Below are 72,089 nucleotides of genomic sequence, written 5' to 3' on the forward strand. Positions count from 1 at the left end.
ATGATGCCCCCGTGTTTATCAATTATCTTGTTACTAGGTTGCATTAAGCTATGGGCAACCCTACTTTGCAATCCAAAGTTACCCAACAACTTCGTGCTTATGGGATTTCCTTTCCTCTCCAAGAGGAGAGAGAGTTTAGGAGGCCTCTTGATGAGACTCCCAAAAGAAGACTCTCTACCATAAGGGAGAAGGAATCCAAAGAACGAGAAAGAAGTGAATCTCTAAGTTTCTCTAAAGATGTGGCTCCATGAAAACGGCATTCTAGACTATCGCCAACTCCTCCCAAGAGAAAATGATCCACCCATAGTCCTTCTCCTCGTCACTCCAAAAGGGAAGAGAGGAAACAAAGGAAGAGAGGAGAGGACATCACAAAACTTACCGAGAATGGAGAAGGTCCCAAAAGCTCAAGAAGTTCAAAGAGGGAGGAAAGAGTATCTCTTTTCTCACCTATGATAGCACCTTTGGTGCCACAGACAAAGTATTGGCCATCATCCAACAATTTGATGCGGCCTTTGGAGACGAGGGATTTCATGGAGTCCTCCAAGCTACACTATGTAGCTATGCACTTCCAGAAATCTTCTCGTCAATGGTGGGCTAGCCTTCGTGGCAATGGCCAGGTCCCAAAGACATGGAAAACTCTACGAGTTTCCATCATGAACCAATTCCTTGCAAGAGATGCAAAGGACAAAGTGCTTACCCAACGGTGGAGATTGAAGCTGCTCTTTAATGAGTCTATCCACAATATGTAGACAAGTTTTGGGATTTACATTTCAAAGCTACAGTATTTCAAAGGATCGACTTCGCCGAACAAAAGCAACAATTTTGTGCATGATTACCTAAAGAAATGGCCGAGTATGTCAACTCACAACGGCCTAGCACTATCATCGAAGTCATCCAAAGCATTATGATTGCTTCAAGGATCAATTTCCAACAAGGGGCGAGAAGAAATTTCAAGCTCATGGAAAACAAGGACTGAAATGAAGCTAAAGGGAAGAGCAGTGCTTAAAACTCTATCACTCCATATGTGTTGAGCAATGAAGGGAAGGTGGAGCCTATGAAGGGCGATGACCTCTTATGGATGTGCCGACTTGTCAATACTGGCATGGTAAGGGTATAAGTGATTACTCTACACTCTGTGCATCATGGATAACGGACCAATCTATTTTTTGTTTAGATTTTTGTAACTCATGCACGTACATATATATATAGATAGGAAGATCTTCTATCAGTAGAAGATTGTGTTTTTGTTTGGTGTTGCGGTGCTACGAGAGATCCTTAGCTCCATAAATCCCATTATCCTCCCCATGTTGGATTACCATCACTTCTTAAATGTTTCAATTTTCATCCTGTTTTGATCTATCCACCCAACCTTGTAAGAAGCCGCTATAAGCCGCTAAGCTACTTGTGTTTAAGAAGAAAAAAAGAGTTTGAAAATCGTGTTTTGCAATGGCAAACGTTTCCTTCCCAATGGCAAATGTTCAGTTTTGAAATTTGTGGCTCTATAATCAACATCATTGCATCTATCGATGGAGCTATGTGATGTAACCATCACAACGGATGCAACAAGCATAGATGCGGTTGCTTGTGACGATGAAACACTCCCTTGAGTCACATTAATTTGAATTTCATCATGATGGTAAACTCCTTTGGATTGATTTCGTATGAGAATTGGCAATTGTTTTGAAAATAGTAAAATGAAAAATAGAGCGAGAGAGCAAGAGGCAAAGCACAAGATAGAGAGAAGAGAATGTGAGTATAGAAGAGAAACAAAGGGAGAGAGTAGAGAGAGAGAGAGAGAGAGAGAGAGAGAGAGAGAGGTAGAGGTGAGCGAATGAGAGAGTGTGCACAAGAGAGGGAGGGCAGGAACAAGAGGTGCGAGAGTAGGAGGGTGCAAGTGAGAGAGGGTAGAGGGAGAGGGGGGTGAGCAATAGGGGAAGAGGGAGGTGAGTGAGTGAGAGAGTGTGCATGAGTGATGGAGGGAGAGGGAGGGTGAGAGTGAGAGAGGGTAGAGGGAGTGGGAGGGAGATGAGAGAGTAGGGGAAGAGGGAGGTGAGTGAGTAAGAGGGAGAGAGATAAGAGTGTGAGGGAGGGGGGAGAGTGTAAAAGAGAGGGGGGAGGGGGTTTGGCCCCCTTTTATAGGGGCACTCACAAGTGGTCCAAATGGATCGTTTGACTGAGGGGCCTATGGAAGTCCATGTAGGTTGCCATATATGGATTGGGATTGTTTGGCAACCCATGTGGACTGTAGGTGACATCTGAATGGTACAACATGAGCACCAAGCTTGGTTACATGTTCAAACTTGAGATGGCTTGACACTAAACTTCAGATAACCATGTGACAAATGATTGGACTTCACATGAATTGACACCAAACTTCAAATAACCAAATGACTGATGATCAAACTTCATATGACTTCACATCAGACTTCAGATAAACGATTGGGTTAGAATGAATGGACAAGTTTAAACTAGAAGACACTCAATAAGATGCAGCTCACAATGTAGTCATATTCAAAAACAAGGTTCATAATTACAAAGAATTGAAAACTAACCGATAGTGAGTGGTTCTCACTCAAAATGATATAAAGTACAAATAAGAGCTTCCAAGTTCATAGGGCCAAAACTCCAAAACTAAGAAATCCAAAATGAAGGTAGTTAGCCATATTTTTAAGTGTTGGAACTGGGGTTCTAACTGACTGTTGTTCCACCAGTGTACAGTTTTTGCATGGAGCCGCACCTTCATGTGTGTCCTTCACATGGGATTTTTCCCACCAGATGCAAAGTTTTGTATATGGTTTTGCAAGAACTACTAAATAATCCACCAAGGATTGTTTAATAGGAGAAAACAAAACTCTTCACACAATTGAAAAAGAGAAGAAATATATGAGGTATACGTATATAACCATGGTTAATAAATACTATAAATATTTTTCTTGTTGAGAGGATTGAAGATTTTTCAAACAACAAAGTTGCTTTGAGCTTATCTTCTATATGCAAATATGCATATGCATAACAAGATGAATTTCACTTATATATTTTATATGTATGTTATATGTTTTTCCATAGAAAAGTTATCATCTCAAATTTATTTAGTTGATATCTTTGATAAGCAAACTTCTTTATGAAGTCTACAAGCAAGTCACAAGCCAAGGATGTACATCTTGAAGCATAGATATGGCTAAAAGCTCACAAGACCAATGAGGAGTCTGCCCAACACTCATTACACCATGCACTTCCTTGCTATTACGTACCTCATTCTTTTCTAAGTAGTGGTCTTACTCAACATCGTGTGCACCATCTTAATTTAGCGAGGTCAGGCTCTCTTATTCTTGGTTTATTGTGGTGATTCCTCTTTATGCTTGTATACAATGATCAAGTTAAAGGTTTGATCATGAGTTTCTTCTTTGAATGCAAAGTTCAATGTTGTGTGGGGCTATATTGATAGCATAAATTTAATATTGATTATATTGGATCGAGGGTGAACCAAACACTCGGATACCCTATAGTCGATTTTCACTTGAGCTCTGTGTGTGTGTGTGTGTGTGTGTGTGTGTGTGTGTGTGTGTGTGTGTGTGTGTGTGTGTGTGTGTGTGTGTGTGTGTGTGTGTGTGTGTGTGTGTGTGTGTGTGTGTGTGTGTGTGTGTGTGTGTGTGTGTGTGTGTGTGTGAGAGAGAGAGAGAGAGAGAGAGAGAGAGAGAGTATTGTGCCCAAGCTAGACACAAGACTCCTTTGGAAGGGTAACACATCATCTGCAGACCTTCAGATTCCATTGTAGAAAAGTATTGTTCCCAAGATAGACACAAGACTCCTCTGGAAGGTTGACACATCATCTGCGGACCTTTAGATTCCATTGTAGAAAATATATATCTCTCTCTCTCTCTCTTTGTGCTCGTTGACACATGGCATCTATATTTTGTCATCTCTTCCCCTTCGATGTGCCACCTCTCTCCTCAAACCCATGAGAGCACCTGGGTAGACTCCGTTAATTAATCATTTGTGACACCTATGGCTCTACGTTAATAATAATACTTGATTTTCTCAAAAGATTCTCTCGAATCTTCTCGAAGCTATAGGTAGGAGAGATGGCAAAGCAAACATGTAGACCTTGTGCAGACGTGAACATGGGAAAGCCCTCTTCCTTTCTCTGTGGGGCCTTCATGTCGACTAACTCTCCTCTCTCCACCCATATCAAAGCCTTTGGCAAGGCTACATGCCACCATCCCTTTGCATCTCATGGAGGTAGCAAAGAGTTTTGTCTTGTGCAACCCTTTGCAATTACTGAAATGATCTTTCTTCCAGAGTAGTACTAGCAATGCTCTGGAGTAGGACGAGAATGCGGCCAAATGTTTGAGGTGTATTTGTCTTTACTGGATGCTTTCCACTAATTTTTGCATTCCATCTTTCAATCTTTGAGGCCAATGAGATGGAAGTCTTATGTATTAACCTTTCATTTCCCAAGTTTCTTATATCATCTATATTTGTAGATATGGCAGACAGACAAGATAACAAGCACCATGAGTTGGCTAGAAAGGTATACAAGCAAGTTAAAACCCTCGCACAAGGTTTGACTACCCACCAAGCAACTAGAATGGCCTATCGATTGTCCAAATGGGCAAACCCCAGTCATGCCCAATGGAGTGACATAAATAAACAAGCAACAAAGGATATGATCAAAGAGATATGGTCATGCCCAAAAAGGTGACATCAAGAAGGGAAGATGGAAGGTGTCAAGGTGCTAAAATAATGACATCAAACTCAACATTGAGCGAATCTTCCTAGAGGTGTACGGCCATCTGCTCTATAATACAGATGCACACCACTCTACTTTGTTGAAATTATTTCTATGCATTTTATTCTTGATAGGCCAATGGACTTCACATCCAGAGATATCACTATTAGCACCCATGATATTCATGAGGAGACAGTGACATTTACAAGACAAGAGCATGCTCTTATGATGGGAGGGGTTGGAACGGAGTTGAGCAAGTTTAAAGAAAGCATGGGGGCAAAGCTTACAGAGAAAGAGCAAGAAGCAATGAGACTATCCCAAGCGTAGACCCCTCCACTGACCACTGCAAGGGTTGAAGTGCAACTTAACAAGCTTAGTCAAGATGTTCAAGGTCTTTCTCAATGTTTAAATCTTATACGCCAAGGCAATCACATCTCCCACTTTTTAACCCATTCTGAGGTTGTGGGCATCTCAAATGTGGTTGGAAGTTCCTCCACCAACCAATGCCCCTATGCTACAAAGTCTTCAACGGTTGGAGAGGCCATTATATGTTGCCATATGGACACTATTACCATTTTATATGCTTGGTGAGGCAAATGCAAAATATGTCCATATGTGCATTGTGCGATGCAGCAATTAATGAGGGCATATATACCATACTTGGCATGGCCAAGTATGCAAACCATCGGGGCGCAAGAGGCAACTCCTACTGTACTTCAAAATCTATTCCAAGATGAAAGCTAATTGTAATCTTTTACTAATGACACTCTTTTTTTGCAAACTCAATGAGACTGTTGCTTAATCTTCATTGTTAAGATTTTCTAGGATTTTGTCATCTATGTCTACTTTGTCGCATGCTTGATTGAGCTCGTTTGAGTCTATATTGAGATTTTCCTCTAGCTCAAGGCTTGTGCACAGCACAAGTCCAACGCCAAAGTATTTTCCTTCTACATCATCGCAATCATAAATCCATCTGGGCATGTCTTCTTCATATTCTGCGCTTTCAATGTGCTGCAAACAATTTTCATTGCGATACATGTAAGCAAGTTTATTAGCACAATCCACAAGAAGTCGATTGCGAGTAATTATTTGAATATATTTGTACATGCTCCAATTTCTTTATGAGCTTGAATTCAAAGAACACTGGCTTAAAACCTTCATTGCAAGATTACGCAATAAAGCATAGTGTTCTCCACCATTCATCATCCACCATTTCCATGGAGGTTGAAGAAGAGAGTTTGAAAATAGTTCTTTCAATCGAAAGGAAGACATTGACATAGAAAGTGTTTACCATTGTGTAAAAATCACGAACCACTTCAACATTGGACATCAAGTCCATATTCCAATATTCAGGATCTAGCATGTAAGTGTTAAGTATGGAGCCTAATTTACCCCTTGTAATTTTCTGTGTAAAAACGCACATTTGTAAGGCCCCCATTATGACGAGAAGCCATCGTACGTGAAGAAAAATCACTCACCAGAAAGCAAAATTTTCATGGCCAGTCTCAAGCAAAGCTCGAGACTGGCTTCGCCGGGATATTATGGCCTGATGGTGGTCGGAAAGTGGTCGGAAAACGACCGGTCGATTGGCTGGTTGGACGATGGCCGGTAGTCAATGGCCGGTGGGGCTCGTGGTCGAAAGTCAACGACCGATGGTTGGTGGCCAAATTCAATGGCCGGTGGTAAAAAACGAAAAGCAAACTTGTCTTCTCAAGGGCGGCCACACATGGGCGGATTGGGTCCGATTTGGACTTGTCAACACAAGGGCGGCTACACACAACTGCCTCTCATGAGAGAGGGCACCCCTTTTGGCCTATAAAAGGAGGCCTCTTCTACACACAAAAACAGATTGTGAAGCATTGTGGTGCATTGTGAAGTTGATGTAAGGTGGTGAGAATGAAGCAAGGTGGGAGCTCCAAAAGGGTATAATCCCTTTGTAACTTACTTCTTGTTTGAAGTACTAAAGCCATTGAGTGGTTGCTTTCCCATGGACGTAGCCCACATTGGGTGAACCACGTATATCGTGTGTGATCTCTTTCTCTCTCTCTCTACTGTATAATCTCTCATGTGTGAAAATTATCTCTCTCCATTAAGTAATTTACTCAATTATCTACTTAGCTACGTCATATTTCCTAACCTGGTATCAGAGCAAGGTTTGCTCATAGCTAAAGTATCTCAAGGAAAGGATTCCTTGAATTGAGTGTGAGTAGCGGCGGAGGAAGGGAAGCTCAAGATCGAGAAGCTCAATGGCAAAAACTACCAACATTGGAAAATGCAAATTGAAGACTATCTCTACTAGAAGGACCTTTATTTGCCACTAGTCTGTCTTGCAAAGAAGCCCGTAACAATGGCGGATGAAGCATGGATTGTCCTTGACCAAAAGGCACTGGGAATAATTTGGTTAAGCTTGGTGTCAACAATGGCCTTCAATGTTTCGGAGATGAAGACCACGGAGGACTTGATGAAGTCACTTGACGGCCTCTACGAGAAACCATCGGCATCCAATAAGGTATTTCTAATGAAGCGCTTGTTAAATCTAAAGATGGCCTATAATGGTTCAGTTACAAAATACCTAAATGATTTTAACACCAACATAAGTCAACTTTGATCGATGAAAATAAATTTCAATGATGAAGTGCGAGCTCTCCTTATACTATCGTCTCTACCGGATAGTTGGGACAGCCTTGTAATGGTTGTAAGTAATTCTATCTCTTGCACAAATACTCCTAAGTTTGATGATGTTGTGGGTGTTCTCCTAATTGATGAAATGCAAAGGAGAAGCACAGGAGAATTATCAAGTGTTGCATCGTCTATGGAAACAAGAGGAAGGCCTAAGGAGAGGTTCAAAAACCAAAAGGGTCGTGATCACTCAAGGTGGAGCAAGTCGTGCACAAAGTCAGTTCTTGAATGTTGGAAATGCGGCAAGAAGGATTGCCAGAGTCTCAAGACAACAAGCCAACATTGGAGGCCAATGTGGAAGGCAAAGTAGAGCAAGATGCTCTAATTCTCTCATTAGACAATGTGTCTAATTCTTGGATAGTAGATTCTGGGGCTTCATTCCATGCGACACCACACAAGCAACATTTCCAAGATTACACCAAAGGTAATTTTGGGTATGTATACTTGGGAGATGATGAAGCTTGTGAGAGTGTCCGCAAAGGTACAATTTGTGTCAAAACTGCTAACGAAAATGAATGGAATCTTAAAGATGTTAGGCATGTTCCTTCTCTTCGCAAGAATTTGATATCTATAGGACAATTGGACGATGAAGGTCACAACATTGCATTCGGAAACAAACAATGGAAGATCTCAAAGGGATCTTTGGTGGTTGCCAAAGGAGAAAAGGTTGGTACACTTTACTTGTGTACTGTCAGCTCACAATCTTCAGCTTGTGCAGCAACTACTGAAGTCGACAGTGCGGTGTGGCACTACCGGCTTGGGTATATGAGTGCCAAAGGAATGCAAATCCTTCAAACAAAGAAGCTTCTACTAGCTTTGAAAGAAGTGGACTTAGAGTTCTGTGAAGATTGTGGTTATGGTAAGCAAAAGAGGGTTTCAAAATTGATGAAATGAAAGAAAAAATAAAAAACTTAAGTTGGTTCATTTTGATGTTTGGGGTCCTGCAAGTACACCATCACTTGGTGGCTCATTGTACTATATAACATTCATAGAGGATGCAACTAGGAAAACATGGATTTATGTAATGAAGAATAAATTCGATGTGTTTTCCATACTTCAAAGGTGGAAAGCCTTTGTGAAGAATGAAGTAGGTACTAAGGTTAAATGCCTCAAATCCGACAATGGAGGTGAATACTGCAGCCAAGCTTTTGAAAGCTTTGTGCTAGCAATGGCATTCGGAGGCAAAAGACAACCCCAAGGACACCTCAACAAAATTGGATTTTGGAAAGGATGAACGGGACAATCATGGAGCGAGCACGAAGCGTACAGCTACATGCAAGCCTACCGCTTGAGCTTTGGGCAGAAGCAGTAAGTACGTCTATGTACTTAATCAATCTATCACCCTCAACGAAATTGGATGGGGGAGTTCGAGAGGCGTGGACAGGTAAACCGGTGAACTATTCATTTCTCAAAGTGTTTGGGTGTGAGGCTTTCATGCACATAGATAGAAGCTTAAGATCAAAGCTAGATGCAAAGTCCAAAAAGTGTTTCTTCTTCGGCTATGGAGAAGGTGACTTTGGGTAAGATGGTAAAATATTTAGGAGTAGGTATGTAATTTTTAAGGAAAAAAATATGTACAAAGATTACCTGGAAAGAAAACAAACAAAAGAAATAGGTGATGAGTACATGGAGCTTGAGGACGATGAAGACTCAAGGAGTGCAAAAGGTGACAACGTACAACAACGTCAACCAAATGAGGAGCCTCAACCTATTCCCCGAAGATCCACAAGAGCAAGTAGACCTCCAAAAAGGTTTATTCCTTCCTTCAACCATCTCTTGATCTCAAATTCTGGAGAGCCAGAATCATACAAGGAAGCTATGCAACACGAATCCAAAGAAGAATGGATAAAGAGCATGCAAGTGGAGATTGACTCGTTACATCACAACCAAACATGGGAGTTGGTTGAGTTGCCTAAAGGTAAGCGAGCACTTCATAACAAATGGGTGTATAAGCGGAAGGAAGAAGAAAAGGTACAAGTCTAGGCTTGTGGTAAAAGGGTTTTCTCAAAAGAAAGGTATTGACTTCAATGAAATATTTTCTCATGTTGTAAAAATGAACTCAATTAGGCTTGTCTGAGCCTTGTGGCTGCTCATGATTTAAATCTCGAGCAAATGGATATAAATACGGCATTTGCTCATGGTGACTTAGAGGAGCAAATTTACATGCTTCAACCAAAGGGGTATGAAGTAAGGGGTAAGGAGAAAATGGCTTGCAGATTAAAGAAAAGCTTGTATGGTTTAAAGCAAGCATCAAGACAATGGTACTTGAAGTTCTATCGATGGATGTTGGATCATGGATTCACAAGATGCAACTCATATCATTACGTATACACAAAAAAATTGGGAGACGGGAAGTTCATCATCCTAATTTTGTATGTTGATGACATGCTGATTGTAAGTGCTAACATGCAAGACATTAGAGACCTAAAAGAGGAGTTGTCTAAATCTTTTTCAATTAAAGATTTAGGTGCTGCAAAGAGGATACTTTGTATGAATATATCAAGGGACAGGACGAAGAAGACAATAAAGCTATCTCAAGAGGATTACATGAAGAAGGTACTAGAAAGGTTTGCAATGCAAAATGCAAAAACGGTTTCTACACCTTTGGCTGGTCACTTTGAACTAACCAAGGATATGTGTCCAAATACACAAGAGGAGATAGCCTATATGTCTAAAGTTCCATATGGTGCAGCATTAGGTTCTCTTATGTATGCTATGGTCTGGACAAGGCCAAACATTGCACATGCAGTGGGAGTTGTAAGTAGGTTCATGGACAACCCAGGTAAAGAGCACTGGCAGATTGTGAAGTGGATACTTAGGTATCTGAAAGGGACAACAATAAATGCTTTGTATTTTAGAGGAACTGATATTTTTCTTCAACGGTATGCTGATGCAAATATGGCAGGTGACAAAGATACTCGAAGGAGCACTACTGGCTATGTCTTCACGGTTGGAGGCACAGCAGTAAGTTGGGCTTCAAAGCTGCAGAAAGCAGTCTCACTTTCTACCACGAAAGCAGAGTATGTAGCAATGACGGAGGCAAGCAAAGAAATTATGTGGCTTCACAGATTCTTAGAACAGCTTGGATTCAAACAAGATAATTTTGTCTTGTACAATGATAGCCAAAGCGCTATCCATCTTGTGAAGAACTCAGCCTTTCATTCAAGGACAAAGCACATTAAGGTGAGATATCACTTCATACGCACTCTTTTGGAAAAGGGACAGCTAAAGCTAGGAAAGATGCATACAAGTGAAAATCCTGCAGACATGATTACAAAGGTGGTCAACAAGGAGAAGTTGAGCTTTTGCTCATCTTCAATCGGCATTCAAGGATAAGAAGCCAACATGGAAAGCAGTCACAGGTTTGATTTGGAGATCAGTCTCCAAGTGGGAGATTGTTAAGTATGGAGCTTTATTTACCCCTTGTAATTTTCTTTGTTAAAAATGCACATTTGTAAGGCCCCCATTATGGGAGAAGCCATCCTGCGTGAAGAAAAAACACTCGTTAGAAACCAAATTTTCATGGCCAGTCTCGAGCAAAGTTCAAGACTGGCTTCATCGGAATATTATGGTCGGATGGCGGTCGAAAAGTGGTCAGAAAATGATCTGTCTATTAACCGATGACCGGTGGCCGAATTCAAAAGAGGACTTGTCTTCTCAAGGGCGGCCACACATGGGTGGATTGGAGGGTTCAATTTAGACTTCTCAACACAAGGGCGGCTACACACGGCTGCCTCTCATGAGAGAGGGCACCCCTTTTAACCTATAAAAGAAGGCCTCTTCTACACACAAAAACAGATTGTGAAGCATTGTGGTGCATTGTGAAGTTGATGTGAGGTGGTGAGAGTGAAGCAAGGCGGGAGCTCCAAAAGAGTATAATCCCTTTGTAACTTACTTCTTATTTGAAGTACTAAAGCCATTGAGTGGTTGCTTTCCCGTGGATGTAGCCCACATTGGGTGAACCACGTATATCGTGTGTGATCTCTTTCTCTCTCTCTCTACTCTATAATCTCTCATGTGTGAAAATTATCTCTCTCCATTAAGTAATCTGCTCAATTATCTACTTAGCTACGTCATATTTCCTAACAATAAGCAGCATTGTGTAATGGTGTATGCGCTCCAATCCATCTAGCATGAAATTACTTCAAGAGGACCTTGTCGACAAGAGAATGGAACACACCAATGCTTTTCCACCACCGATTGCTCTAATCTTTTCGGACACTCCACATTCCACCATTGCATCCATACTTTTCCAAGATCGGGTGCCCTCTGGTCAAGATTGTGTATGGCATACATAACAGGCATCATTACATGATATGCATCCATCACACTACTCCACCAAGTTTTTTTCTTAAGCGCTGCCCTTAAAACTTTGATTTTCTCTTTCACTTTTCCCTTTAGCTTTCTCTCCCATTCATGAAATGCTATACATCTAAATGTAGTTATGGTCGCATCTTTTTTTTGAAGAAAAGACTCAAAAGTGTAGAAGTGAGTGCAAAATCTAGTCTCTGGTAGTTTTAACATAACTAACATGTGAGGTCAAAAAATATCTAATACCCTCTGTCTTTTGAGCATAAATATCACAAGCTGGTGTGCAGTATCGACAATAGAGTAAAACCACTTGGTATCGTCACTTTTATACCAATCTTTTAATACAAGATTCAAACCATGTGTATTGCACCCGAAAGGGAAAACATGCAGGTATCGTCGCTTCAAGATTTTTCCGGAATTCTTGCAATTCTTTGCATTGTCCATCAAAATTTGAACTATATGTAGCACCCACTTTCTCTATCACAAAGGAAATTACATCAGCAATATAAACCCCAGACTTAATTCAACCATGTGAATTCAAACAATTTCTTTTCCTCAATGTAAAACAATCATTAAATTAAGTAGTGGTTTTCTTTGTACATTGGACCAGTTGTCATTGACTATGGTACATCCAAAAATCTCTATATTTCAAGGATTATCCTTTGCAAGTGTTCTTTAACTTGAACATAGCATTTCTCCAATAGATCATTTTGCATAGCATGGTATGTGGGTGGTGAAGACCCTGATTCAAACTCACCAATTTTCTTCCATGCTTTCTTCCAATGCTCATTGTCCACCATCATCATAGCACTTCTTGAAAAGTAAATCGCTTCAGCAAGAGCAAGTTGTGTAGACCATCACGTAATCTTTCTTGCAATGAATTTTGATGCATAGACACCTTTCCCATGTCAAAATGACACTTCGATGAAGATGCAATGGGTAGATTTCTTTCTGGCTACACATTGGGATTCGGAGTGCAAGCCGATGATGCTTCCGGAGTTTGTTAGTTGGAACCAATATGTTCTGGCATTTTGAAGACATTAGCAGTAGATGTGTAATGTTTCTTTGATTCTTTGTTTTGAATTTCTTCCCTCAAGCATTTAGCCACTACATTTGCACTGGGGTGGCTACGTGTGCAACCATGTTTCTTGGATCCACCTAGAAAATGTTCACTTAGTCGAGGTGCCGCAACAGAAATTGGTGTATGGCATAGCTTACACTCCCAATCTATGAATCGATTATCGATGTTAATTGCATATTTCCACTCGATCCATGTGCCTTTTTTCCTTGCTAGTTTGAATTTGAGTTCTATCACTAGGTCCAATGTTTTCTTCCATCTCAAATAACCTATTCAAGAACGCATGGAATAATGAATACATAACTAAACTAACAACAAAAATACTCACGTATTACAAAAACATACAGTGACTTTGATGATAAAATATAGCAACACAACAATTTCAAACTAGTTAAAAATTTCAAGTATTGTGATTATTATTCAACTGTTTTAAAAAATTATTTTGCATGCACAGTCAAATATATAGATCTACTTAAATTTTGATCGATAGTTTTGATGTTCTCTAAAATATCCACAGATTTTAATCTTTGTAGATATACATATATCAATTTTTATGAAACCTCAAGCATTTTAGCATGATCAATGCAAGTAATTTTTAGACAACATAAATGTGTGTTTTCAAATTAAGATACATGAAATTGATAGCATACATACAATGCACATTGCACACCCAATGAAGGATGTCTTTTGTACCCAATTAAGGATACCTTGCATCAATCAAACCAAAGATCGTGTTTTCCCATTACTCTAGTATAAGACAATAAACCCTTGCTTAACGTGGAACATATTAAATATCAAGAACCAATAATAGCCCCTAAGCAGGACTCTGGGATCCATCAAATCGTTTATAAAGCAGCATGAGGTGTGTTGCTCAAATCAAAACAAGCTCAAGTGCCTCCAACTTTGTTCCTAAATCTCCGCAGGTATTAGCTACAAATCACACTCTGCCCACAATTCAAAGAACTGAAGACTAGTGGCTCAGCAGCCTTAGGCAAGCCTATGAGGAAAAAATATCATCCCTAAAATAAGGACCTTCTTCCCAAAAGGACCCTCCTAGCCAACCGGGAGTTCTGAACACTCCAAATCTTTTTCAAAAAGCTAAAAATGTGCCTAATCATATATAGTGATGATGTAGCCCGCCGAGCTTTGGATTTTCTCGCCAAGCCCCATCGAGCATCAAAGTTACCCGGTGGGCCCTCCGAGAAAACCCAAAGCCCGGTGGGTTTCCAGGCAAAGCAAGTTCAAGCCCGTCATTGACAAAGTTGTATGAATATAGATGTGATCATAACATAAATTATGTTATTGACACATGTTATTAACGTTTTCACGCATATGTGAACACGTTAATGGAATCCATGATTCCTCTTCTAAGAGTTTAAGTTCTTCTTTCTTGTTTTCACAAGAGTAACTAGGAGCTTGATCCAGCCATTAAAAGAAAGAAGTTGAAGTAAGGAGCCATGAGGATGACTCTCTACATTGTGGACCCAACAATAAGTTTACAAGCAGTTGCATCCTCAATGCATTGTAAGACATATACACTTGCTTTAGAAGAAGTGGGCTCAACATGGAATTCCATCCCTAGGGCAAAGGAGTCATTCTAAAAATGGAAAAATCAACATAAATTAGAGACAAAGTAGGATATACAACCACACGTTTTACTTTTTTCTAGCCGCTCTCACAAGGAAGGGTTTGTATCTATTTACAAGGAAAATCATAGACCACCTAGGGCTATGCTTGTAAATTTTGGCACCGGCCAATCTAAGTTTTTCATTGGTAGCTTTAAGGCTTCCTTGCAAGCCAATATGTTTCTGCCATATTTGTCAATATTAGCCTGGCGTATGCTAAGAAAAACAATCTTTTGTACTTATTGTACATGAAACTAAGTCGGGCCCGTGTACTCTTCATAGTTTCTTCAAGCATGTACATACATTTGAAAGGGTTGAAGTAGTCTTTACAATTTCTGATTGGCCAAAAGATTTATGGTGACATTTCACAAAAACTATTGAGGGGACTCCTACAAAACCAGTGAGATTTTTACCTGCATGTTTCATCATCAGCCTTATGATCCAAAATAAAATTTGCCACTCCACACAAAGCACCCTCATTTAAGACCTTCTCCATTCTAAGATATAGGTAGACCGTTAGGTTATTTACAGCCATAGGTTTCTCATCCCGCTGGTTTGAAAACCCCAACATAGGAAGACTCAAATTCATCTTGCATAAAATATACACCTCGAGACCCATCACGAGCTAAAATAGGACCGTGTCCCTATTCTAGACCAATTTTAACATGCTCCGTGAGATATACACCACGTATGCTCCTTGCCACTAATTGTTTTGATTGTCACTACCTATTATTCTGAAATTTTCACAATCAAATCCACATGCTTTGCATTTGTGAGACCATAATCCTTCACTAAAGCATCTTGGTAGCAAAGCTCACAGCTTTCATATATTAGTATCTAGTGCTTTACATAAAAGCCTTGAACGCTTCAATCCATAGTTTTTAAGAAGCACACCATCACCACTCCAAGAGTCTAGGAATAGTATGATGTGATTAGTAATAGTTTACTAAGCCATAGTCATTGTGCTCCAAAGACGACTCTCATCAATCCCAAGAGAGAAGCAAAGACACGTGACGATGGTTACGCTTTGCTGCAAATGGCCGTCTCCGTCTCTCTCTCTCTCTCTCTCTCTCTCTCTCTCTCTCTCTCTCTCTCTCTCTCTCTCTCTCTCTCTCTCTCAAAACAAAAATCCTTCTTTTGCAAGTTTTATAACTCTTCAAGCAAACCTAGAGGCATGTCCACACAACATTGAAGTTGCATACAATCAACATGCCCAAAAAGGGACTATGTAACATATCTCATTGGGCAAGAAAACCTCGAGGCATGTCCAAACAACATTGAAGTTGCATACAATCAACATGCCCAAAAAGGGACTATGTAACATATCTCGTTGGGCAAGCACAAAAAATGGATGATTATCCGTTTCCTAAAACCAAAGACAAATATATATAGCTATTGAGGCATACTATGTATGTGAAAAGATCACCACACAACATCACATGTTGTCCTTATCAACCTTCCCAAAGAGTGTCCCTTTGATCATCTCAAATGTCCTAGAGACGGATTCCGTAGCCGAGCCCAAAGCTTTGGGAGTTTACTCCTTGAATTCTTGCAGACATTCCACAAACCTTGTATTTGCAGATCTTGCGGCACCCACCCGGGCAGCCTTATGAGCAGCCTCGAAATCCTTCAGATCGCCTTTTTGAGCAGTGTCCTTGCTTTGCTTGCACAGCTCGATGACGTTCTTGGGAGTTTGCTTCAAGGCAATTTCACGAGCAACAATGCCAAGAATATTATTAGTGTAGCTTTGTTGCATTTTGGTCTGTAAGGCTCATCTTTGTACCTGCGGGCCATGGAGAGAAGTAATTGTAGCAAACATAGTAGGTAATTCATTGTCATATAGATCTTTGAGGTCTTTTGGGATAGTTTCCCACGACATTATAAAATCCTCTTCTTCTTCTTCTTCTTCTTCTTCTTCTTCTTCTTCTTCTTCTTCTTCTTCTTTAACCATTTGAAATTGTAAATTCCTAGTTAGATTTTGAGCTTTCCTTGAAGAAAATCAAATAATTTTCACAAGTTTGTGTAAATACATGTAAAAGCTTCAAATTTTGACCAAAAACTGGGAGAATTTCAAGTTTTCCTGTTTCTCTTCAGTTTGAGAAAATGTATTTTTCTAGCTTTGCTCGTCTCTCTCTTTTTATAACAAAAAAACTTCTTTTGGAAGGATTTGTTTTTTTCTATAGTGCATGGGAAGTTCTCTCTCTCTCTCTCTCTCTCTCTCTCTCTCTCTCTCTCTCTCTCTCTCTCTCTCTCTCTCTCTCTCTCTCTCTCTCTCTTTCTCTCTCTCTCTCTCTCTCTCTCTCTCTCTCTCTCTCTCTCTCTATATATATATATATATATATATATATATATATATATATATATATATATATATATATATATATATACCACGTTGTATCGCATAGGCAGCCATGCAGGCAGTGTTCTGGAAAAGTGTGTGTTAGCTTAGCATTGAGCCGGTTGTAAAATCAAAACAACCGGTTGAAAGGACTCATACACTACACATATGAACATCATATCGTGCACATCACTTCTCGCTCTCTCTCTCTAGTTTCTCTCTCTCACACAGGCACACTACACAAACATGGACAGCAACTACAAGTCTCCTCTCGTGCGAATCATCAAGCTTGTTGGACAGTAGGTCTACTAAATGTGAGCACAGCTCCTTGCAGAGGAAGGAGAAACAAACATGTGGAGAAAAAAAGAAAAAGAGAGAGATCTATATAGGTAAGTGTTAACCCGGGCTGAGTAGCTTTCCAACGTTCTCCCCTAAATGAATCTCAGCAACAAAGGCGGCTCCTCAAGGGAGGAACCAGATCTGGGTGGCAGGGGCAAGCCGATCAGCATTGATTTTTTGTTCACAGCTAAGGGGAGGAAAATGGCGAGTGATGCAAATTCAAATACCTCCAACCGGAGAAGGTTTTGAAGCCCTTGGGCTTTGGTACTCAAACATTGTTGGAAGAGATTTTACACAGAGCGATCAAACTAAGCCATAATAAAGCGCAGGATGGCTATGTGATGTAGGTGGAGTTTAGTCCACATGTTCCAATTCAGAGCCGAGAGATGTGTTGTGCTCACTCAATCGTGTTGTACTTTATGGGCCGATCTATGACAACCCACGGCTTAGTGGAGTGGGCAGTAGCGGCGACTAACAATAGAAATGCAATTTGCCAAGTCACAGCAGTTCAAAAATGCTTCTATGTGGTAGGATGTGCTTCTGAGCAGACTGTTCAAGATCTTATTATAAGAGGAGGCATATAGGGAGGTCCTCACTTTGCTTATGCTATGCCTTGAACTCCTGAGTTGTGCCCGAACAAAGAGTTTATGGGCTACTGCTCGGTGTGGGTTGGGCTATCCTATCTAGCTTCAATAACATGTTGGCTCCACAGCTGCCATGTTGGGTAGGGTGTTGTTCTTGCCAAAATTGCAGCGGGTAAGGTCTGGCCTATACATATAAAGGTTTTCGGTGTGGACATGGTGAACCAAATGAGACAAGACAGGGATGGCAATCTTCTACGTGTGTGGATCCCGTTTGATCACACCAGACGTGTTAACAATTGGGTGACTATGGCATGTCATGTCTATGAGCCAAGGTACATGTTGCACCTTGACAGAATTGTGGGTTGCCTTTGACTCTCTCTCTCTCTAACAATTTGTTTGCATCATGCAAGAACTTTTGACTATTGCAACTTGTGAAATGAAAGAGGAAGACATGGAAACGCAATGTCTATTTTGGGAGTGCCTCAATGATGTAATGCTATAATGTGGGTGTGACAGAGCTAATTTCTTTGGCTTCATGACGGATGAAGCTCAAGCAAATTGGAATGCAGTTCGAATTGTTTTCAATGGTGAAGACAAGACCAATACAATGAGCGGTCGAGAGCGTTCTTCTCTTTTCCATTGGAAGCAAAGCTTGAATCAACACACAATGAAGTATGTGGCGCAAGCTTCTCAACACACACACAAAGAAATGTGTGAGAAGTGGAGGCAAGCACCAACAAAAGAGGCTGCAGTAGCAGAGGCTCATCTGATACGCCAATGGTGGCATAACGGTCATTGCATAGACCGTAACATTCCATACATGGATTCATGGCTTAGTTGGTGGGAAATTTGTATTGCACATTTGGGTGGCATTATGACGTGCGTAGAAAGAAGCTTTGATGGACCAAACACTCCACGCACAAACCTTGCCGAGAGCAAGCATGGCAGTTGGCTAGCAGGGGAGGGTTTTCGTAAGCGCATTTCATTATATGATGCATGTAAAACCGACCTTGCAAATTCTATCTTACAGAGCACAAAGGCCATTTCATACAACCATGGAAAACACATTGGGAAGGGTCCATCGATACAAAAGCTTGCGGAGCGCCATGAAAAACGTCCCATTCAAGTAATAAGAGCAATGAACGAGGCTACCGACGGCACTCCAATGTATAACCAATCGACTCCATTGACATGAGATAAGGAGACATCAAGGGAAAAACGCAAGCCAAATGAGGTTATCAATGTGGAAGATGATGCATCGCATAGGCCTGAGTACAACTTGGTCACTAGAGATCGCAAGAAGTGTGGAAGACCCCGTAAGATCAACTTTGCACAAGAAGGGATATCACAAACCCCAAAATGAGGTATAGGTTTGGGTGGGCAGTATGTAGTGGAATGCAAGGTCAATGAGGCAATGTGGGCCATACGCCGAACTCCACAAGGTAGTAGAGTCACATGTAGCGGCACTCCAAGAGGAGGACGAAGGTGTGGAAGCACTATTGCAGGTTCAAGCCTTGGTATACCGGCCCCATATTTTGAAGGATATCAAAAGCATCCGAATGGTGTGGTGCGCCAGTGGTTTTGGTTTTTTCCGGATCATGTCTTGCATTGCCACATAGTAGACCAGAACATTGAGCCGTAGCCTCAGCATCCACCACACACTTGGCCTGTGCATGTGGGCACCAACCTATTTGAGGATGAGGTGCAAATATTTCATGAAGGGGGTATCAAGTGGAGTTCAGGAAAGAAGGAATCTCTAATGTAACGCTCGTTGTTCCTGCACAAAATATGACCAACTCTCCTTTCAATTCAAAAGATACATCCACTCCTCAAGGCAGTGCACGAGCCACAATGCAAGATGGTGTGCGTGTACGATATCGGACTTCCATTTTTGAGGAGTTCATGAGGTCTTCAAAGTACAGACCAAAAATAAAGATTGTCATGTCAGGTTGTATAATGTTTGTATTTGCAACCAGCCATCGTGCACATGTCTAGACTTCATGGAACAGGTGTCAAAGCAACAACCATATCTTGCATGTAAACAATTGTATTTTATTTATCTGCGTGTGCTAGGGTTAAGCCAAAATGAGAACATGTTTATCCATCAACCAATTCTGGCAAATGCTGATATCTTCAGGGCGCACTAAGCCGAGGCCGGACCTATCCAGGCATGGATGCATAGCATTTTTTTATTTCTCACTTTTTGTATGTCAATTCACAAAATGGACAACTCTATCAGGTTCTAATTTTATCTTATGATGGCCACATTTCGGTACATTGTTTTGCAGTTTTTTTCAAATTTGGAAAGTGGTTGTTTATGTGTCACATCGTGAATAAAGTAATAATATAATATTCCCACAATTGCTATAAATTGGCATTGCTTGAATTATTTTTGTGAAAGCGTTCACTAGCTACCGTAGTGCACTTCTCTTACTTTTCACGATGGCCAACGATTTTGAGAACAGAATCAAGTCTGCATGGGATGCCATGGAAACGATTCCCAACGGAGAGGCGTTGTATGGAGCCGATTGGTTTAGGGAGGCTCTAAAGGCAACAATCAATGTGTATCGCCTCTATCATTGACACACAGACCTCAATATGCGGACCTTGCTTAGCTTGAACGAGAAGGGACAATCCGCTTTCTCTTGTTGGAAGAAGATTGGGCTCATCACAGAGGAGGATGAGGAGCAAATGACGCAGCACCTAGGGAACGTGGTGAATCTTCTTTTGTCACTCAAGGGCAGCACAGCTACTCCTAAAACCGGGCCTTCCAGAAGATGAACGCTTCTTGCCTATGTAATGCAAGTGCAATAAACTGTAACCTTTCTATAATTAATGGATGTTCTTGTTTCAAGTATCCTTGTCTCTGTTGTTTTTAAAACAATTTGAAAGGTGGCATATCTTTGTCTATATCTCAACCTCCCTAATACCTCATTGCCTATCTCTACCATCTATCTCTCTTACCCCCCCCCCCCCCTCTCTCTCTCTCTCTCTCTCTCTGTAGCGAGAAGAAAAAGAAGGAGTGGAGACTAGCAAAATTGCATGAGAGAGATAAAGAAAGAGGAAGAGAGAATCTTTTTAGGAATCTACTCGCTTGATTCTAAAAAGCGCTCACCAAAAGTTGTTCGCTTGAAAATATCCCTTAGTAGATACCATGGCTCAATTGGAGCATGGTTTTCATTGTAACTTTTTTGTTTTTGAACTATATATACACTCACTATGGAAAAAAATATATATATAAGTGAAGCACATACTCATCAAGAGGGGTTTATTAATTCAAAAAAGTTACAGGCTTACATTTATAGCAAGGATTTTTTAACTAATTTTGGAAAAATAAAAACGTAAGCTTATAAAACAATATGGATTGTTTATTCATTGAAGTGTATAGTGGGAGTGTTTTTTGTAGAGACTCCTCGAGGCTCAAAATGAGAACTAGAAATCTTAGAGGTCTATCCCAATTGATTTTTAACAAAACTAAGAGCATATAGACGTTTGTTTTTCAATTAATTTTATTTTAAAAAGCCAAGTCAAACTATCATTATTATTAACAATTATAGCCCCTGCAATGCTAAGGATAGAGTCAAGTTATGGATGCACCTTAGAGATACCCAAATTGAAGACGAGTGGCTCTTGCTTGGGGACTTCAATATGGTGGAGAAGTTGAAGGACAGAACATGCTCCTCAAGTCTGCTAGCTGGCTCGAAAAAATATAAATGGTCAAGTCTTTGTGAGAAATGGGCCTTGATGGACTTGTGGGAGGCCGGGCTCGTGGAATAGCACACCATGTTTCATGTATATCAGCATGCATTATGCCCGCACGGCCTCCCAGCTTGACAGATGCTATTGCTCTCACAATGCTGACTGGATCCCATCGCTTCTCGAAATGAAGGTTGTAACTTCGCAAAACCTCTCAGATCACTTGCCACTTTCCATCAAATTTTGCAAAGCCAAAGGTGAGGAAAACTTTCCCAAAGGAACTAGGAATCTTCTGATTACATGGGAACATCTCTTTAAAGACCCTCTATTCCAAAGCCTAACCAAAAAATCTCTGCATATACTGAATAAAGACGTTAGCCACAAAAACCATAAAGCTTGGGAGCTTTTTACCAAGAGCATGTAAAAAGAAATCTCTTAAGAGCACGAGCCCCAGAATTAAAAAGTCTCGGTATGAGAACATGAAGCAGCTTGAGGATGAAGTGGCTTTTCTGTCCCAAAAAAATGGTGGGTCGGCTTTCGAAGATGAAGGCTAAAGATGACCTTGCCGACCATAAACTCAAGGAGATCAAAAGGGCTAGAGTCCTTCCTTCAGTCTGAGGCCTCTAATCAAGAACATTTCTTTCGGGCCTTGAAAATCAAGCGAAATAGGGGCCGTGTCCAATCACCTATTGATGGGGATGGTAATACTACACAAGACCAAGATAAAATGGCCACGATGATTTGAGCCAAGTTATCAGCCAGTCTGAGAAACACTCTCAGGATGTGGATGAAGCCAAAGCCTCTCTCCTCGCTACTGCCAGTAAGACAATTTCTCAGGTTGAAAACAACCTACTTGAGAAGTCCTTCACAGAAGAGGATTTCTTGCTAGCATTACAAGCTCTTGGCAAGGAGAGGTCTCCGGGTTGGGGCGAACTAACAATGGAGTTCTTTAGATAATTTTGGGATGATCTTAAGGTTCCTATCATGAGTATGGCTAACCAAGCCTTGCTAGAAGGGACTCTGGATGATAGCGTAAAGAGAGGACTAATTAAGCCTATCCCGAAGGTGGTGTGTTGCTCTCAAATCAAGCATTGGAACCTCATCACTATGATGTTTGTGGTGTATAAAATCACTGCCAAAGTTGTTTCCCTTAGGATTTCCCCTCTGCTCGATAAATCCATCTCCCCCCATCAGCATGGATTCATCAAAGGCATCTTGGCATCAATGGTTGGAATTGAGTATGTTTCCCACACTCAGCAAGAGTGCATCTTACTCCATATGGACCTTGACAAGGCCTATGATAGGATTATGTGGTCATTCATAGAAGATGCCATGAGATCATTGGGCTTTGTGTCTCGAATATGTAGACTAATCCGCTCTATGGGAGAGGGTAGCCACTCCGAGATTCTATTCAATGAAAAAATTGTGGGCTCTTTTGAAGTCAAAATATCAATTAAACAAGGATGCCCTCTTGCCCCCTTGTTGTTCGCCAATGGGTCGCACCCGCTTATTACGATGCTCGAAGATTGTGCTTCCAAAGGGGAGATACAAGGTTTGGCCCTACCTGACAATAATCAGCTCCTTGCAAATCTATTTGCGGATGACTCTCTCCTCTTCTTAAAAGCTTGCCCTCAAGTTGTCCAAAAGGCTCTTGAGATTGTGCAGAGTTTTGCTGTTTCCTCAGGGTCGAAGTGCAATGCTGAAAAATCAAGGCTAATTTCTCTGACGAAGAACGACTCATTTGACCCATCTTTTTGGACAGAAGAGATTGTTCCCAAAGGAAAGATCTTTCGGCAACTTGGAGCTCCCTTGGGGGTGGGCTTAACACATAGTCAAAGATTCCAGTGGGTCCTGAAAAGTTCTGAAGCAAGATGAGAAGGTGGGAGTATGTGTTGTTGCCTTTCCCTAGCCGCATCAAAGTGATCAACTCCTTCATGATCCCCTACATTGTCTTTGTTAGTCCGCTCCTCAAAATAGCCAAAAGCAACTGGAAAGAGTTCTTAAAACCAATTAAAAGGTTTTTGTGGAAAAATAACACCAAAGCCTCAACCCCTTGGCAATGGGCAAACAATTTGGTGATTGCAAATAATACAATATTTTGGTTTTGAGTTGCAAAGTGTGCCATTTCTTTTATATATGTAATTTGTTGGGGATCAAATCAAATGTTTAGACGTTCATTATTAATCCATCATTACTAACTCACTTATTCTTTACTTGAATATAGAATAAGAAACAAGAGAAAATAACTCTCATATTGAGCTCCATCTACATCATGTGTCTCCTCCTCTCCTCCCTCGCACTTTGCACGCACCTTGCACTCTTCAAATGGTATCAAAGCCGAAGGTTGTAGTGCTACTCCTCTCCTGGCATTTCCCTCTTTTTGGCCAGCTTCACATCAGTAACGGATCAAAGCTCGGAGCTTCCATGGCTATAGAGACATTGTGAGCTCAGAACATAGGGCTAATATATCTAGGTGGCAAGGGGCTAAACTCCACAAGCCACAAGGGAAGAGAGATTGAGCTTTCTATGAGGTCAAATAGAGAGAGAATTAGGTCACTCAATACAAGGCACATTGACAATATGTCACTATTTTGCTCATAACTTGAGCTAAAAAACTTGGATTCAAAAACTTTTTTATCAAAACAAATCTCTCTTTGAGCTCTACGACTTTGTAGAAGGGCTTGTCAGTTAATTTGGAGCGTAGATATATATAAATTTGAAAACACAGAGGCTATTTTCTCAAGAAAGATTGTGTATTTGTGTTGAGTAAGAGAGGAGAGAGAGTGTAGAGAGAGAAAAAGAGATAGCTTCATCTCAACTTCAACATTGAAGGCCTCGTGGACACACATAGTAAAGCATTGAGAGAGAGAGAGAGAGAGAGAGAGAGAGAGAGAGAGAGAGAGAGAACGAACTTTCTACATGTTGGACTCCTAGAAAGTTGGACTCTCAAACACTTTTGGCATTCGCAACTTTGACATAGTGAGAGTGTAGCTCTCCAATTCTGACTTTTTAGGCTAGAGATGGAGATAGAGACACACATATATATAGGCAGACAGGTTGTGCTTCAGTGGAGCACGGTTGTCTCTTAACTTGAGAGTGATTTGGTTATGCCATATGCATTTTGAGCATGACGTATACACTTGTGGTTTACTTTTGAGATTGCAATCTCCATAGCTTCAGATTTGCAATTCACTTATAATCAAATGGTATACAGCAGATTGACACAAGTTTTTACATCATATCAATTCTAGTGGGAGTTCCATGCGTATGGTTTTTTGCATGTGACAGCATAGGTTTTATGTTGTGATCTCTTTCGAGAGCGGATCCCTGCTGGAATAGTGGTCTCACTGCTTGCATCTCTATTGATGCTTGTTTATGTGCATTTTCTGCATCTTGCATTGATCTATATGACTCATGTACTTTGTGTTGCAAATATTGCCTATGTATGCCGTTGTGGAGCTTATTTTGGCTTGATTTGGTAGTCCCCGCCATTCTTCAGACTTGGTCTAGAAGATAGAATTTTCTAAGACTTGACTATATTCGTGTCATTGCTTAGCCTTTTGCGAGGGTCATGCATGAGATTTTTTAAAGCCAAACACCGGGGGGGTCGAGTTACACAGTGCAAGGTGGATTAGGTTACTAGATATCCCCACTATCATGGCCTCGCCATAGGACATGTATAAAAGAGTGTAAATGCCTCTGACACCTAGTTGGCAACCTTTTGACATTGATTTTTTGAGCAATATATGTGATTCGATGCCCTCTCAACACTCCTTTATGATTTATGCATTGATCTTTTTTTGTTTCTAGGTTGGAATTTAAATATATGTACAAAGGAGACTCTGTCAAAATTTCCACAAAATTTTTTGCCATACACTCTTCATTTTCTCTCATGAGTTATGGATGGATCTTCTTAGAAAGAAGAGTATTATATTAAGAGTTTGATGACATGAACTTTATGATATGAAAGCAGTGTATGCTTGATGTCTTGGTCAATAAGGGCCTTGCAATTCCATTGAAAGAGTGCAAAGAGAGTGTTTACATTGATGATCAGTGGGAGAAGTTTGATGCTAGTGCTATGGCGACCATTCACCTACACCTTAGTAAGTCCATTTTCTACTGCAAAGGATTTATGGGCGTCATTATGCTAAGCTTAGGATGGCAAGAGTGCTTCGAATAAGGTATTTCTTATGAAACAGCTCATGTTTTTGAATATGAAAGAGGGCAGCATGTAAATTCACACTTGAATGAATCAGCTAGTTTACACAACTTACATCCAAGGGACTCAATTTTGATGACAAAATGAAATCTATTTTCTTGCTATGTTCTTTGCCTTCATCATGGGACACATTTAACACTACCATTAGTAACTCCGCATGTAGCGGTAAGCTTGATTTCAATAATTTTACTAGTGCTTTACTCACGAAAGAGATTAGATAGTCTCTTGATGCTAGTGGGCATATGGCAGGTGATGGTCATCACAGGCAAAGAGGTTAGAGTTGTAGTCGTGGTCAGACAAAGAATTGCAAGAATGCTTGTAGCAAGAGTGATATTGTTCAGCGTACGAATATGACAATCCAACAGAGAGACATAGGGAGAGGCTATTATGACAGCATTTTACATCATCAATCGATCACCTAGTATGCCATTGAATTATAATATTCCATAGGAGATGTAGATTGGCAAGAAACCAAACTATGATAGATTATGTGTATTTGGGTGTGGTGTGAGACATTATATTTTTAAAGATCTACAAAAGAAACTAGATCCCAAGTCACACGAATGTATCTTCATTGGATATGGTGCAAATGAAGAGATGGCTATCGTCTCTAGCACCCGGAATCTAGAAAAGTCATTCGTAGCTCATAAGTTATCTTCAATGAGCCCAAGATGCACAGACATCTCATCAAAGAGGTTAAGTATCCCAAGGTTAGATTTGAGGACGTAGCCTCAAGTGAGATCAAATAAACAGCTCAGTCTACTAGTGACGTTACTACCACTAGTAGTGCTCTAGAGAGACCAGAGTCCACCACTCAAGCAGTGAGGAGATCTACATGCGTCTCTAGCCATGGTTAGGCTATTTGTTGGTTATTGATTGTGGAGAGCCTACCTAGTATCAAGAGGCTATTCATACATGGAAGATAGCGTGAAGTGGGAGCAGGCAGTGCAATCGGACTATATCTTGATTTTGAAAAATGAGACTTGGGAATTGACAGAGTTGCCAAAGGGCAAACAAGCCTTGCGTTACAAATGGGTGTATAAAATGAAATACATAACAGAAGATCCCAACCCTACGTATAAGGCTAGATCAGTTGGAAAGGAATTCAAGTAGAAGAAATGCTGGACTTTGATAAGATTTTTACTCCATTAGTCAAGATGACTAGATTGCATCTTGTGCTTGGAGTAGTAGCCACCGAGGACATGGAACTTATCCAGATGGATGTGAAGACGGTTTTCCTTCATGGGGATCTACAAGAAGACGTCTACATGAAACAACCAGAGGGTTTGGAAGTTCAACCTGAAAATCCTACAAGGGTAGAACTAGTGTGTAAGCTACATAAGGCATTGTATAGCCTAAAGCAAGGCTCAAGGCAATGGTACCAAAATTTGACAAGTACATGTGGTCCCAAGGTTATGTACGGAGCCAAAACAATCACTGCTTGTACACATGGACGTTGAACAATGATTTCCTTATCTTGATACTTTATGCCAATGATATGCTCATTGACAAGAAGTCTTAAGATGAGATTGCCATCTTGAAAAAGTCAATTAGCATGTAGTTTGTTATGAAGGATTTGGGAGATGCAAGTTACTTTCTTGGTATGTGTATTAACCCTGCACTTTTACTTGAAGATACCCACCCAATGGAGGAATGGAGGACATATATCGTCGCCTATTCATGTTTAAATTGATTTCCAATCTTATCATGATCAAAATCCAATTGAGATGCAAATTATCTCAAAGAAAGTTCAATGTCACACCAACATCAAATAAATTAGAGTTGTTTAACCATAAACATGTCCACAAGCTCTGCATAGCTCTCAAGACTCATCATGTGTAGAAGTTCCAATCATCCACAACATTTGAACACTAGGCTTGAGTCTCTTTGATGGAGGTTGTTATGAAGCATGAGAGAGACGAGAAAGATGTGATCTTGTTGTAGCATTAATTATTTTTCCAAAGAACCTCGCTTTGCTAAAAGACAAGTAAAAAGACAAGAAAGTTTGTTTGAAAGTCCTTCATGGGGTTGGCTTGGCCTATATAGAGCTCAACAATTTTGCCATTTGTAAATTGGTTCTTACCATCTATCATGTAGTTTCATTAGTAGCATGATCCATGAATTCTTGTATGGTAGACTTCAAGCGCTAGTCTCTAAAGGAAAGCCTTATGACTTCGTTCCAAGCAAACACGAAATCAAGCCCATACATTGGGATCAAAATAGATCTTGTAAAAAGAAGCTTTGAATTGGTTCCACGTCTTAGAGCATTTGGTCGACTCGCAAGCAACTCCACCACCACAAACCATTCTCCTTCCAAAAGTTGGGCATTTAAGCAATCTTTGTCTCTATTGTCACAACAGATGGCTATGTAAACATGTAACTAAATCTTTGATGCGCAAATAGGTGCCAAACTTAGATCCACGTCTTTGACTACAATTGCAGAACACGGTAACAAAATGAAAATGATTCTACAACATGTGCTTCTTTTGTTCAATTTGTCCCCTCTCAGTTCACTACCAATGTCAACTTGAATCCTTGTAACCAGAGTTCAAAGGATGGTGTTCATTCTCTCTAGTTAAGCACATATTTAGCAGCACACAATCATGCTAAAAATGGCATATCTTGCTCAGTTTGGAACACGAGTCATCCCGTTCAAGTCTTATTCAGCAAATAAGACCCTTGAATGAATAATTGTGCTTTAAAAGCACTAACAAAGTACAACGTCCCCAAATGTGCATATGAGTACCTAAACTTCCTCATCTATTTCCTTGATGAATTATTTTATATATATAATTTTGCTTCTTCCCACAATGAACGGCCAACATCATAACACTCTACAAACCTCCAAGCAATGCCTGAAAAAAAATCTCTGAAGAATCAAATACTGCTAGAATCGAACATGCCTTGAAAAAAACCTTGAGAGAAGCAAGTGCTCAATTATATGCCCTTCGTGCATAGTGACCTGGATATTGAATTGAAACTTCACAATGAGGTATCCATAGCTTGAGGGTCAATTGATGCTTTTTGACAAGGGCACTATATGCATCGGTAACAAAAGCTAAAAGAAGTGTTTGTATCCAATGGCTCAGACTGACATGTACATTCAGTGATATGTAGGCTTTTTATAAACATTCTTGGGCCAACCAAGTAAAGATTAGCATTTCTATAGGTACATTCAAGAGAGTAACCAAGATCTTTGTATTGATCCTTTTTAAGCATACATCAAGGGTAATGCCATTCGGCAGGTGCAGCTAACTGAGGAAGTAAATAAGTATTGAAGATCAAGTGCTCCCTTTCTTTCGAGACTGATAGCCAGCACACACACACACACACACACTTTGCCTTGTTTGAGAAGTAATCCACCACAAATGGCACACTTTTCGGCTACCTTTCTTTTAAGACTAAGCATTGTAGCACCTCTCAATAATGAAGGGAAAGAGGAGGTGCAAGGCCACCAACTTTGAGCATCATGGGCAGGTGCCAATAGAACACAGATCTCTTGGCAGGTGTAGAAACCGAGTCTTGGTAAAACACACATTAATTTTTAACATAAAACACATACCAAATCATGAAAGACCCTCTGATTCAAAGAGGAACTTTCCGAGTCACACATGAAATCTGACAACTGCGCATGTAATTCTACACGTACAACAAAGGCACAAAAATAGAACTGCAGACCACATCCATCAGAAAAAAGAGGCATAACGAAAGCCATGACAGCTAGAGACATAAAGAAAATGTAGCAAGGCAATAATGCTCATCTTTGTAATACACGATCACTAAGCCTGATGTCACACCCAGGCAAACGGACATGCTCCAATGTGACATGGGTATGTTAATAAATTAACCGATTAGAGCTTAACCGAACATATGGCAGCAAATCTTAAAGAGCTTTCAACCCTACATTGGCAAACCAAGTGAGAACCAAAAACTGCAAACCATGAGAATATTATAACCAGCCCATATACCAACATCACACATCAGTCTATAAAGCCAATCTCTTCTGTCGCAGTGAAAATTAGCAACAAAGCAAAAGCAAGTACAAATAACACACATCTTCAATATTCGAAGCATGAGCAAATAAGTAGCTTACAGACATGTACCATCAAGATGCGGTGCTGCAAAGAATGACCAATTAACAAAACTCATCCTATACAGCCAAGCCAATCCACATCACAAGTTGGATTTGGTGCCATGTCATGGGCTCGACTACATTCCCTCTCTTTCACTCACTATTTGCTTAAACTATCAAGCCGTTACTAAGATCTAATAAGAGGGGCAGACAAAAAAATGATTAGCCAACAGTTACTTGCTGACCAGTCATCTGCACCAGAGGGTCCGGAGCATCTTGACCCACTTTCATGTGTTGCTGCAGAACTTGGACGGCCTCATCCACTTTCAATGCTAACGAATCTGGAGACTCCAACAACAAAAGCAGCTCTGAGTTGTCCATCTCCAATAGCATTCCCGTAATCTTCCCAGCAAGATTGAACTGCCAAAAAGAGCACAAAGTTGTTAACACAAACACTATTGAGACCAACCTTTCTTTCCTGTTTTTATTTTGGAGAACTACAAATTAGATAAAAAAGTAAAAGAAAATGTTACAATGGACGTCAAAGGAAGGGAAAGAGGTCATCCCAAAGACCAACCTTTCTTGCAACTCTAACGAGATATCGAAACCAGCATATGCTATGGTTTTCAGAAAAATATACATAAACACAAAAGGTAACAATAATTCTAACTTCTTACCTGTAATTGCTGGACCAGAGGAAATAATCGCTCTCCAAGCATTTGCTTCTGCTGTTGAGGGGATGCGTTTGCTAGTAGGCTACTTAATTCAGCCGGATTAGTAGGCTGGCCACTTGCCCCCACTGCAGGAGGTGAAGATAACCCACCCAGCACTGCAGGCTGCTGGAAATTGTTCACTGCCAGTTCTCGAGCACGACCATTCATAACATACTTTGCAGGTCGTTGTGGACGTTGCTGTGGCATATTGACACAGGAGTTAGATTAAAAAGGCTTGAATCTATATCATAGCCAGAAGAACAATTCTCGATAATGCATAAAAGCCCTTATAAAAGCAAGTAAGGTCCTCACTTGTTGATTTCTTGTTGCATCCTTGAAGGAGACCTGCTGCTGCGGCTGGGGTTGCTGCTGAGGCAACGGCATCACCATGGGTACAGGTCCAGCTTGCGGATGAACCTGCCCATTTGCCCGACCGCGTATCTGCCTTTGTTGGCGGGGTCCAGCTGGAACCTGCGCAATTTTCATGCACAGCTTCAAAGTTCAAACCCAATTTTGGCAGCTGACTGCATAACAGAGAAGTGATGTTTGAACTTTGAAAAAAAGCCTTGGAACAGGAGTCGCACCACCGGCAAAGCAGGCATTGGTTGAAAACCTGGCCTTGGAGGTGGCACACCTGCTGGTCTCCAACCAGGCCTTAATCCAACTGGATACATAATGCCTTGCCTTTGGGGTAGTTGAGGCACAACACCAGGTGGGGCTGTGAAGTACATTGGTGGATAGGGAGCAGGGACAATGGCACCTGGAGGTCCAGCGAGACCTGCTAATCTTTGTGCATATTGTTGTTCTAACTGTGCACGACGGACCTCCTTGCGTTGTGCAATGGCAACATAGATTGGTTTACCAAACAGCATGGTACCTGAAACCTCATTGACTTCAGCTAGTTGCTTGTTAGAGAAGCAAAATCAACTGGAAAGAAGCAAGAACTACCGTGCTCAGCCACAGCTTTAGTAGCCTCTTCTGGTGAGGTAAAACACACGAAACCGAATCCCTTGCTGATACCTTTCTCATTGCGCATCACCTTGGCAGAGACAATGTTCCCATGGGCTGAAAAATGCTTTCCAAGATAGTCATCATCAACCAAGTCATCAAGGTTCTTAACGTAAACATTTGCACCCTGCGATGAATCCTCCAGAGACTCAGATTACATGTTGCGTGCCAAGAAATATGCGAACACAACACAGATAGAAACCTGGTATTTTTGTATCCTCTCAAGACGCTTTTCTTCAAACTGCCGACGAAGCATCTGCTCCCGTTCTGCCTTTTTCTGAGCTCGACCCACAAAAATGGCTTTCGCACCTAATGAATAATACACAAAACATGAACTCCAGCCCAAAGAAAGAAATCTGATGCTCTCAAACAATCTACAGTGCAAACCACCCACATACCAGATGAGTCAGTCACAACCCTGAGCATCAGAAATAATGCAGATTTACTCTGTAATGCATGGAATCAAAATTTGCTCTGGAGTAGTGAAACTACTCACCCAACACAGCTCCATTCATAGCCTCCACGGCATCCTTGGCATCATCAGGACTCTCAAAGTTGATGAATCCAAAGCCTTTTGGAGTACCATCCTCATCTTTCATGATAACGAGATTAGTGATTTTTCCATATTTGGAAAATTTCTCATGCAAAAACTCCTCAGTAATATCCGAATCTATGTTCTTTATGTACAGATTAGTAAACTTCAGTTCGGCCCCTGGTAACGTCCTCTCACTTTTCTTGACAAATTTTCCCACAAACCTAAAACACAGGTAAAGCTAACCTCCAATAAGCCTGGATAGCCAACAGGACTTAAGTCTGCAATGAGCATCCAAACAAACAAAATAATTGACTCACACTTTCTTTCCAGCAATCATAGCCCCATTCAGCTTTTCAATAGCGAGGTTGGCAGCCTCTTCTGTTTCAAAGTGTACAAAGCCGTACCCCTTGCTTTTACCATCCTGCATTGCCACTTTGCATGAAAGGATCTTTCCGATTGGCGAAAACTGATCATGGAGCTCCTTGTTACCGATAGACTCATGAAGACTCTGGCAAAGGTCATGTTCCAAATATGAGAAAAGCGAAACCCATTCAATAGGAAAATGGCTCTTTAAAGACAGGTAGGAAACTGCCAACCTTAACAAAAAGGTTTCCCAAGCCACTTTTCCGACTGCTTGGGTCTCGATGAGACCACATAATCCTAATAGCTTTCCCATTGAGGGGTGTGAAGTTTAAAGATTCCAAAGCTCGGACAGCTGAATGGTATGAGTAGCAATGAAAAATTGTGATGAGTTACGGTGTCTGACTTCAACTATCAGCAAATGAAAATGCATTAATAATAGAACGGTAAATGGAAAAGATACCTGCACTTTCTGCACATCGCACGTTATATACATCATCCAAATACGCATGGCAGGTCATATAGGAAACAAACACATCATTATTGGTGAAAGGCTCAAAATAGATCATTAGAAAATAACCCAAACTGAGTACTACCATACATGACATGATTAACATAACAGGTACGAAAGAACCAAGGCAAAAAAATTTACCATCAGCAGATGCATTGAAGTTCACATACGCATAACCAAGTGAACGCCGAGATACAGAGTCTCGACATACTCTTATAGAAGCTACTGGTCCAACTTGGGAAAAGAGGTCATACAACTGGGCTTCAGCTACATTTGAATCAAGGTCGCCAACATATAACGAAGCTGTTGTAGGAGCTGGCACACTTGCCATTACTCCGCCTCCTCTCCAGTTACCTGGAGCTGCGAAAACTTCACCTTACTTACTTACACCTAACGCCTGAAATGAAGCAACACTGCAACCTCTCTCTCTCTCTCTCTCTCTCTCTCTCTCTCTCTCTCTCTCTCTCTCTCAAAGAAAAGGGGCTTGATACCCTTTTGTATTACATTACACGCCCAAAGGCATTACATTGCCCGTAGGCACACACAGTATTACGGAGCTGATAGTGAAAAAACCCAACATCCACAAACCATAGGGGAAAACTAGGAGTGATACACGGTTACAAAAGATGGGTGAGATTACACAAGCTAGGAGAAGGGAGTAACAAAAGAAAGTAACAGAGAGCTGAAGCAGAAACAGGTCACCCAGAACTCGAAAGGAATCCGAAAATTCAACAAAGAATCTTCGAGAGCAGACTCCAATCTCCAAGGCCACAAAAAACGGCGCATCCTAGCAGAAGAAGAATCACCACTGCAAATCGACTCTGCACCAAAAATCCAGGAGAGAGATGACCTCTAGCCATCCCAGGCAAATCAACAGGGTCATGACATTCTTCAACCTGCAGAAAAAGCTGAAGGCGAGGTTAAACCTCCCATGCCGACCACCCCAACCCACGCCAAAACCATCTTACCTGCTTCCACCAAACACGGAATGAAACAGCAAAAACACACAACAGTCAAACAAGGAACCATATGCGCGCACACCGCACACATGCAACCACACCAAATACGCACGAACACATGCAACGCAGGCAGGTATGTGCAATCACTCAAAACAAAAAGCCGCAGACAAACACAAGCAACAACCAGAAAAACGAAAGAAAACCTGTGAGTGAAAGAATTCGCAGAAAACAAAGAAAACCGGTGCAGGGCACACTTAAAAGGTTTCAAGAGACTTACATGAAAAGCATTGTGAATCTTCCAAGCGTCTGGCAACTTGAGTATGAAAGATACATCATTTATCTTTTCTTGAATCTGGAAAGGGTCATAAATGATAATACCTCATGCTAAGCTTTGGAAAAAGCCACTCCTTTCCCTTCCGTTTCCTTAGGCATGCCTTCTCAAAATGTAAGAGCACCCAGTCATCTTCCTTCAACTTCAAGTCGCGTCTATGTTTATTTGTTGCCTTCTTGTGTCGTGCTTGAGACTTCTCTAGAGCCTCGCGAACCTTGGCAAAAGCAGTGTCCAAATCACTCGTATACTGATCTGCTTCAAAAATCTTGTCCTCGGTGCTTAGAGATGGAGGGACCTTCTTAGTACCTTTGATTATCTCAAATGGCGAAGAAGTGAATCGTGTTATTGTAGGCAAATTCCACCAAAGGCAAATACTTTTCCCAGTGAGTCTTCTAATCGGAGATGTAAGAGTTCATTAAGTCCAAAACCACTGAATTGGCTATCTCTGATTGCCCATCTATCTGCAGGTGAGAACTGCAACCACGTGCCAATGTTCTCCCAAATTGCCCTCCAAAACAAACTCGTGAATCGGGGATCTCTATTCGAAACTATCTTCTTAGGCATGCCATGTAACCGAGAAATCTGTGCAATGAACAGTCTTGCTAAATGATCAGGCTTGACCGTTTTCTTTATTGGAATAAAGTGAACTTGCTTGCTAAATCTGTCAATGACTGTCCAAATGCCATCGTGCCCACTTTGAGTCTTGGAAAGATCAAAGATTAAGTCCATAGCAATGCTTTCCCAACGGCGAGAAGGAATGGGTAAAGGCTGTAGAAGTCCCTGTGTCTTATGCATGTCAAACTTGATCTTTTGGCATATACTAAACAACTACGAACAAAGTCATCCATATCCTTTTTGAGCCTCGACCAATAGAAGTAATGCTCCATGCCCTTCAAAGTGGTATCTATGCCGTGGTGACCCGAAAAAGGTGGACAATGGTACTCTGTCAAGACCTTTTCCCTCAGAGGCAATGTAACGCGCAACATCGTTTTTTGCATCAAATAGCCGTCCCGTATGAAATAGCCTGAAATTGTCTCCCCATTTTGTACACGAGTAAAAATGTCAGCAAAGTCAAGATCTGTGGCGTACTGGTCAACCATATCCTCGAAGCTTCGATGATGCATTGCGGAAATAGCCAGAACCAAGGGCTTCCGAGACAATGCATCTGCCACTAAGTTCTTCTGTCCTTGGACATCAACAATCTGGAAGTAAAACTGTAACAGGATGTTAGCCCATCGCATCTGCTTTTCCGAAAGCTGCTTCTGTGACAAGAAGTAGCGTAAGCTCTGATGATCCGTAAAGACTGTGAAATCAGCTCCGAGTAAATAGTGTCGCCACGGTGTAAGAGCATGGATCATTGCCAATAGCTCTCATAAATCTGTGCTACCAACTCTGGCCATGAAAACATCCTGCTCTCGTAAGCAATGACATGGCCTTCTTGCATCAAAACTGCTCCCAGACTACGACCACAAGCTCACAAAAAACTTCGAATGGCTTTTGCAAGTCTGGCAAAGCCAACATTGGTCCAGTAGTCATTTTTCTTTGAGCGTCTAAGAAGCGGTCACTTCTGTCGGTCCCCACGTGAAAGAGACTCCTTTTTCAAGTCGGAAAATGCAAAGGTGAAGCTATCTCTGCAAACTTTCGAATGAACCGCCAATAATAAGAGCACAAGCCCAAAAAGCTTCGAACTTCATGAACATTCTTTAAGTCATATACCTAGATGAATCCAAGATAAGCCTAGATTCACTCTTGAAGGAAAGTGCAAGGTATAGACCCATGGTAGTCACCCACAAGACAATATAACCATCAGCAAATACCACGACATCCCCACTAACGTCGTCAGTGCCCAATAGTGGGTGCAGAACTAGGTAGTAACATATGCTTCCTAACATATGCTTCCCAACACAACACACACCACACACGCACACACATGAGCATACATCAACACAAAGTACAACGTACTAAACATTCTTTAAGTCAGGCCAATCGCGGATAGTCCCAATTTTGGCCGGGTCCATCTGCACTCCTACTGAGACGATGTACCCCAAGAAATGTATCTCCGCCAAGAAAAACTCTCTCTTTTTGGCATTGATAACCAATCTATGCTTCCGCAATGCTTGAAAGACCTGTAGCAAATGATGCATGTGCTTTGCTTCATGAACATTCTTTAAGTCAGGCCAATCGCGGATAGTCTCAATTTTGGCCGGGTCCATCTGCACTCCTTCTGTCGAGACGATGTGCCACAAGAAATGTATCTCCGACAAGAAAAACTCTCTCTTTTTGGCATTGATAACCAATCTGTGCTTCCGCAATGCTTGAAAGACCTGTTGCAAATAATGTATGTGCTTTGCTTCATTCTTGAAGAAAACTATAATGTCGTTAAAGAAAGTGCCCACAAAAGATCGATACTCTCGAAACATCCTATCCATCATTCGATTAAATGTTGCTGGAGCATTCGTAAGTCCAAAAGGCATAACCAAATATTCGTATAAGCCAAAGGTTGTCCGAAAAGCCGTCTTATAGACATCCCACGGAGCAATTCGGATCTGATGATATCCACTCTTTAGATCAATTCCGCTAAAACAAGAGGATCCCTGTAGTCTGTCAAGAATATCATCGATCCTTGGGATAAGGAATCGGTTCTTGATGATGATTTTATTGAGAGTTCTATAGTCAATGCACATTCTTCAAGATCCGTCTTTCTTTAGTACTGGCAATACCAAAGAGCAGATAAGTGAGGTGCTAGGTTGGATAAGACCCTTTTCTAGAAGTTCTTTTACTTGGTTCATTATTTCTTCATTCTAGGCTCGGCTAACTTGATAAAGTGGCCGGTTCGGTGGTGTACTTCCTGGAATTAAATCAATCGTATGGTCCTCAAGACAAGGTGGAGGTAACTCGCCAGGTAGGCCTTCAGAGAAACAATCAGCCTGTGTGAGCAGAAATTCTTGTCGTTCCTTATTCAATTCAAACATATTGGTTCGTTGTTCATCAATGACTTCTTTCAAGTAGATTGAGTAAACAAAAAGACTGGATTTCATTAATTTGGAAATAAAATTTCCTTCGTGCCAAGAGGACATAAAGAGTCGTTTGAACTTTAACCACTTCGTCATGGCTTCTTTCCTTAAGAGAAGAGTGGACCACCACGTTCGTGCATTTCCTTTCAAAAATGATGTTGCTCTCTTGATTTTGGAGTGCTCTGAGTAGAGCCCTCCAGAGAATGCTATGTCAAATTGTTGAATAAAGGCTAAAGCCTTGGGAGCATCTCGAAACCCTAAAAAGATTTCAAACTTTACTGCATGTCCACCCTCCTTGAATTCCTTGGTCTTCTTGCCCTTGTCCTCAAGAAAACTGTGAGTGCACGTGTGCGGAAGCATGAGAGAGAGAGAGAGAGAGAGTAGACCACAAACGCATGATATGGTGAAGAGGGGGCGATCAGCCCCCCTGACTACCATTAAGCAGAAGACCCAATACAACAACCAGATGATATATGAAATGTGTAGCCCCTTGGCCCCATCAATATGAGTGCCCAAGGGAGTCCATGCTTGAGGGGCCACCGCCCCAAACCCAGGCGACCGGACAAAAGTGCACCCTATACATGGGTGGCCAGCCCGGAGACATACTAGCCGTACAAGTATGTCGTAGACCTATGTGAAGCAGCAGAGTGGAGTAAATCTAACACCCCTTCTCAGCACCGGATGTTGAACAAACCGCTTGAAGCCGAAGATGTGAGGCAAATAATAAAGATGTCTTTTGAGATTTCTGCACCAGTCTGGGGTGTCCAAACCGCCGAGAAATCTCCGTGGAAAGATGACGTCGAGAGAAGTGTAGCAAACTGTTGTACTCCGCAAATGCAATGTGAAGGTACTGCGTGAAGGTCCCGAAGTGAGTGTGAAAACAACTCCTTGTCGTAAAAAAAGTGCCAATAGACCTGCAAGTGTCCTGCCCAATAGGATATGTGGTGTCTATAGTCAAACCGTCTGGAGAAAATAAGGAAGCCCAGAAACCGTCATGAGAATGACCGGAAGCCTGTCAATGCATGAACCTGCAACCCAGTGGGGCCAAGTAGCTAAGCTGTGAAAAACTCCAGGAAGGCCAGATGTAGCAATCTGCGTCGTAAATGTCTTCTGAAACAAGGAAAGCCAAACTAAACAGTTTGCACTATAGAAGCTACCGTAAGCTGCAGCAATCACAAAGAGACCACACGGACCACCACCGGATGGTGTCATCAGTAGATAGGGTAATCCAAGATGAGGGGAAAGCCAGACTTAACAGTCTGCACTGTGAAGGGCCTCTGCGAAGAGGTGTGGTCAAACCAAGCTATCTACACCGTAACAATCCTGTAGAAGTAGGGAAGCCAAACTGAGCAGTCTGCGCTATGAAGAATCTCTGAGAAGAGAGAAGGCCTGACCAATCTGTGTACGCCGTCTTGCATGTGTCTCATGCCTCCAATCCTCCGATGTCAACCAAATCAAAATCTACGCCAACGCCACCAAACCGCAACTCAATGTAGCTCTCAATGTAAATGAGCTGTGAGTGGCCTATTGCCCAGGTCAGGGGATAAGTCTGTTGTAAGGTTATCGAGGGTGAATGTAAGCAACTCTGAAGGTAGCAATCCAAATGGTCAGGAGTGTGAAGAGTAACTGCACTACCATCCAAGCCAAGCTCCAAGTGACTCCGGAGGTAGTCGGGGGATGCCTAATCTCCCGCATCTCGCGGGTAAACTCTCCAAGAGAGCCAAAGCACTGAAGTCCCACTCCAGTCTGTAGATCCAAGCAATGAACCTGTACAAGAAGACATCCAAGATCCTCTCCCTAAGTCCATGTAGATGCTCCTGTGTACGAAAGTGATTTGACGTGTCGAGGTCAAGTGGTAAGTGTCCATCCAAAATAGTGGTGTCTTCTCTGGGAATGTCGGAATCCCATACACCATGAGCATGGCCATATCTCGTGTGAACACCTCTGATGTCTGATGAGTGTATAGGTGTGCCCATAGCAAACCACAAGTCACCACCCCCTCTAAAGTGCGCAACCACCCAATAATGTATGGAATGAATGGATCTCCCAAGGTTTGTATGCCCGTAGATGATCAAGCTGATGTCGAAGATACATAGTATTGCAACAGTCATTGAGAGACAGCATGGACCACCATCGGATGGTGTCCTAGCAGGAGGTAACTTCATCCTCTGTGAAAAACGCAAGCCAAGAGGCTGCTGTCCACCCAAAAATGCAACTACGAGGTGATGAAAACGCTGCTATCCGGCGATTTTCAGCGTGCTCGTACGCTCCCGGCATGGTCCGGAGCGGTGCAAAGGTTGTAGGGAGGGTGGGGAATCAATGTCACAACCCATGGTGGGCTGAGAATAGAGAAAACAGCAGATGTGTATGGCTGAATTTGTAGCAGATGAAGAGGAATCTGCCGAGCCGTGTAGGAAAGCAAGATCCATGTGGGCCAAGCTGAGCGCTGCCCCCCTCTACTGAAAACGCTGTTGATTGCCAAAATCGCCAGATCTAGCTAAAAATGCAAGTAGAGGGAGGGGTGTTCCGGCGACGAATTGATCCCAAAAGTGTAGCGCTAGCAATAGATACAATAGGGACAGACTCCCCTTTGAGCTTTACATCCAAAACATGAGTTTTGCCCCTATGCTCAAAAGTGATCGTCTTGCCGAAGGCATCCAGCATGCCATGTACTCTCAACATCCATGGAATTCCAAGTAGCGCATTGCACCCTTCCAATGGCATGATATAAAATTCTTCTGTGTCTACATATGACTGAATATGCAGACGCAGCTTTCCAATAATGGGAGTAACACACTCTGAGTGGCCAGGACATGCCAACCCTGCCTCTGCCATGTACCCCATCTCTTCAGCTCTGATGCCCAACTTCATAGATAACTCTGGTGAGATAAAGTTTGCTTTGGCACCTAGATCAAAGAAAATGAGAGTCGTCTGATCTCTAACTTTACCTCATGCTCTGCATAACTCGCTGGCATCTGTACTGGGCTTGTCACCCACCATATCTAGCACCAAACCTGGCGTGGGTTTAGGCTTCTTGCCTTTCTGGTCCTCTTTATCATCTTTATCACCTGAGTCAGCTAGTCTTTTCCTTTGTGGACAATTTGTAGCAAAGTGACCAGGTTGCTCGCATATAAAGCATTTATTTTCAGCCATTAGGACCTTCTTTTCCTCGAACGGCTTATGCACAAAAGGCTTCCTTTTCTGTTTCTTTGTATGCACTCCAGAAGCCCCGGCTGAGTCCTTATCTTTGTTGTCCTTTTCTAACCCCTGTGACGCTTCAGGAGGCGTTTTCACAAAGGGCTTCTTCGCTGAATTTTTCTTCTGCTGTCCTCCTTTTTCGTTGCTCGGAAACCCACTCTCCTCTCCTTTCAACAAGGCAAGACCAGTGTTAGCAACTTCCATGAGCTGGGTGAGGGTAGCCACTTACAGTAGTCCCGAAGCCCTTTAGGCAACCCACAACAGTACTTCTCTATCTACTCTGTCAATGGCACAAATCTGTAGGAGGTTACTGAGAGTAACGCTTTACAAAACCTCCGATTGTACTCCAACAAGCTCTTGCAGGTAGCCGAAGTATGCTAGTGCCAATCTGTCATGACGTTGGCTTCAAATTCATTAGACAGGCAAGCAAATGCAAACATTTGCTTGAAGTAAACCCATGTAGCAGGTGCCTATCCTTGCATTAACAATGTCGTCCACCATGTAAGTGCATTGTTTTTCAAGAAAGTGGCAACTTTCCTAACCTTAGAGGTCTCTGTAAAATTCCCTCCTGCATAAGCTGTATCAAACTGCTGGAGGAAAGTGAGAGCCTTTGCCTTATCCTCGAAGCCGCTGAAAGTGCTAAACTTTACAGCTGCACCACCTTCTTTGTAAGCTTTCAGCTTTTCCAGTGCCCCCAAATTGTCATAGGGAATTGTCTGCAACATGGGCACTGTAGTAGGGATCATCGTCACGTCTTGGCCATTGACATTTTGCGTCATAGGTGCCATATCTGGCTGCTGTCCAGAAAAACCAGCAATGCCAAAATGACCATGTGGCACCCCAAGCTGGCCCTGATTGCTCTGAAAACCTTGCTGCATGCCGATGCTACCATACATGGAGTTTGGCATCATGCTTTGCATACCCCTAAACATTGTTCGTGGCATGTACGGCTAGCTCCTAGGCGCATAACAAGCCATACTCTGGAACACAGATCCACCTCCAAATACCCAGGATGTACTGTGGGTGGTGGAAAACTAGATGCATTACCTGGTAACCAGGTCCCTGTCCATTCAAGACAGCATGCGAGCTCTGAAAGGTGGCGGGCTGAACTGGCATAGCCTGTGAAATAGGCGTCCTAACCACCTGTTCAAAGACAGGAGGAACCTGTTTTGGAGCCCCTGACTCCGCAACATGCGAGTGTTCCTTATCCTGCTGAGACGCATGAAGTACTTGGGCTTGAGCCTCAACAAGCTCTGTTCGCGGTGTAGGTTGCCTATTTTGTTGTGGCACCTGCAAGAACTCCATAAACCTTGGGTTTTGCACCAGTTGCGAAAACACATTCACCGCGGCAACTGAGTCCATCACGCATCATCCTGAAGTTGCCCAATCATAAAGCCCTCTACTGGAGGAACATTCACATCAACAAGAGGTACAGATAGGCGTGGCCGTGAACTCTCGCCAAACTCGAACACCCTATGAACTTCCTGTCTGTCCTTCAGAGAGGAGCCCTCTTCCATAATGCCCTTCCCTTTGTCGGCCATAGTGTAATCCCGCGTTCCTGTACTCTCTGTCTTTACCCAAAACAACCGCGGCTCATTTCTTGAGGAAAAAGTGATTCTGTCCCGGCAACGGAACCATGAAACCGGTCCATAGGGCGATAGACGTAGGCTTTCACCCGAAATTCTTTACTTTACTTTAAACACACAGAGAGAAATTTGCAAGGGTAACCTGTGACGGGAATTAACACTTACGCACACACACAACTCGGAAGCTAGAATGCTCCGAGCAAACGCCGATAACCTGTAGGCCCCAAAATTGGCGCCCCTTTCGGTATTTCTTTATTCTTTTTAGGGGGTAAATTACAAGAAGAGTCCTAGGAATTCTTTACCTGTATCCAGCTAGATACCACCTGTTCTGGCGAAATTTCGGTAACATAACACCCCCAAAACTTGCCCGACACCAATTCCCCTACTAGAACTCGCTTCCACTAACATAAACCCTCTGATTTCTGCCCAAGAACAGTAAATTCAGCACGCTGTATTTACTGGTTTTTTACCTGTTTGCAGCTAAACAGTCCCCGAATTGTCCTCTAACAGTGGGGCATTGTTCCCAATGGTTCTAACATCCGTATGGCTGATAAACAGTCCAAATTCAACGCATAACCAGTGCTGAAAACGCACCTGTACGGTGAGGTTATCAGCCTCACCGATGCATGCTTTTGGAGCAGCAGTTAGCTACTCTTTTTCCTGCTCAGAGAGGCTCTTGCCTCAGCAAAAACGCATAAGACCTCACAGCTGTCGTGAGTCAAATGAAGAGCCCTCTTGTGGGGCATCACCTTATTGCATGTAGGGAAGAGAGAGAGCAATGTGAGGTGAGCAGGACATGACTTCTTTCACCACATTGTACATGAGAGGGAAAGCTTGCAGTCAATAGCTCTTAACCTGTGACAGCTTGTAAATGAGGCCCCTCTCAGCTAGACATTGAGCGCCCCTTGTTCTGCATGAGGAAAGTGCAACAGAAAGTGCCACTTGGCACATTTACAAGCATTTTCCCGTTTTGGGCTTCCCGCTTAAAAATCTCCCGATTTGTTGCCCAGTTGACTTTGCAATAGAGTTCTAAAATGTTCCCCTTGTCATTCCGGAGGTAATGACACGAACAGATTTCATGGTCCAAAATAGCAGTTCCCTAAATTTTAGGGGATCCTTCCGTTGGGCTCCCACTGGTCATCTGACCATCTATCCCCACTGGGACCGCATCCAAAAATGCAATGTGGCCAAGCTGTCGGGTACTTTCCTTTAGTGACCCCACCTTGGCATTATGCCTTTATCGAGTTCACTTCCTATGATCCACCAACTTGCTAAGTGCGACGAGGGGACCTACATGATCTTGGACTGAGCCTAGACATCCTTTTACTATACGAGTTCCAATGCCGACCAACTTCCCGTCTGTGTATGAAACTATCGTTCACATTGGCCATACAATGTCCGACCATTTGCAACTTCAAAAACAAGGTCTCAAAAATAAAACAAAAATCATTGAAAAGAAACCAACAACTAAAGTTAGCAGTTGCCACATCCTCATGACATAGTTAACAGTTGCCACGTCCTCGTGACACTTGGGAGGAGAACCTGATGCCGAAGCACCCAGACCATGGAGAGCCTGAAGCTCTGATATCATGTGAGAGTGCGCGTGTGCGGAAGCATGAGAGAGAGAGAGAGAGAGTAGACCACAAACGCAAGATATGGTGAAGAGAGGGCGATCAATCCCCCTGACTTAATGAGCAAAAGACTCAATACAACAACCAGATGTTACATAAAATGTGTACCACCCTGGCCCCATATATATGAGTGCCCAAGGGAGTCCATACTCGGTGGGCGGCCGCCCCAAACCTGGGCGGCCAGACAAGAGTGCAACCTCTACATGGGTGGCCAAGCCAGAGACATACTAGCCGTACAAGTATGCCGTAGACCTATGTGAAGCAACAAAGTGGTTTAAATCTAACAAAAATCATATTGGTTGGCTCTGTGAAAGAGCTTCTTCTTTGAATAAAACATGTGGTCATCGGAGTCCGAACTCTCAGAAGAGGATGAATCCTCGTTAGAACTGTTAGAAAAATGTCGAGATCTATGGTATGGTATGCTCTTCTTTGCCGCCTTCTTGTTCTTTCCAAATCTCTGGTTCTTTCTTCGTTTCTTGCCCTTTCTGTCCTCATCTCTCGAATCGAAAGAGGAAGAGCTATCCGAACAGTCAGAAGAAGATGAGGACGAACTGGGCAATCCTTCAAAGCGTACATGCTTCTTCTCTTTTCTTGCACTTGCAAAAGAAGATTGACGGCCTAACTATTCGACAACGTCGTCAAGTTCATCTTCGGTAAACATCCTTGGGACATGAAGTTTCTTGAGGGCTGACTTTATTGGTGTGTCAAGGTATTTCTGCCAATGAAAATGCACTTCGTCAATCGAGTGCTAGGTCAAAAATTTGGCATATTGTGGATTCTTCACAAACTGGAGCATTTGCTTTGCACAATCATCAACTTGCTGCTGACGTTGCATCTCCATTGGTTGATACTCCGTAGGCCGCGGTGGCCCGTATTCTTGATGTAGCGGAGATAATTTGTCGTGCTCTCTTTAGTGAGTGCTCCTCAGTGCAATGTGCATGAGATCTCACTCCACAAAATGTAAACACAAAAGACAATGACAACAGAGCAACAACAACACGACTCAGCAGTGAACCTAAACATGAACAGCATGAACATCGACTAACTCAAAGAAACCAATACAAACTCTGGCATGGCAGCACACTCAGCTCCAACCCAGAACTCATGGGTATAGTGGGGGTGTCGAGGCTCAATTGTGCAGGGATGGTGAAGACTTGTTGTGCGTGAACTCAAGATGATCGACTCTAGACTGCTGACCACACAAAAGTAGATGCTACGATAACCCCAAACAACTACGGATATATACAATCATAAAGAGCCACCAACACAAATATCCAATCTAGCTAAGACTATCTCCAAACTGTGGTCACGGTGTGAGCGGGATGAAAACACACACAGCGCCTCTATAACGACCCGACACACACTCTTGGAAAGATACACACACACACACTATGGGGCACCACTCGGCTTAGACAACACACCTGGCCGAGACAGGGAACACACCTCTGGAGTGAGAGGAGAGAGACTATCCACTTGCCCACTCCACACAGACACACACACACACACCCAAAAAACTCAGCTCAAAAGAGGAGAATTTCTGATGTTTAGATACAAATGAGCTTGGACCAACACCAATGGGGCAAACAGCTCACACAATATGGGTAAAAGATACCACATACAATCACAAACTGGAGCAGAAACTTCGCTCATAGGAGAAACTTACACAGAAAAACAGCAGGAAAAGAGTGAGGAATTTGGCAAAATGGACAGCGTCATCGCGTCCGGAATGGCCCAAAACCCCAGTCTACAATGTCAAAGTGCTCAAATCCGACATCGGATGAGCAGTTTACGGCCAAAACAGGCTCCAAAAACACCAAAAACACACCTGCGGCTGTTCCTCCTCTCTTCTCCACGTTTTTTCTGGTCTTCTCTCTGTTTTTTCAGTTCCGACACTTAGCTTTTTTAGTTGGGCACCCTTGGCCTTTTAGATGACCTCAAACGGACCCCGAACAGGCCAAAAACTGACCTCGCAGTGCATAGTTGTCACCTTTTTGCATCATCCGCACACCTGGCACTCAGTTTTTTTCCAATAATGCATCTCGCCACCACATGAAGTGGCCCCAAAAAGTGGTCCTAATGATGACCTTTCTGCATAACTCTCACAAGAAAACACCACTTTGTGTCCGTATTCTTCCACGTGCAAGTATTGACCCCGTTCGCCCTCCTGACGCCACTAGATGCCATCTGACGCACCTGCTGACCTCACGTCGTCGGCCCGCGGATAGCTTCCTTGAGAAGTTTTACGCGCTATAAACTCCTCGTTATTGTAGAAAAAACATACTGGTACTGGTGATAGTGAAAATCGATGCACTATGTACACACTGTCCTACCTGTACACATGTGGGCCCCACGTAACCACCTGGCTCTGGAAAATGGGCAATCCTTTATTTGATGCACCATGCATGGGTATGTACATATGCGCAATCCCTTGCTCCAAAAAACTCCTGACAACGGCAAGGTTGCATCTGTACGTACAAACGGATTCTTTCTGTACTGTACGGTTCAGTACGTATGGATAGATTCCATACAGGTGTTTTTTTTTTAAATAAACTCAGCCCTATTTCAGGCGATTTCAATCCTCATCATCATCTTTAGACCTATTTTAGCCCTATTTCATTCATCATCATCATCTTCAGTCCTATTTCAGCCCTATTTCAGTCCTCATCATCATCTTCATCGTCCTCTGATGATGATGATGGCTTTTGAGTGCAATGTTGAGTGTGCGGTTTTTAGTGCTTACTAGTTATTAGAGTCGGGACTTCAGACTTCAATCTTCGATTTATCTTTTTCATGATTCATTGTGTATTTATTTTGATGCTCTTAGTCTTATGTGAGAATGGTAGCAGACATCTAATACTATTTATTTATAGACATTTATCAATGGTTAGCTACTCTCAGCTTTGCGTTTTCATTGTTCGGTTAGAGTCGTGGACTCCAATTTTTGGTATTTGTAACTGTGTACTGTTGATTTGCTAGTCTTTATTTGAAGTCTTGGTGAATGCATAAGTAAATGTATAAAGTACTCTCAGTTTTAGGCTTTGTGAAAAAAAGGACGAATTTTTACGTACCTAAAAACTCAATCCATTCTGTACTACGTACCTTACGTACCGAATTTGTACCGAACACTACGTACCTAACTACCTTGGGTCATGGAGGTTTGGCTACGCGTCAACTAGACCACCACCAGTATGCCTGCCACGTGTCATTGCCCAGGTAAAAGTCTGTCCAGAGTGAACCCCAGCCCAACTGTAACTAATTGTCTGTCCAATGTCTGTGACCATGTAGCCCTGCTACACTCGATCGGCTGATCCATCTGAATTTGTTGTGCTGCCTCCATTCCAGAAGTGTCAAGAGGGTTCGTCTAATTCTTGCCAGAATCCATGTGTCACGAAAAAAGGGATCGGATTTCCCGATCGAAGGATGAGTGGATAGAAACAACTCTGAGCCTTCAACTGATTGGCATGATTCAAAGGGCATCCTACCTACCTATGCTAAGCGTCTATGGCACCTCCATAACTGCGGCGTCTGCGGCCTCTTCCACTATATAAGGTGAGGGGTGCTTCCCTTCACTTAGACTTGATCTCCCCTGGCACTTTGGAGAAAACCTTGGGATTTCGTTTGCTCACAGGTTACTTATATTTTTTATCTCAGATGCTTCATAAAGGTGGTGTATGGTTGAAATCTTTTAATTAGATAAATAAATGTTCTTCTCTCTGGACTACTGGCCTAGGCAGAGTTGGCTTTTTCCTTCCCATTTTACTAGGCTTGGCTGAACAAAATGGTTTAGATAACATTCTTGTTGTACATTTTTGGACTAGGGATGATGCTTGAGGATAATATCAGTTTTGGCTTGAACACAGTACAGGAAACTTCTTGGAAATTTTATTGGGCTTTTTTTGACTTGAAAGTTAACTAGTTTTATGTGAGGGCTTCCGTCCTGCTCACTTTTCTTTAGAAATTACTCTATGTAATCTTTGAAATAGTGGCTTATCATGGAAACTTATGTAAAAATGGTTCTTTTTGCATTAAGTTGATGCTTATGGTGAGTATGGTAGCATTGCTGGTTATGCTGCCAAAAGCTGCGTTTGTAACGTTGCAGTTGTTTATCTGGTTATGATACATGCAGTTTGCAAAAAAATTGGCTGGAAAAAATGAATCTAATACTTGATGATACTTCTAAGATAACTTTGACTATATAAAGGATGATGTGATCTATCTCATGAGGTTTCCATAGCATATTCCCTTGACTCTTTACAGGTTTAATCTCTTCAAATTAACCAAATACTGGTCTTATAAACCTACAACCTGCGTACTGGTTACTAGCTGGCTATTTTCGGATTTCTGGCTTAGTCCTGATCTTTCTCTGGTTAGATCTTACTCTCATAACTAGATGTATTTGGGTATAAATCGAGTTAGTTGGATCTGGCTCTCGTTCTGACTCGTACATCATTGGCTCTGCCTTATACTGCTCTGGGCTGTTCTTTAGATCTTTTTCTCCTTGCTGACCTTGCTGGAATTTGTCATACTGACCTTGACATGAAGAAAATCTTACATGCAGCTTGTACCATTTACAAGGAGTATGGTTTGGCTTTTTTTTTGTTTAACCTTATACATAATGTGGTTTTTAAAGAGAATTAGCTTAAAATTACTCTCTAAAGATGGTATCCAAATGGATCCATCAAAGTTAGAGGTAATAAAAGCATGGCCTAACCCAAGAAATCTACATGAGCTAAGAAGCTTTATCGGTATGTGTGCATACTATAGACGCTTCATAGCAAAATTCTCTCAAGTAGCAGGACCACTACACGACTTAACTAAGAAGAACGTTAAGTTTGTATGGACTGCTAAGGAGCAAAATGCTTTTGAAAAACTTAAAGAGAAACTTACTTCCCAACCAGTCCTCGTGCTTCCGGATCTCTCAAAGCCATTTGAGGTCCAATGTGATGCTTGTGGTGATTGCCTTGGAGCGGTTTTGCTTCAAGAAGGGCATGCCATAGCATATGAGAGCCGAAGGCTCAATGGTGATGAACGAGTCTTGGGCATTTATGAGAAAGAGCTTTTAGCTGTTCTACATGCCCTGGACACATGGAAGCACTACCTATTGGGGACTCCATTTATCCTACGAACCGACCACCAAAGTCTCAAGTATTTCATGACGATCTGTATCGCCCAGCCAGCGCTGTTTTTTTTCCATTAATCTTTTTGTCTCTAGGGCCCCATCGGACGGGACCCTATAAGTTGGAACAACGTATCACTCTAGGCCTCTTGAGTCTTTACTAGAGCATGCCACATCATCAGTTTGTGACATCTTTTGTCACTCCCTCTAGAGACCTGAAACCCTTTAAAAGAATATCATTTTAGAATGTTACATTTTTCAAACCTTCAATAAAAAGCACTCATTGTACTGAGTATGGAAATCATGTACTCTCTGCTCTCAAGACTTGCTTGAAAAGAGATACGTGTGCATAAGGATCTTTTGATCCATTATACTTTTTGTTCACATATTTTGCTACTTGATGTCCTCATTCGTTGTGGTTCAACCACATATCTTATCGTTTTTGGGTCTCTCTCTAATTCGTCTCTCTATTTCTTGTTGTCTTGGAGGAAATCCTAGTGGAATCCTCTCTGATACGCTCTCACCTTATTTCTGAAGCCCTATTTCCAAATTGTGGTCCTCTTCACCCCATTACGGTTGTATAACCACCTGTTTGGCTCGTCGAATTTGGAGCTAGATTCCCTTGGACAGCCGTTCTCAATGTTTGAGATCCCATTGATGCCATAGCTTCAGTCTCTGGAATATGTGTGTCCTTGAGACTCATCGAATTTTGTTCTTTCCACAGTTTGTGTTTCAAATATTTGCAAATTGGTCTTAAATATCCTTGGTGTGCTCACACTCGGTTGTATGTAGTACGTAGAGATCAGAGTACCCATATAAGTATATCTTTCTAGCTCGATAGGATCAACAAGTTTGTACTCTCGTCATACTTATCTACCATCAGAACTTGCACTCCTTGAGCATCCGTATGCGTGAACACATAGAGGTTCTTTTGGTATGTCAACTCTCTCGCATTGGATTCTACACACTTATAGAAGTTTTGTTGATCTCCATTTACAAACTTATACGTGCCCATATCATTGTAATCCGTCGAGACTCTCATGGCTTCGTTGATCTTAATGAATCTCACATTGGGTTTGTTGTTCAGAGGATGTTTCTCCTCTAGGTCCTCATCAATTTCTATTTTCATGTTTCGAGAGACGCATTTGATGATTGATGTAGTGGGTGGTATGGCTCCCAATCAACCAGATAACCACTCGTAAAAGATTCATGAGCTTCACCTTGAGTTGTGGCGTAGTATCATTGATATGTCTCTGCATTTTCTCTCAAACCCGTTGTTGAAGGTGTTGCAACACTCCTTGCAGTTTGTGTATGTCGCATATCTCTTAGTAGAGTCGGAAACCCTGGTGGTTGATGATTTGACATGGTTGAGGTTCACTCAAAACCCTCACCCTAGTCCTTACCTAGCTCACCTTGGCCAATGCAAACAATCCCTTTTTGCCCCTTGTGAAGTCTCAAGCAAGTTAGACCTTGGTGGCCTTCCGGTCTTAGGACGACACCCCAAAAGCTTGGTCCACAAAGGGTATTTTTGGCCCATGAATCGCAAACCATGATTTTTCAGATATGAAGAGTCTGACTACGCAGATTTGTTCACAATGATAAATTATGTCTTCTCAGCTCAATTTGGGTCTTTTTGGCTTGTCAAAAATGCTAATATTTTGTATCAAACAATTGAATTTCAAGTCAACTTGGATGACGCTCTTTTAGTTGTCCAAGTTTAATTCTGAAACTCCTATGAACTCTTTTATGAGTAGGCCTACCTGTGGATTCAACCCTGTCTCATTTGGCTGAAATTGTTGGATCGCGATGCAACTTTTGCAAGATTTTGAATTTGAGATTTTACCAAGTGACTACTCATTGTGTGGAGACAACAATGGAGTTATTTGTGTTTCACTATCTTTCATTGGCTAGGGTTCATGGATCGCGATCCGCGATCCATGTTCTGCAACATTTTGACCTAAAATTTTAGCAGCATGTAGAAGAGACTATTTGTAGGCTATTCCCCAAAATTGTAAACTTGATTTCTTGATAGCTTCTCACACACTATGTCTACAAGCTATACCTACAACTCGGTTCCAACCTCAACTTCTTTTCATAGGTCTAATTTTAGTTCTTTGGCTGCACTACTGGTTTTTTCTTGTGTCCAAGCTTCATGGAGTGGGTATCTTTTCTGGTCAGATCCATTCCAAGGTACATGAATTGTGATTCATGTTTGGCATGATTTGGCTTCAAGATTTATACCACTTTTAGAGAAGGTCATTTGCAATTAATTGCAACCAAAAAAAATTTAATTGAACACCAAAAACTCAAAATTCCCTTGTATTTTGATCAAATGATTCTAACTTTAAGGTTTTCTACAACAAAAGGGCACCACATGCCAACGGGAAAGAACAAACTTTAAAGTTTAGATGCTTGAAAACAACTGAACTAAAAGAGATACACTACACAAGAGACATGGAGTGGCGGAGTTCCACCCCAAGAGAGTATTAGCCCTAAATTGTGACGCCCCTTTTGATATTTCCTTATATTGCTTCAACTCAGTACAGCACCGGCAGCACACCTCTGCATCTCCCACGAAAAGGATGTTAGAGAGTAAGCCTGCATTTCATGTTTACTTAAAGGCCCTTGTGTCACAAACTGCTGACGTGTCAAAGCCCTAAAGAATGGAGCCAACTTGCAAATGCCGACCGAGGGGCCTAAACCCTAAGAAGAACAAGTAACAGAAGAAAAAGTCCTACCAACTTATGGGGACACAGTCCAATGGGGCCCCAGTGACATAAAGGAAGTAAAATAAAGCAGGACCCACACACAAACTCACACAAAAACTTATGACGTGGTAGTTGTACGGACACTCCGCCTTTTCCGCTGATTGTTGATGTGGCAGTTGTACGGAATTCCGCAAAACGCGTTGGCAGCTTTTTGGCATTGCTTTTGGACTAGAAGCTTTTGAGTTTTGAAGGCTTTTCACTATAATTGCTTTTCAGGCCAAGGGCCTTTAAATATGAGATTAGGGCTCATTCTCTGGTATGCTTTCGGGAGAAGGTGCACAGTCTAGAGTACCGGCTTGTACTGTGTTGATGCAATATAAAGAAATACCGAAAGGCGCACCAAGGTATGGGGCCAATACTCTTTGGGGTGGAATTTCCCCACTCCGTGTCGCGTGTCGTCTCTCTCTTTCAATTCAGTTGTTATTGAAGTGCTAAAAGTCTGTTCAGTTTCTTTTCTATTGGCACGTGGCCTGTCTGGTGAGCATCAGGCGTGTGCTTTTCTGAAAGCAAAACAAGCAGTAAGCCGCAACAAGCAAACATACACTCACACAGACCACTCACAGGCAAACATGAACTCATACAAATAACACTCAAACAAGCAGCAAAAGCACACAAAACAAACGAAGAAAAAAATCACAAGCAACAAACATATAAGCAAGCAAATAAACACAAAAAACAAAAGAGAAACCTTCGTAGAAGAAAAGTGTCACAAATTGCTGATGTGTCAAAGCCCTAAAGAATAGAGCCAACTTGCAGATCCTGGCCGAGGGGCCTAAACCCTAAGAAGAACAAGTAACAGAAGAAGAAGTCCTACCAACTTATGGGGACCCTGCCCGATGGGGGCCCAGTGACATAAAGGAAGTAAAATAAAGCAGGACCCACACACAAACTCATGCAAAAACTAATGACGTGGCGGTTGTACAGACGCTCTGCATTTTGCGTCGACTACCGATGTGGCAGTTGTACGGAATTCTGCAAAACGCGCCGGCAGCTTTTTGGCATTGCTTTTGGACCATACGCTTTTGAGTTTTGAAGGCTTTTCACTATAACAACTTTTCAGGCCAAGGGCCTTTAAATATGAGGTTAGGGCTCATTCTCTGGTACGCTTCCTGGAGAAGGTGCACAGTCTAGAGTATCGGCTTGTGCTATGTTGATGCAATATAGAAATACCGAAAAGGTTTGGGATCAATACTCTCTGGGGTAGAATTCCGCCACTCTGTGTAGCGTGTCGTCTCTCTCAAAGTTCAGTTGTTATTGAAGTGCTAATAGTCTATTCAGTTTGTTCTTTTCTATTGGCACGGCCCGTCTAGTGACAGTGGTATCAGAGCATCAGGCGTATGCTTTTCTGAAAGCACACAAGTCCTACAAGTCAAAGAAGCCACCACAAAGCCCATCCACCATCTACACCCTAAACCACCATGATATAACTACTCAAAACAAAGGAATAAAACAAAAAAACAAGCAACAAGCCGCAACAAGCAAATATACACTCACACAGACCACTCACAGGCAGACATGAACTCATACCCCGTTTGATGGGGCCCTAGTGACATAAAGGAAGTAAAATAAAGCAGGACCCCACACACGCAACAAAAATGATGACGTGACAACTGTACGGACGCTCCGCGTTTTGCATGACTACATGTTCATGTACCTTAAAACTCCCCCGTAATTGGCAACTTTCAAGAATTTGTTTTGGACCTCCAAATTTTGAGTTTTGATAGGCATTTCACTATAATTGCTTTTCCTTCACTATAATTGCTTTTCAGGCCAAGGGCCTTTAAATATGAGGTTAGGGCTCATTCTCTGGTATGCTTCCTTGAGAAGGTGCGCAGTCTAGAGTATCGGCTTGTACTATGTTGATGCAATATAAAGAAATACCGAAAGGAGTGCCAAGGTTTGGGGCCAATACTCTCTGGGGTAGAATTCCGCCACTCCGTGTCACATGTCGTCTCTCTCTCTCTCTCTCTATCTCAATTCAGTTGTTATTGAAGTGCTAAAAGTCTGTTCAGTCTGTTCTTTTCCATTGGCACGTGGCCCGTCTAGTGACAAAAAGCCAAAACAATAGAAGAAACGCCGCAGGTTAAAGAGCAACAGACCTGGCGAAACAAGGAGGGAGGAGAGGGTCCAGAACAGCTTCGTTGTGTCCCCCGGTTTATCAGGTCTTGAGTTCAAGACTTGTCAAATAGGAATTTAAGCTCTGTTGGAATTGTTCCTATGACATAAAAATCTCTCCTCTCTCTTCTCTCTCTCTCGCAAAAAGGAGATATTGGACGCTATTGTATTGCATAAGCAGATACAAAAAGCCCAAAGGCAAAACAAAAGCCCAAAGGCATTACGATGATCAGAATTGGTAGTGGAAAAAAACCAGTGCTGTAACAGATAGACCTAACCATTGAGAAAAAACACCTCTGATGCAAAGATACAAAAGAAGGGTAATACACAAACACTAGATACAAGCCAATGAAGGACGATCGTAGAAGAGCCGTAGCAGAAAAAGGAAGCACAAAACTCCATCAAAGCATCTTCAATAGCAAACTTCATACCTCCGAGGCCAACAAGTGCACTCCAGCAAAGGATGCATCACCACCGCATACCCGCTATGCATCAATAAACCAAATAGGCGAACTGGAAAGGGAAAGCAAACACCTAACGAAACATGGGATGGCAGCGAATAGAGACGTGGCGGCTAGATACAGTGTGGACGGTAGAGGACCAGTAACGCCGCAGTAAAGGGCCCTAGTACAATGCAAGGATCGACAAAGGAGGCAGCACAATATCGCAGAGGATTTCGCAGGGTTTTTCTCTCTCTCTCTCTCTCTCTCTCTCTCTCTCTCTCTCTCTCTCTCTCTCTCTCCCCAAAATTCTAAAAGGTGTGCGTACATGTGTGTGTGTGTGTGTGCAGGTCACAGTTCACTTGTGCAGGCAGATTGCTGATTTTGGGGTGGTTTCTACGTGTGTGCCTTACAGACTACAGTCCACTAGGTTCCCAATCCTCCCCTAAACTTTGAGAAACTTCCCTCAGCAGCTCAGTGAACGCGTTAAGAACATAAAGCTTCCACCTCTCTGATCAGTCTTCCATCGTGAGCTGTGCGGTGCTGATTCCTTGTACTTTTCCCTGTTCACGTGCTCGCAGTGGTGGTTAAAGGTAGCCTTTTCCATTCGTTTCCTGTGTTTTCCTGGTGTTCGCCATTCTTTCGGAGGAATGCTAGCACACAGAAACAGAAAGCACCCTAAGAGTTGAAGAAAAATACCTGCTTTTTCGGAACGTCTCTGGACAATGAAGGACAAGTCTCTGCGGGAGAGAGTTTTCGCGGGCTCTGTGTGCTTATTGTGGTGAGGGCCTGCCCTCCTGCTGTTTGTGCTGCCAATGTCGAGGCCCAAAAAGAAGGAGAGTGAGAGCAGTGCTGATTTTTGGCTAAAGCCCTGACCTAGAGGAACTTAATTATTTACCACCCCTACATACCTCTTTCACCATCTATCTATACTATGGCCCCTGTCACACTGGGGCGCCCGCCCCACCCAGGCGCCCCACCCTTTTTTTGAAGTTGGCCTTTGGCTTCGCAGTCACACTAAGGGTAAACAAAAAAGTTGCGCTCAGCTCACAACAAATCAGAGCAGTGCAAGTGGTTGGTCGCCTGCCCTTCACGCTGCCAGCTAGGGTTCAAAGCCTACGGTGTTGCTTTCCGCGTGTACTTTTTGCAGATGGCCGTTGCTAGGTGAACTTGGCCGACGCTGCAAGGCCGTCCCTCTGACAAGTTCTGAAGGCCAACTTTTCCTTTTTCGCCTTCGAATGGTTGGTCGCCACGTCGGTGTGGCCAACTTTTGCCTGCCCCAGTGTGACACCCCCCCTATAGTCACTTGTCGTGAATTGTAACCTGAAAGGCTAAATTTCAAAGAAAGACATGAAGGGCCAAGGCTAACTAAAGAAAGCAAAAAAATCTAACTACCCTTCTTAATTTCCCACTCCGGAGATTGCATGCTATTTGATAGCCAAGGCTTCAAACATCCTTGTTTTGTACGCTACAAGGCTACTTGCTATTGCGTTTCTTGCACCTTCGATGTAGGCAGCCTTGCAAAGCGTGTAGCAGATGACTCATGAATGCAGCAGCCACGATGAGATTCTCAAGGCTTTGCCACCGGAGGGCCTGCCATGTCTACCTTTCCTTGCCACCTTCGCACCTCCTTGAGTTGCATACCTACTTTGGATTTCCCCGCAATCCAAGAATGCAACAAACCTCAAGTTCTCTTCCTCCTCTCTACTGTCCCAATGCTAGAGAGTAGAACAGCACTGCCCTCATTTTTCTGGAGCCCATACAGCATTGCCTTCATTTTTCTGCACCGTTGCGAGTTGATGGCTTCCTTAGTACCCCCTTTTGATGAGGACAACACCATAGCCAAAGTGCAAAGAATAGAGGATATGTGGAACAACAAGCATCCCACCAAGGTAGCCCCCACCTACACCAACGATTCTTCTTCTTCGTGCCCCCCTTGGTAACCTTCATCAATTTAACTGCAAAAGGATGCTACAAGGGTGTAGCCATGGTTATTGCACTTGCAGCAACAGATTCAAAATATTCACAATTTAGTGAGAAAGGCTATCCTTGCGAAAATGTGAACCCATTTTGGTGCACATCCAATGACGAGTAGCTTTTCATGACATCATTTCTCCTTTAGACTTGGTGAGGGTATTATTGGTTATTATGGTGGACTACATATTGTGTAAACACCTCTTCTACTTCACCCACAACAAAATTGCAGTAGAGTTCAAGTACGAGTTTGTGGATGCAGATGGTCGATGGTGGAGAGCTTATGGCTTAGAGCAATAGACCGTTGATGAGCATGGCCTGATGCAACAACGCGATGCTTGCAAAAACCAAACCCATTAACAAAGCAAATTAGAGAATGTTTAGATGACGAAAATTGTGTGTGCATGCATGTGTGGCCGATGGAAACAAGTAAAGGTATGCTTTCCTTCTTCGCCCCATGTTTTGACTTAGGAATTGAAGCAATCCATGGAGAGCTAGGATGAGATAGGGTGCTTCTCCATGAATATCCAAATTTCTCTCAACTTCTCTTACTTAAGTGAGTTCGACAAATTTGTGTAATTTTTGCAACATGTGCATAAGGGTATTGTCCCATTATACACACTTGACATGATGGTTGTAAAGATATGTTCTTCTTTCAAAAATATTGACTCACAGATTGAAGAAAAGCTTCTACTGATGTCTCGTTTTGTAGGTATAGCAAGGATAGCCGTTGCGTTGTTGTATAGTCCTCGAGCCTCAACTATCAAAATTTGATTGATCTCTTCCTCCCTCGGGCTGCTTGGTTTACCTCATTTGTATAGCTCAACCATGAAGAGCATTGAGAACAGCTTCTAATGAGGTAGGAGGAGGCAGCCACACTAATAAGGTGAGAGTGCAGGCAAGAGGAAACCATTCAAAGAGTGTGGGTGTGTGTAGCCACCATCACAAAGTAGAGTTAATGGACCTATTGGAGAGGAAGGAAGTTGAGGTAGCTTGAGAGGAGGGTGGAGTATGTAAAGGCCGTCATTTGAAGTGGGTAGAGAAAGAATCGCTAATAAGTCATGCACGAGCGTCATACGAAGAAGTGGGAGGTGAAGAGCTGCAGATCGAAAGGAGTTAGTGGGCAAGAGGAGAGTCATCAATATGGGGTAGAAAGGTGTTGATTGGAACATGAGAGGAAATCTTTGAGCTCATAAACAGACACACACTGGTGGGGGGGGGGGGGGGGGGGGGGGGGGAGAGAGAGAAGAGAGAGAGAGAGAGAGAGAGAGCCATAGGCACTCATGCGGTGCCTTAACGTGCAATCAAGAAATAGGTGAGTAGTTGGTCGATCTTTTGAAAGATCAATCTACATGTTTTTCCACTGCTATCCAGATAGATAGCTGAAGCTTAAGTAACGCCTTCAAGAGAAATCTCTCTCTCTCTCTCTCTCTCTCTCTCTCTCTCTCTCTCTCTCTCTCTCTCTCTCTCTCTCTCTCTCTCTCTTTGGGTTCTCCCTTGCAAGCTGAAATTGGCAGGCGAGTGCTTTCTCATGCTTGAGACAGATAGAACATTGATTGAGCTATGTATGTACAGAAAGAGCTTGAGTTTGTTATCGTTCACCATTCTCCTTATCTTCTTTCTTGCCTTTTACTACAAATCAATTTGGAATAGATCCTAAGTGTTCAATCTTAGGGTGCACACATGCAACAACGGATGAGCACATTTAACAATGTCATCCAAGCCACCATTTTTTATTTCCACGCACTACAAAGCGGAATTGGGTTTATAAAGCTCATGTAGTTGATGCATAAATTTACCATACAAAGGTTGTAAACTCAAAGAGAAGCGTTATTACGTCTCTATGTAGTGTAAAATGTGATTGAAGTCAATGAGGAAAATGGGATGGGGGGGTGAGTTTAGAAAAAGCCCCCACAAGGCAAAGAATGTCTATGGAGGATGCAAAGCAAGGGTTTCTCTCAACGTACAATCACATATGCTTGCAACTCCAAAAGTTTTGGCATTGATATGCAAGTAGATGGTATGAGCATAGAAATTCACAATGAGACAATCAGTTTTCGAATGCACACAACTTCATTGGCAAGCATCCCTTTCAAAAATTCCATCTCCTAGATTATCTCAAAAGAAGGGGGGGGGGGGTGGGGGGCTTAGTAGCAATGGACTATTTTTAGAGAGAGTGAAGACCCTTATAATTTCAATATATACCTAGCAAGACCTAGCTAAGGAAGCTTTGGACTTTTTCTGATGAAGGCACTATGAGGTGATTGCTTTGGAGGCATAGTTACTTTCGTTAATTTGATCCATGCATCGTATTAGTCAAGTCCAAATGACTCACTTCTATGAGACAAATATCGAAATTTGATTACATCCATATTAGATATCATCTCATTCGAGATGAGTGAAAATCAAAACAAGTTAAAATACCATCTAGACTAAAAGCTCCAAATATTGAGATCTACTAGATAGAAAAAAAATCCTCTTATAAGCATTCCATAATGCCCTTCATTATTGCAGACAAATACACTTGCATTAGCTATTCTCCCTCTCTCTCTCTCTCTCTCTCTCTCTCTCTCTCTCTTTCCTTCTCCCTCTCTCTCTCTCTCTCTCTCTCTCTCTCTCTCTCTCTATCTACTCTCTCTTTCCTTCTCTCTCTCTCTCTCTCTCTCTCTCTCTCTCTCTCTCTAAAAACGCAGCCGTTTTTTGACCTAGTAGACAGCAGTCCACTCTTTTGATCATAACTTCTTCATCCGAACTCCGATTTGGGTGATCTATAGCCTCAATCGAAGAGAACGAAGTCCTCTACGTATTGATGTAAAGACGGAAATTTTCAGAGATATGGAAGGAGTTTTTGTAGCAGCATTTCCGAAGTGAACAGATTCAACAAAATTGATTCTCATCTCCTATTTTACATACAATGTCTTCCGACACTCGCAAGGGTTCTTCTTCTTCAATAAGGTCCACAACCATTGTGGAAAATGATCCAAAATCTCCTAAGTGTGGAGATAGCAACACAACCACCCAACCAACGACATCGAAAACCATGATCATGGCGTATTTGGTATCATTGCAAGAGACCGTAAACAAACAAGGCGAAGACTTACGAGCACTTGCAATGGAGAATGGCACACTAAGGGTACTTGTGGTTGAGAATGAGAATCTCAAGAGGACACTTGAGATGCAAACAACACGTTTGATGCAACTTGAAGAGGAAGTCAAGGAATGTAAACGCTCTCTTGTGGACTTGAATGCTTTGAAGGAGCGGATGAGCAAAGTAGAGCATGACCATGTATTGAAAGAGGAGAAATTTGACACTATGAGCCGGGATGTATGCGACATGAAAAATGTATGCACAAACAAGTCTTGGGCTGATGTATGTGGTAGCAATGTGGTTTCTAATTCCTCACTCATGTAAGCTATGGTTCAAACATAGAATGTTGAGAATGTGGATGTGGAGGAGTTGAAGGAACGGAAGCGACGTTCCAAGAACATTGTTATTCGTGGAATTCCCAAAGAGAAGCTAGAGACACCTCCTTCTCTCGCCATTGTTATTGAAGATTTCTTCAAAACCCACTTTGGCATGTCCGGAGTTATGGTCTATGGAGCACATAGAGTGGGGAAGCAAGGAGCTCCTCGCTCGGGAGAACGGCCAATTGTATGCACCATGCTGGATGAGACCAAGCGAAAGATTATCCTTGATAATAGTTGGATCTATTTGAGGGATAGAAAATGTTTTGTATGTGAAGATCGCACTATTAAGCAACAAAATATGCGTCGCAAGGCATATGAGGAAAAGAATAATAAAAACAAGGAGATCTCTCATGAAGAAAATGTGCCCAAGGAGGAGGAAAGTCTCTCAAGCAAATAGGGATGCGTGACCTATGAGACCGAGTTACAATTGAAAATATGCTTTTGGAATTGTAATGGATACCCATGGAATGCGGGGGTTGGCATTGATGAACTAACAAGCAAAGCCAATGTTGTACTTCTTGTTGAAACTTGGGAGCATGATACACAAAGGATTAACGGCTTGGAGGATTACAATGTACATTCATTGATGTGGTCAAAGAATCTCAAGCAACGAAGAGGACAAGGAGGGTTAGCATGTATGGTTAAGAAAAAGGATTGGAAGATTTTGTATCAATTGTGAAAGATGACAAGTACAAACGTTATGTATGGCTGAAAATTATGACACCAAAAAGAGCACCCATTTTTGTAGCCGGTTGCTACATTCCTCATCATGATTCTCCCTTTTATGCTTGCATGGATAGAGATCAACCATTTTCTGATTTGGAAGAGGACGTTGCTTATTTCAAAGGTGAAGGTGATGTTATTGTATTTGGGGATATGAATGCTCGCACAAAAACATTGCAACATGATACTCAACAATTTGATATGCCATACATTTCAAGGGAGTTGGAGGAAGTTCACTTGTATGATCGTACTTCAATGGATGAGAAAGAGCCGGATCACTATGGAAAGTTACTTTTACACATGTGTAATAGCACGGGTATGCTCATTGCCAATGGTGTATCTTTGTGGAGTGGAACCAATGGATTTACATGTAGGAGACATAATGGGGATAGTGTGATTGACTATATGCTACTCTCTGAAGCCATCATGTATCGCATAAAGAGTTTTATGTTGGTCAATGGACCCCAGAATCCGACCATCGCACCTTATGTATTGACCTTTCATGTGGAGAAGCAACTAAGCATGATAATCTCAGCCAAAGAAAAGAGAAGTTATCACTATGTATGGATTTCAAACGGGCACCAATGTACATTGAAATGGTTGAGCAAAAATTATGGACGACAAACCTTCAATGTGATGCACCATTGGAAACTAAATGGGAAGCTTTCAAGAAAGCTATTTGTTCTTGTGTAGGAAGAATGCTTTGCCATAAAGTATCTCCATGGTATCAACAAAGATAAGATCACGCAAAAGGTGGTTTGATAAAGAATGTCAAGATGCTCGAAAGTCCTTGATAAAGCTTGATGCAACTATGGACAAAGACAACTATCAAAGTCATTTGCATACATACAAGGCATTGATTCAAAAGAAGATAGGAAGTAAAGCAACAAGAATTTCAAGTCCAAGAAAAGGCACATGCATGTGGAAGATTTTGGAGAAACTTGAGAGGCAAGCGGGTTGAGAATTTTGGTAACTTGAGTCTAGTGGATATGTACACACATTGTAGGCAATTATATGAGCAAGCAAATACTGAAAAAATGCCATTTTATGGTTCACTCCCATGTATGCCGTCTTTTTTTACTATTGAGGATGTATGCGGTGGGCTTGAAAAGTTGGCCACTCGCAAAGCGGGAGATCTTCAAGGTATCAAGCCGGAGACGATGTATGCGGTGGGCTTGAAAAGTTGGCCACTCGCAAAGCGGGAGATCTTCAAGGTATCAAGCCGGAGACGATCAAATGGACGGGAGATTTTACCCATGAGTGGATGTGTGATATGTTCAACCTTGCACTTCAACATGGTATGCCTTATGATTGGAGTACTAATTGGGTTAAGCCTTTGCATAAAAGAGGGGATGTAAAGAATGTAAGCAACTACCGGACTATAATGATTGGTCTTCTTATGGCAAAGTTGTTTGGGTGCATAATGGAGATGAAATTGAGTGATTGGGCTGAAGAGAATGACAAGCGTGCAAAGGGACAAGCGGGTTTTCGTCGATGCCATAGCACCATTGATCATCTTGTCACTCTTCGTGTTCTCATGGAGGAAAGTCGGTTGAAAGGCAAGCGATTGTATTGTTGTTTTGTTGACTTTAAGAAAGCCTTTGATATGATTCCACGTAACAATTTGTGGAGAAGGATGGAAGAACTCCAAGTGCCAAGTGAGTTTATGCTTGCGGTTTCTCAAATCTATGAGAAGGTGATTTGTCAATTGCGCATGGGAAGAGAAATTTCAAAAAAATTTGTAAGCACTATTGGGGTTAAACAAGGATGTCCATTGTCACCAACTCTCTTTGGTCTATGCATCGATCAATTGGAACAAATGGTACTTGAATTTATGCAAGAAGAAGGCATTGAAGAGGTCACTATTTGCAATGCGGTAATCATGCTTTTGTTGTATGCGGATGATGTAGTGCTTCTAGCACACACTTTAGAAGATGCATAGAAGCTTATGGTTGTCCTTGAGAACTTTTGCTTGCATAGTGGGCTGATTGTAAATGAATCCAAAACAAAGGTTATGCTTGTGAAAACCAACCATAAGGAGAAGCCATGCATTGTGTACAACAACGAGACACTTGAAGTTGTTGAGAGCTTTAAGTACCTTGGCCTTGAGATTCCATCCAATCACAAGTGGCATGAATGTGCTATGCGTCGTTTGGAAGCGGGAAAGAGAGCATATTATGCATTTGAGAACATGTGTAATGCGGGAAACATCAAGTGTTGGGTTCTCAAGAAGTATCTTTTTGATGCATTGGTGACACCGGTTCTTCTTTATGGAGTTGAAGTGTGGGGCGGGAGCATCTCAAAGTCTACTTGGAAAGAGTTTGAGAATGTCCAAAAGCGTTTTCTTACAAACTTTCTCCAAGTCAAGACACAAACACCATATATGCTCCTACTTCTTGAGTCGGGATCTCTTCCAATTTAGGTTATGGGCATGGAAAGGGTTGTGGAGTACATGATAAATATGCGTCAAAACCCCTCACATCGACTTCCTACAATTGCATGGGAAGCAAGTAAAAAAGTTCAAAAGACGCATAAAAGCAAGATCTTGAGCGCGGGATGGATGCAAGACATAAAGAAGTGGTTTGGGAGATGGGATGCATTACACTTGCTACATGATGCTTCAATTGACTCTCAAGTGAATGAAGCTTTTCTACAACGCCAATGTATTACGGCTTGGAAGAAATCCGGTGGGTCACGCTTCATACATTACACCACCTATATTTCCCCCAACTACAAAACCATGTTCTTCGCTGAGAGAGGAAACCGTACTCACACTTACATGCTTGAGCCTATTCCCTTGTCCGCGATACGCACTATCGCAGCAATTCGGCTTAGCTCCCATTTCCTTCGATGCGAGATAGGGCGTTGGGGCAATGGAGAAGAGTCAAATCGATTGTGCACATTATGCTCACTGCAAGTTCGAGAGTCTGAGTACCACACACTACTAGAGTGATCAGCTTTTGATCACATCCGAACTTGCTTCTCTCACATTTTCAGCCATAACTTAGACCTACACACTTTCCTCTCCCAGCCAAAGTGTGGGCTCTCCATTGCGACTCTCATCACTACAATTTTGGAGCATCGAGAGTCACTCATCAGCCATACACATACTACATCACATGTAACTTTGGTCCCATAGGTCATATTTGACCTCCGAGGACGATAATAAAATCTCTCTCTCTCTCTCTCTCTCTCTCTCTCTCTCTCTCTCTCTCTCTCTCTCTCTGTGTGTGTGTGTGTGTGTGTGTGTGTGTGTGTGTGTGTGTGTGTGTCGCAAGTAGCACTGCTGCCGAAGGCAGTAGGAGTCTTGCTCGTTCCTTACACAACGTCCTCACAAAAGCACAAAAAAGTTCTCCATGAGGACCAAACGTGTTTTGAATATTGTCGAAAAGCGAGAAGTTTAGAAGGCGGGGGTGGTAGAGATGGTTTTCCATTTCTACCAAAATCTGCAGAGTTGGGAAATGGAGGCAACATTTGCTAAAGTGAGTAGGTTTGGGTTGAATGAATCTCGTGCAGATGCACCCTTTTGTCTCTTCATAGCTCCCCTTCATAGTGGACTACCTATATCCATATGACATGCTAATAATAACACTACATATTACTGAATAAATTCACGAGGACATTACTAGTTAGAGGTTGGTGTTGTGAGACCAAGGGTCAACTTAGTATGAAACCAAACTTTGGGGTTGCCTACTATAAAGAGGCATGAGGCTGGGAAGAGAGTATGATTTTAAATCCCAAGGCCTCACAATGGTATCAGAGCTATTCTCAAAAAAGTTGGGCATGGTATTTTTCTTTAGGCTTGGAGGTCATGCAAATCGTGGAGAAGACAATGGATTTTTTCTCAATAGCAATGTCAGTGTGAGCACTTAGTTGAAAGAGGAGGGAGGTGTCTACCACTGCAAAACGGGGGCCCCAATCTTTAAGCATCATGTCTGTCTCTTTCGACCTTTGCACGACCTGTTGTGTGATGCCATAGCTTTGATCTTTTCTTTAACACACTAAGGTGCCCAAAGGTTGGGCACCTTTATCGGTTTTACCCCTAAAGGCTCGTGCACACACCGGGGAGCTCAGATTGTCCAAGCATGCTTGTGGGGTAGAGCTTCTCCGTCTTTAAAGTATCGACATCACGAAAGTAAAATAAATGTGAGTTCTGCAATTTTTGCAGATCCTCCAACAACGCAAGTTTATTTTGGAATTTTTATCGAGTACTTATAAAAGATTTGTTATTCGCCTTTGCACAATTTAGGTTATACCAAAGTATCCACTGACTTTCACTCCTTATCTGGCAAGGTTCGCTTTTGAAAGTCATACTTGAAGTTAACAACGAGTTCGACAAGCTATTTGACGTTTTTGGAGGGAAGTAAATTGTTGGGCATTTGTAATTGGCATTGGCACATTACTTCACACTTGCGGCTTCGATCTAGCACAACTAATCAATATTTCTTTTGCGGTTGCTCATCTATGATCGCTCTTTAGTTTCGTCATGAGGTTCTTGAAAGAAGATATTCATCTTTTTTTTTAAACTCACATGGCATGTTTACAACATGGATTCAGATATCAACATCCATCATATTTTTTATTTGAAAGCCCTGCACGAGATCTTCCTCCTGTTGCACCGGATTTGATCACTCTCACAGAGGGTGCTTGCATGGCAACAATTGGCTAGGAAGATAGCATAGAATTGTTTGATGTGTAAAAATTTTGGGGCGTACAGACACACATGTTTTAGAGACAAAGTTTGCACCGTCGAATGTGAATGTGAGAAAAATGTCTAATATGCTTGTGCAATTCATGTAACAATCGGCCAAGGGCCCAGTTAATGAGCGGACTAGGATTCCTTTGGCTCTCATGCCTGGAATTAATACCCTTGTTTTGCACGAGCACGGCTCCAATCTGGAGGGGGTAGGTGGATGTCATGTTAAAAAATACCAAGCCACCAATTTTTTGAGGAAAAGGAGCACAACAAGGATATTGTAAACATAATCTTGAGCAAATGGGATGGTATTCACAATCTTAGGCCAACTCCTGATACATTCAAGGCACTGCAAACAAGTCTAACACTAGCGAGTGGTAAGTCCTACAAATGGTGGATGTCATTTAAGGAGAAGGGCATTGTACCACAGACATGGGCGGGATTCAAAGATGTGTTCAAAAAAGAATCTTTGACCACCAATGAAGCAGAGAAGAATTGGATTGCACGGGACAAGTGCTCTATGCATCAGCACAAGATGCTACTTGAGTACATCTCCCACTATCATGATGTGATCCTCAAGCTGGAGGGTCTAAACACCTTTTAGCAGGTGTGTGGGCTCATTTGTGGGTTAACACAAGAGATTAAGAAGCACATTAAAACCTAGGATCCCAAGACGCTTGAGGAAGCTGTAGTGCATGCAACAGAATTACTTTGCTTATGAAAAATAACTCTATGCAATAGTGTCTACTTTGAAAACATGGAGACATTATTTGTATGGTGCTCAATTTGAAAGAAGTCATTATCTTCATTGTTCTCTTGCAAGGATTGCACAAATAAACACCTAAGGACAAACATGGAGAAGATGGGGTTCCAAGAGATTAGATGTGATAAAAAAGTCCCAAGCACAAGAGCAATCATTCAAGTAGCAACCCTTTAAATCATTGGCCAACCATGTACCAAAAGTAGAATAAGGGACTATCGAGACTGCATGGTTTGTGGAGGGATACTTGGCTCATGCAAAAGAGCTGCACTTCTTGGCTCTTGATAGAACAAGAGAGGTACACAGTTGTTTTATTTCATGTGTCTGTTTAAGAATATAGTGTGTTATCTACACATAATTTTTGTCATGTTTATTGTTGTTTTGGACTTGTTGTTTGGTGTAGTGTATGACCATGGAGAGGCAACAATAGTGCCTACCACATAGCAAGGTGTGATTCCTTATCATAGACCTTTGTACTCCTAAATCAACAACCAAAAAGAAGAGGAAAAAGCAAGATCCAGGCCCACAACACAAAACTCGACAAAAAGTCAAAAAGTGAACAAAATTACCCACAAAAGCGACATTACAGGTGAGCAAGGTGGCAACCCTCGATCCATCAAAGTAAGGGGAGGTTTAACCCAACCTTACAACACAACACTGACCAAAATGTGAACAAGATCACCCACACTAGTGACATTGTAGTCATCATGGTGGTGGCCCTCAATGCATAAAAGTAGGAGAAGGCTATTGTTGATAAAAGTACTTGATTCATTCTCCACCCGTCATCTTACTACTTTTATCGTCATCTCCATGTAGTGGGTATTAGTCCATAGCCAACTTTGGGTTCAAGTTCCAAACCTCCTTCTAAAGTAGTGTGTGGGCTACACATTACTATATGTATGCACAAATTGGTGCCACCAAAAATACAAATGAAAAAAACAACATATGTGTGCACACCATTCTGGGAGGGCATGTGTGTGGATGATCGGCTGAGCTAGAATGTGTGGAGACTCTACACAAATGCCACTTGTGAATAAATGCTTATACTCTACCCAGTTGTGTGTATGAATCCATCAAAGAACTCACACTCATGTGTGTATACATGGTAGGCTAGCATGGCTATTTGAAGTTTAACCTCACATCATGTCTCTGCTAGCATAGCCTTATCGCACAATTAGAACCCCCCTCCAAATCAACATACTTGAGCCTTGATCATCCTCTTTCCCAACTGGATTGGCTGGCATCCACATAGAGATTTTGATGTACTTTCGTGTCGAGCCTTAATTGTGTCACCAAAATAAATTGATAGACTCATCCATAAGCCCAAAACTCTTGATTAAAAACACACTAACTCTCTCTCCCTCTCTCTCTCTCTCTCTCTCTCTCTCTCTCTCTCTCTCTCTCTCTCTCTCTCTCTCTCTCTCTCTCTCTCTCTTTTATGTGTGTCTACATGTGCATGGGTTCATGTGCCCCTCATGCCGCATTTGACATCCAAATAAAACAAAGTTTGCTCAAGTAACCACACTTGTAATTTATTTGCAAATTCGTACACAAACACAACCCAACAAAAAGTTTATTGTTACCACATTATAGCAGTGATGTGTATGAACACACTTAGGACTACAAGCCACTTTTTTCTCTATTTAAGAGAGTTTTCCCCCCGACCTGTATACGTGCCCATCACTCTAGGGCAAGCCTTATCTTTGTATTGGCACATTCAATAATACTAATTCATGTGTTGTGTGCTCTTGAGCTTCTCCCTTCATTTTCTCCACTTTTGTGTACATTCTTGAACACACATTTCCAACAAATTGGTATCAGAGCAGGCTTCAACATCCGAGGTAGCATTGCTAGCAATCTTCGAGTTCACGTTCTCTGATTGAGGTGAATTTTTAGTTAGCACTTGTAGGCAACATAACCTTTGAGATAGATCTTTGATCTAAGGGCTATAATTTTTTTGATTTGGCCTTATTTTGTCCTTTGTTTCCACTACTAGCAATATTGCGCAAGCTCATCCTTTTGAGTAGGTTCTTTGATAGTACACATTTCAACAAAACGGGCACTTTGTCATTTGACGTGGGTTGTGCTATATAGCACCAATTAGTTTTGTGCAATTTTTGATTGGATTGAGGCACTTTTTAATCATCTGCCATGGCTAACAATGATATTTGTTGAGTGCTTTGTGTAGAAGAAAAATGCAACTTGTACTTGTTGCATTTGTCGGGGACTTTGAAACATTGTGTAGGGTTACGATGTAAAACCAGGTTCTATAAATATAAGATCCATGGATGATGGTGCACGATCTAATAGTTCTATTACTAGATCTAGACCGGGTTTTGTAAATATAGGATCTATAGATGATAATGCAGGATCTAATAGTTCCACACACATCCATTTAACATGAATGACAAAATAGACATGGGGTAGGCTAGCTTTCTTGTATGTGCATACACATCTTGCAAAGTTACTTGCGTAAGGAGCTAGAGTCCGAGGTTATGGAGGAGGAGGATAATATGGATGTATTTCTGACGGGTATTAAAAATCTCAATGAGCAGTCAATTGCCATTGGTGAGGTCTTTCTTAACCAAAATCTTATACAAAGACTTTTTGATGCTTTGCCAGATTTTTACCAGACTTTTGTCTCCACCTATAGGCTTGTGAAAAAGAGTAAAATTGATGATGTAAAGTTAGTGGTCTTGTCTTTGTATTGTTGCAAGAGGCCCAGTTTAAAAAGATAGGGCTAAGCAACGTGCTATTCAATAAGCATTTATGGTTGCACAACAAAAGAAAAATTCCATAAGGTATGAGAAGTTTGGCGATAAAGACGAGAAGAAGTTGAAATGCCAGTACTATATTGGAAAACGAAGCAGTGCCCCAAGCTTAAGGCTAAAGAGGCTCAAAAGAAAGAGGAAAATGGAGCCATTGTAGATGCTTCTATTGATGCAAATTTGACAAACATTGTGTCTTATCTAGTTCAAAGAATTGGGAAGATTGTGCTTACTGTTGTTGCTGGCAGCTCTTTCACACTTTTGGATGCTTTGCATGCACCTAGGATCGAGAGTATTTTGTTTGTGTCTACACTTGCAAAAATTGATCTTGTGGTCAAGTTTGTGGATGCTAGATGAAAGGACAGGGGAACTGACATGCTCATCACCACCCAGCCATGCTTTATATAGGCCCTTGGCCTTCTAAATATAGGGACCCCCTTGACTGCATGTCCGTCCTGGCCCTTGGCCCGGACTGGTCCTACCCTTGTCCTGACATTACTCCCCCCTTGGAGAAGCGTTTTCATCCGCGAAAACACAAGTGATGGTATCTTCATAAGAACACTAATGTTTTCTACCGTAACATCCCACATGGATCCAACGGTTCATTTGAGCGAAACCCGGTTCAGTAGGAGGTTCAATGAAACCAAGAATAACATCTTGATTTTCTACATTGTTATCCATTTTGTAACCATCTGATGGTACCGGTTCCTATCCAAACATAGTGTGTAGACTCCATTTAGAACTCTCATGAGCATGGTAAACGAGTTTATCACAACATAGGTGTACCAAAAAGAGTACCTCTTGACACTTTCCATGAAAGTAACTTGCTGACATACTCATCAGCCAATTTTAAGTCCTTGACTTGGCCCCAATTTTCATCATCAGTAAACAACCCCACCCTAACGAGTGTTCAAGGTTGAGAACGTGAGTTATACATGAAGAGACTACCTAGTCGCAACATGTGTTAACTAATAGTAAGGAAACTCCAAAAAGAGCAATAAATGCTTATGAAGCTAATGTACGCACTTTGCATATCCTTTAGCCCAAGATTACACTTTGTAATCTGTCAATCCCCTTGGATACTGACAGTAATGAGGTGTTGTCAATCCCCTTGGATACTGACAGTATTGAGGTGTGTTTTCCCCCACGGTTTACAGACAGTCTTCTTGGATGGCTGGTAAACGGGAAATCACAGTAGCGTACAACATTGTTGAGGAATCAACAATGTGTGGAATAACCATCGTGGTTAAGTGAAAAAATCCACAAACCCCCAAACCGAGCCATGACCTCTATTGGTGATTAGTAGACTCAAAGGTAATCTCATAGAGATAGTGCACATAAAGTGCAAAATGCTTCATAAGCAACAACTTGAGGAATATGCATGCCGTTCCAAATAAGCCTTTGCTAAACACTAGGGTCCATAACACCTAGTGTGCATGCATTTAGCAGAAAACAGATCCGAACCTGTATTTCCATGGTAATTCTTGCCAATACTTATGGCAAATGTGATGCGCCTAGCATGCATTAACAGGAATGTAAATAGTTCTGAAAAGAAACTAAATACTTTCATTTGAAATCTTTTGCAAGCTTTGCTTTAATGTCTGAACCATAATAGAAGGTGAAACAGTGATCACTTCTAGATACAAACAATGAAACTTTTTCATTTTTTATATGTATAAACAACCATCTGTAATGTTGTTTAGCAATACTTGTACCTTAACAAGTCATTCTAAGTATCCGACAATTTCTGGCCACGAAATTGCTCCTGATACGTCGTGCTAAAAATGGTCTAGAAAACACATGTGACCAGCACTTAGGGACTTTGTCGTGACACATATTTGAAATAGGGGGTGCCAGTGTCAGTCCTAGAGACTCATATTCGCCACATGTGGAATATGTCTCAACTAAGGATGTATGAAAAAGAACATCCTACAAGTACAAGATGTACTTGTGTGTGGAGGTAGCTCTAAACACTTTACGACAAGAGTGAGAGGGACCCTCATTCATTGCTCCACACTGGCTAAACCAAACTCCTTGAGTTCCTAGACCATGTTGTATCCCATGTGACAACATGTGCCAAATTGAACCCTACAAGTAGGTTCGTAACAACATAAGACAGAAAGGTAGATTGGATACTTGGCCCAAAGTACTTTGTGCTGACATGCACTTGGCATGACTCTATAACATTCAAGCGTACTTATACGTCTTGAAAAACCAAGCAAAGCATACTAAAACTGGGATAACACCAAATCAATAGATGCATACCTGGAGATTTGAATGTAATGTTCACTTACCCGTATTCAAATGGAGAGGAGCACGTCCCCTACCTGAAAAAACAAACAACATTGCACTGGGAAGCCTGGGTGTTGCCTTTGCAATCCAAGCTCTTGGATTAGAATCTACGAAGTCAAACCCCTTGATAAGACTCTTTGTAGAAACTGCTCAACTAGTAGATAACGGTAACCAACATAGTTAACCGTGTATAGATTGAGTGGAATCAACTTGAAAAGTGTGTTCGTCTGCTACCGCGTGGTAGATTGCGGAATTCTTTCCTTGAAAGTATAACTGGGAGAGATCAAACGTGATCCTCAATGCAGATCAAGCTGTGATCCTTAATGCATATGGGGTGATGTAGCAATCACCTGTCGGGTCTTACCCCAAAACAGTATGTCCATAGACACTCTGTAGTGCTATAGAGAGAGCAGGAGACCCAAACAAGTGAACTACCGATCTCTTATGGACAACCATGCTGTCACAAATGATTGCTGCGTCTATACTCCGTGGTAGAGAGCAGATGGTGTGAGTTTAAGATTATCAAAAACTCAACTTGAGTGTCACACTGAAAACATGCAGTGCAAAAATGACACCCTAAACATCCGTAATGACAAGACTCTTGCTTGTCCATCAAGGTCGATGTGTACTTCTGTGGGTATATCTTGAAAACAATCACCCAAAGAATGCCAGTAGTTGGGTCTTACCCTTGTCCGGACATCGGCGCTTAGCCTGTTTGGCTCATAGCCCTTATGCAAAATAGTGTTCAATAGACGAACCAATGAAGACTAATTTGAGTAGCATCTTAAGCATGTGCTAGCTGTGAGTTAGAGCACCTTGGCCGACGCTGACTCACAAGCAGAATATGTATCAAAAGCTTGTTATATTATTCCCTTAAAGAGAGAGAGAGAGGGAGAGAAGAAGAGCATGCTGGACTGAGGAACTTTCCTTAAGGTTGTAGAGTGTGTACCCAAGATGTGTGCCCTGACGCATTTTATGCCTGACTTGCAGCTTATCGTATAAGCAGTCCACAATTTTCTGGTATGACTCTCTCATCGAGAGAGGTAATAGAAAAACATAAAACTCATTCCAACCCACCTACCTTGTAGGGGTCGTGATTGTATGAGGATGACTTGGCATTGGCACTTTGGCTAGGAATCAAGTCTAATTTTTAGTTCTTTTTAGTGTTGTTGTGTTAACAACAACCAAAAACACTTTAAAAGAATCCATCACTTAGTCTGTCCTTGACCGAGTTGTGAGTGTGATAGCGGAAGCGTAATCCATGAATTGGTGGAATTCATGCCACTCAGTTAGCATGTCGTGCATGCAGAATTGTGAGCCCTTGGCTACTATAACGGCCTCAAGCAGGAGAGCCGAAACCATAAGTGCCTTGCAGAGTCTGCCTTGGGAGCGATGCATCATAACGTGTTGTTGCCACACATAAAATGGGAGCAAATTGCAATGGTAACAGTTT

The 72,089-nt window shown here is 42.0% G+C and overlaps 1 protein-coding gene across 3 annotated transcripts; it reads right to left on the reverse strand.

Moving 5' to 3' along the window:
• Nucleotides 1–29,586: 29,586 nt before the first annotated feature.
• Nucleotides 29,587–54,817, reverse strand: LOC147435877 (uncharacterized). 3 transcript variants are annotated; one of them, XM_086488792.1, is made up of 11 exons: nt 54,655–54,817; nt 32,750–33,194; nt 32,523–32,641; nt 32,244–32,434; nt 31,888–32,147; nt 31,594–31,700; nt 31,332–31,518; nt 30,968–31,260; nt 30,696–30,854; nt 30,348–30,581; nt 29,587–30,090 (listed from the first exon to the last, which is right to left on the reverse strand). In XM_086488792.1, exons 2-11 carry the CDS (start codon nt 33,126–33,128, stop codon nt 29,893–29,895), a joined length of 2,127 nt encoding a protein of 708 aa, XP_086344918.1. In that variant the 5' UTR covers nt 33,129–33,194; nt 54,655–54,817; the 3' UTR covers nt 29,587–29,892. The 3 variants fall into 3 exon arrangements, with proteins under 3 accessions (XP_086344918.1, XP_086344919.1, XP_086344920.1); XM_086488793.1 differs by having other exon boundaries at nt 32,750–33,210; XM_086488794.1 differs by having other exon boundaries at nt 32,750–33,157; nt 54,655–54,816.
• Nucleotides 54,818–72,089: the final 17,272 nt, after the last annotated feature.

This window comes from Adiantum capillus-veneris, chromosome 18 (assembly GCF_014529385.1).
Source record: "Adiantum capillus-veneris isolate H3 chromosome 18, ASM1452938v2, whole genome shotgun sequence".
NCBI lineage: Eukaryota > Viridiplantae > Streptophyta > Polypodiopsida > Polypodiales > Pteridaceae > Adiantum > Adiantum capillus-veneris.

What these genes read in the sequence shown, in the direction of transcription:
- LOC147435877 (XM_086488792.1), bottom strand. Translation starts at nt 33,128, where the DNA reads ATGGCAAGTGTGCCAGCTCCTACAACAGCTTCGTTATATGTTGGCGAC. An exon ending in GCGATGTGCAGAAAGTGCAG is followed by an intron (nt 32,642 to 32,749) that starts GTATCTTTTCCA and finishes CATACCATTCAG; the next exon opens with CTGTCCGAGCTTTGGAATCT. An exon ending in TAAAGCTGTGGCTGAGCACG is followed by an intron (nt 31,261 to 31,331) that starts GTAGTTCTTGCT and finishes ATGAGGTTTCAG; the next exon opens with GTACCATGCTGTTTGGTAAA.